This window comes from Schistocerca americana, chromosome 2 (assembly GCF_021461395.2).
Source record: "Schistocerca americana isolate TAMUIC-IGC-003095 chromosome 2, iqSchAmer2.1, whole genome shotgun sequence".
NCBI classification, from domain to species: Eukaryota; Metazoa; Arthropoda; class Insecta; order Orthoptera; family Acrididae; genus Schistocerca; species Schistocerca americana.
In genome coordinates this window covers 872,627,703-872,699,791 of record NC_060120.1, presented here as the reverse complement: position 1 = coordinate 872,699,791, position 72,089 = coordinate 872,627,703, and the positions used below count along the sequence as shown (strand labels likewise).

The window sequence follows — 72,089 nt, the reverse complement described above, 5'->3', positions numbered from 1 at the left end:
TTCCTATACAGCCTGTACACAAATGATATACCAAAAAGTCCCAACACCCATATCGCACTATTTGCGGACGATACAGCCGTCTATGCAAGTCACGCGAACCTAAATTACGCGACACACCACCTTCAGAGACACCTAGATTTAATCACACAATGGTGTAATGTTTGGAAAATTAAAATAAACGCAGAGAAATGTAATTCAATCATGTTCACCACCAGGAGAAGGCCTCCAAACCGCCAAGTATCCATTGATGTTAGGGACCTCCCCTGGTGTAACGAAGTGAAATATCTAGGACTAACGATAGACGCCAAACTGCTGTGGAACTCCCACATTACAAATGCGTGTAATAGAGGTTCGGGTAGCATCTACAACCTATATTCACTGCTGAAAGGCAATGGCCTGTCCACCAGAACTAAGCTTAAAATATGGAAGATGGTAGTCCTACCATCTCTACTATATGGCTGTGAGGTCTGGGGAATGGCAGCAGACTGTCACCATAAAAAACTTCAGGTTCTCCAGAACAAGGCACTGAGAATCATTACAGACGCGCCCTGGTTCGTCTCAAATAATACAATCCACAACGATACCAACATGCCAACCATCACCACACTCATCCAACAGAAAACACAACCATTCTACACATCTTCTGAAAACTCGCCGCATCCTCTCATCTCCTCACTCGGATCAGATCCATTTCACATCAATTACAAACATCCGAAAAACACAATAACTCGACACTACAGAGTATAACACATTCACAACACCATACAATCACAAACACAAATAACTCATGCAAATAAACCAACTTGTCAAAACCCCCTAGCTCATGACAGAAGGCAAAATGGCGAAGTCCACTGGCCCTTCAAACGCTAACGGGCAAGACCAACTGGCCCGACATGATACTCCGTCCGTCCGTCTCTTTGTAGTTCGCCACTTTACCCCGGAGGATGTCTCCCGCAGTCGGAGACGAAACGTCACGGGAGAGTTTTATACATCGACCACGGTCTGTCAGCCCGGAAGTTTTAAGTGTAGACTTAATAAAATAAATAACAGTATTCCACAGCACGTAAAACTCCTTAGCGTCGCTGGAATTCTCTCTCTCGCAGTTTGAATTCTCAGTAATGCACTATAATAATGTGTAAGTAAACCTCGTTGGCTCACATCCTCGGTGGTACCAGTCCCAAGTCCCACCGCCACACCTTCACCTGCCCATGTCAGGCAAAAGTTTTCTGCCTGACTCTTGTAGTACTATCACCATCAGAGGGTGGTACGGGACTACAAGCCCCACCGCCACACCTCCAAAGTGAATTGCAGTGACGCAGTCACTGCCATGTGGAAATCTACTGCCTCACCAACACAGTTAGACCGGTGATGCTGTATTGTAACATATCACCGCGGACTACAAGTCCATTAAAAAAAATAAAAAAAAAAAAAAAACTCGTTAGCTGTGTGTGACACCAATAGACCGGAGTCCCAAGTCCCACCGCCACACCTTCACCTGCCCATGTCAGGCAAAATTTTTCTGCCTGACTCTTGTAGTACTATCACCGTCAGAGGGTGGTACGGGACTACAAGCCCCACCGCCACACCTCCAAAGTGAATTGCAGTGACGCAGTCACTGCCCTGTGGAAATTTACTGCCTCACCAACACAGTTAGACCGCAATAGACCGGTGATGCTGTATTGTAACATATCACCCCGGACTACAAGTCCATTAAAAAAAAAAAAAACTCGTTAGCTGTGTGTGATCTCACAATTGTTATAAGCTGTATAAACTCAACGAAACGTTTATCGTCATCGTTAGTTACTAAACGGAGATAAAATGCGTGATTTAATATGAAGGAATTAAACAGCAGACTTGATTTCAGATGTCATGCAGATCTCACAATTGTTATAAGCTGCATAAACTCAACGAAACGTTTATCGTCACCGTTAGTTACTAAACGGAGATAAAATGCGTGATTTAATGTGAAGGAATTAAACAGCAGACTTGATTTCAGATATCATGCAGATGCACCGTAGCCGTTCTCCACAGGCCTTAGTGTGAAAGGTATCAGAAGATTACAGAAACCTTGATTTCAGAGCTCATACAGATCTGCTGTAGCCATTCACCACACCAAGTGCCTCTCTGGTACCACAATAACGTGACTTCTTTGACTCTACACATCCATACGTGATCGATGTTTACGATAGTCAACATTCTGTTATTACGTACCATTCTGTTATTACGTACAGTATGAATATCGCGCAACACCGAACAGCTAATACAAGTCTATAGAGCATTTCCGTTCACTTGTCCTTTGCACAACAATTGCGTCAAACGTAACTGAGATACATGTTCCATTTCCAACAGCAAGCAGTTAAAGTCTCAGTAATCAACATTACAATAGACCTTCTGGTATACGTATCTGTTCATCTACGTATGTATATATTTGCTTTACAGGAGTGACTGCAAGTGTGTGTGTGTGTGTGTTGCCTTGCTCATCTCAGTCTAGTAAAACAGGAAAGCTATCCACATTACGATTTCAGGGATGGTTTTAGTCAGATTTGAAGAAGTGTTAAGCCGAGCCTGTCAAAGGAGCTTGGTACTTCATGTTAAATTTGGTCAGAAAGGTGTTGTTGTGACCACTCTGTGTACTAAGGTGTTAAGTATTTGTGACACCGTAGTGGACGCTTTCTATCAGAGCATTACAAATAAGGTGGGGCGAGAGCACTGGATTCCCTCATTCTTACCACTTATAGCAAAAGGCACTGTGCTTTACGTCAGTGAATTGATACTTAATTAAAAGTTGTACAACTCTCTTAGCTTGTAAAGTAGCCGTATTACTAGTGATAGGTTGGGTTGGTCGGAAGAATCACAGAGAAGTCAATTAGGACCGATTTAAGTTCTTGTGTGTGAAGTGTAACTTTTGTAGAGAAAGAGCTACTACTGGTGATTACAGTTGCACAGCTGTGGAGAAGAAAACATATCGAGTAGCTAAGGGCTGCATTAATTAGTATCCAGATGCAGAATCTGGCCATGGTAAGCATCCAGTTCCTCGGTGAAGTGGCTATCGTGCCTCAACGACGCAAATAGTCGCACCATAGGTGCAGTCACGTTGGAGGGCTGTCGTGTGGAGAGACCAGGTTAACATCAGCCTCCTGAACACAGGCAGCAGCCTTTTGAATAGATGCAGAGTCTGGTTAACAGACTTACCTGGCATTGTAACATTAACCAACACGGCCTTGCTCTGTCGGTACTCCAACAGATGAAAGCAAAGGAAAACTACAGCCTTATACTTCCCCAAAATATGCAGCTCTACTGTATGGCTTAATGATGATGGCATCCTGCTGAGTAAAATTTCCCGGGATAAAATAGGCCCTCTTTCGGATCTCCATCTGGGACTACTACGGAGGATATTGCCACCACGAAAATCGTAACTGATGTCCTACAAGTCGCAGTATGGAATGTTAGACCTCTTAATAGGAAGGGGTAGGTTAGAGAATCGAAAAGAGAAATGGTTAGTAAGAAGTTATAGTGGGAAACAGCGAAAAGCGGCGGAAGCAGAATAGTACTCCTGGTCAGCAAAAAATCAAATAGGGGTAGTGCGGGAGTACATCCATAAATTAATATGAAAACAGGAAACTGCAATGAACAGCATAGTGACCAATTTATCGCAGCCAAGATAGATAATAGAGACACAAGTACCGGGTGTCCCACATAAAACCTGAACACCTCACCTACCGATTAATCATCTTTAGTCGAGCTTCCCGTGTTGCCTTGCTCATCTCAGTCTAGTAAAACAGGAAAGATATCCACATGACGATTTCACGGATGGTTTTAGTCAGATTTGAAGAAGTGTTAAGCCGAGCCTGTCAAAGGAGCTTCAAAAGTTGGTTGCACTCCCATTTGATCCGGAAGCTGAGTGCAGGCAGCTTTGTGTTGGTGTGTCACTTTTGAAAAGCTCGCATTGTTTAGTTGTTATGGAAGTGGGGTACTTTGCATTAGAACAGCGAACGACATTGTGAAGCGTTACTTAAAGACGGGCTCTATTAAGGAACGTAAACAACTGTTTTAAGCGAAGTATCCTGGTATTAAACTCCCCACGACCAGCAGTGTTCAAGATACAAAAAATGGAGGGGTATAGGAACCGTTCAGAATCTGCAGAGGAATAGGCGACCGAGAGTGAGGACACCTGAAACTATAGACAGAACCCAAATGGACGTTACTAGAAGTCCCCGCAGTTTGGTAAGGAGATTATCGCAGCAGGTTGGCGTTTGTCTATATGGTGTACTAAAAGTTATGAAATGAAAAACTTGTCGTGTGAGTGTGGTGCAACTGTTGGAATTTGAGGATCAGGATAATAGAGTTTTATTGTAAATGGCTGTTAACATCAATTGCTAATGGTTACTTGGACGCCTTCCTTTACCTCATATCAGGTGAGGTCTGGTTTCATTTTTCAGGCTATGGATAGCCCCAGAATTGCAGATGCCGGCCACAGGACAATCAACACATTCTGCGTGAAGAACTTCTCCATTCAGAGAAGATAAGTGTTTGGTTTGCTTTTCCGGCATGAGCATTATTGGCCCCATATTTTTCAATTACAACATAAATAGTGCCGGCTATCTAGAAGTCTTTCTATGCACAATTGACAGTTGCAGAGAAGCTGTACGCAGTATTATAAGGGGCGTTCAAAAAGAAACAAGTCGGAGGCATAATTACGGAAACCAGAACCTGTATGTTAAAAGTATTGACCCTGGCTGTTGAGACACTTTCCCCACTGTGACACAAGGCGGTGAATGGCTGTCTCATAAAATTCCCAGGGCTGTGACGTTAACCAGTTCTGCACGTACAGCTGGACGTCGTCGTCTACACGTGTGCTGGAAAGGTTGTGCTGATGTTCTTCTTTGACCAAGATGGCCCCTTGTTATTCACTTCCTGCAGCATGGGACAACGGTGAATGCCCAGCGTTACCAGCAAACCTCGACCAAGCGATCAAATCAAAAGACCAGGCAGTCTCATCCGTGGGATCATTCTGCTCCACGACAATGCAAAGTTTCATACGGTCAGCACAGTCGCGGCACTCCTAAAGAAATTCAAACGGGAGGTTCTAGGTCACCCTCCATACAGTCCGTACCTCTCTCCCTGTGATTACGACATTTTCGGTCCCCTTAAAAAGGCTCTGAGGGTCAAACGATTCACCTCGGACGACTACGTCCAGCTGTACGTGCAGAACTGGTTCACATCGCAGCTTCAGGAATTTTATGAGACAGCCATTCACCGCCTTGTGTCACAGGGGGACCAGTGTCTCAATAGCCAGGGTCAATACTTCTAACATACTGGTACTGGTTTCTGTAACTATGCCTCCCGCTCGTTTCTTTTTGAACGCCCCTTATATAACAAGATGGAGCAACGGCTCACACATCTGACCAAAGTATGGCCCACCTCTCCAACGTCTTCCCAGAAGACTGACTTGTCAGCACACGACACTGGCCCACAACCACCACGCAGTTAACATCGCGTAATTTTTATTTATGGGGCACACTAGAGAGCAAAGTGTATGCTGACAATCCTCGCACAGCAGACGACCTTAAACGAGACATTAGTAGAGAAATTAAAAACATCACGCCTGCAGAATTACAGCGTGTTGCTGGTTTAACGTCATCACGCGGAAGTCAGCGATGCCCGTATGCCCATGGCCACCACTTCCAGTATCTGTTATAAACAGGCAACTGCAGGTTTTTAATACTACTATTATCTATTCTTTTTAGTTAGTTTATTGTCACTAGGATCTCGGGTGTGAGGCGTACCAGTTTTATGTGGGACATCCTATATAACTGTAATGGGGAAATGGAATTCCGTATCAGGAAAAAGGAAGAGAAGGAAAAATAGTAGGAGAAAAAGGTTAGTGGCAAGATATAAGTCACTTTGTGCAATTTTGCATAGAGGCCAATTTAATCATTCGTAACTAATGGTTTAAGAATTATGAAAGAAGGTACTAGCTAGGGTATTAACAATACCAATGATACGAAGACGAACGAGCTATATATGCACCTAATAGTTAAAACAAGAACACATACATTCGTCAAGAAGAAGCTGAAATTTAAAGTTGGTTATCTTCAGAGTATTGAGAATGGGAATAGTTTGGAATCTATATAATCGGTTTGAAAATACTGAGGTCAGACGCGTCGTAAGGAGTATCATGGTGCTATTTCTTATACTGAAAACTGAGGGAATGGGTAGTGCGGTGAGTTAGTTATAGAAAGTTCTGAAAGACGTTGTTCTGAACGCCTACGACTTTTAATATAGGCTCAATAAACTTAGATGACATTAACGTACGGGTTGCATATAGACTCAGCGTAGGAAACACTGTACTGTATTGGATTTTCCTCAACCACCCACACATTTTTGAGTTTATAATGTCACTTATTTAGTTACCAGTATGTGTGTGACTTATCTATGAACGAGACAGTTCGGGAAATTGGAACAAAGATAATAGTTTAAGGACAGACAACGACGTGAGCAACCAAGTCTCTCGGCCGTTGTCAACTTTCGAGGTATTGGAACCATTACTGTTCACTCAAGGAGCTCTGCAGCTGGTATCACGTCCCAGTCATCCAGTCACGATAAATCCCTGGCAGTATTCCGGACATGAACTCGGGTCTTTCATATGGCAGTCAGACACGGTGACCTCTCAGTTATCGAGGCAATTTTTTCGTTCTACATGTACCATTATTTCCTGAAGTATGCATCAGAAATATATGACAACATCTTCAGTTTTTCTATACTAGCAATGAACCGTCAGAGTCACATTTTGCTTTGTAAGATGACTACTTTTGCTTCAGAGACAAAAGCATAATTGATTTTTAATTAAATTACCACGCAAATTATTAAACAAGTAACAACTACTCTCTGCAAAATCAATGTGTCTGAATCAGCACTAAACTGAAATAAAGATTGCAGTCGGTCTCCTTTACAAGTTTCAAGGTTCCGTTTTTAATACACTGATGGAAAAAATCGCAACACTAGGAAGCAGTTGTGCGACATAAACAAATGTTGGCACTCGTGTGAGGATGCATCTAAAGATGACGTCTATTCAAATTTCAATCTAAGAGTGGCGCTAGTAGCACCAATATGAGGATGCAAATCAGGTTTTGCTTCTTATGCACGCTGTAACTGACGCTAGCGTTAGTTGCCTGTGGGGAATGGACGTGGTGAGATACGTTAGTCAAGAGCTCTTTAAGGCAAGAAGGACACTATTATCAACAACTCACTTTGTTTGAGCGAGATAATGTGATAGGACTTCCTTCTGCGATACTGTAGAAAGACTTGGCAGGAATGTAGCCACTGTGCGTGATTAGCGGCACTGGTCTTCACGAGAATGTACAGTCGCAAGGCCTCTGGAGTGTCACGTGGCACTGCCGAAAGGGAAGACCACCATTCTTGGGGTATGGCTCAGGCGCATCGTGCTGCATCTGCAGCAGCAATATGAGCACCACAGTGACACAACGAAATGTTACAAATAGGTTACTTCAAGGGCAGATGCGAGCTAGACGCCATGTAGCTTGCATTCCACTGATTCCAAACCACCTATATTTGCGGCTTCAGTGGTGTCTAGCGAGAGATCATTGGAGGGCAGGGTGGAGGTGTGTTGTGTTTTCTGATGAAAGCTGGTTCTGTGATGTCAGTGATGGCCGTGTATTGGTTAGGAGGCCAGCTGAGGGGCTGCAGCCAACCTGTCAGCGTGCTAAACATACAGGACCTACATCTGGAGTTATGGCCTGTGGTGCGATTTCGTATGCAGCAGGAATACTCTCGTGGTTATGAACGCACTTGGAAATTTTTTTTTTTTTTGGTCATCAGTCTACTGACTGGTTTGATGCGGCCCGCCACGAATTCCTTTCCTGTGCTAACCTCTTCATCTCAGAGTAGCACTTGCAACCTACGTCCTCAATTATTTGCTTGATGTATTCCAATCTCTGTCTTCCTCTACAGTTTTTGCCCTCTACAGCTCCCTCTAGTACCATGGAAGTCATTCCCTCATGTCTTAGCAGATGTCCTATCATCCTGTCCCTTCTCCTTATCAGTGTTTTCCACATATTCCTTGCCTCTCCTATTCTGCGTAGAACCTCCTCATTCCTTACCTTATCAGTCCACCTAATTTTCATCATTCGTCTGTAGCACCACATCTCAAATACTTCGATTCTCCTCTGTTCCGGTTTTCCCACAGTCCATGTTTCACTACCATACAATGCTGTACTCCAGACGTACATCCTCAGAAATTTCTTCCTCAAATTAAGGCCGGTATTTGATATTAGTAGACTTCTCTTGGCCATAAATGCCTTTTTTGCCATAGCGAGTCTGCTTTTGATGTCCTCCTTGCTCCGTCCGTCATTGGTTATTTTACTGCCTAGGTAGCAGAATTCCTTAACTTCATTGACTCCGTGACCATCAATCCTGATGTTAAGTTTCTCGCTGTTCTCATTTCTACTACTTCTCATTACCTTCGTCTTTCTCCGATTTACTCTCAAACCATACTGTGTACTCACTAGACTGTTCATTCACTTCAGCAGATCATTTAATTCTTCTTCACTTTCACGCAGGATAGCAATGTCATCAGCGAATCGTATCATTGATATCCTTTCACCTTGTATTTTAATTCCACTCCTGAACCTTTCTTTTATTTCCATCATTGCTTCCTCGATGTACAGATTGAAGAGTAGGGGCGAAAGGCTACAGCCTTGTCTTACACCCTTCTTAATACGAGCACTTCGTTCTTGATCGTCCACTCTTATTATTCCCTCTTGGTTGTTGTACATATTGTATATGACCCGTCTCTCCCTATAGCTTACCCCTACTTTTTTCAGAATCTCGAACAGCTTGCACCATTTTATATTGTCGAACGCTTTTTCCAGGTCGACAAATCCTATGAAAGTGTCTTGATTTTTCTTTAGCCTTGCTTCCGTTATTAGCCGTAAAGTCAGAATTGCCTGTCTCGTTCCTTTACTTTTCCTAAAGCCAAACTGATCGTCACCTAGCGCATTCTCAATTTTATTTTCCATTCTTCTGTATGTTATTCTTGTAAGCAGCTTCGATGCATGAGCTGTTAAGCTGATTGTGCGATAATTCTCGCACTTGTCAGCTCTTGCCGTCTTCGGAATTGTGTGGATGATGCTTTTCCGAAAGTCAGATGGTATGTCGCCAGACTCATATATTCTACACACCAACGTGAATAGTCGTTTTGTTGCCACTTCCCCCAATGATTTTAGAAATTCTGATGGAATGTTATCTATCCCTTCTGCCTTATTTGACCGTAAGTCCTCCAAAGCTCTTTTAAATTCCGATTCTAATACTGGATCCCTATCTCTTCTAAATCGACTCCTGTTTCTTCTTCTATCACATCAGACAAATCTTGAACCTCATAGAGGCTTTCAATGTATTCTTTCCACCTATCTGCTCTCTCCTCTGCATTTAACAGTGGAATTCCCGTTGCACTCTTAATGTTACCACCGTTGCTTTTAATGTCACCAAAGGTTGTTTTGACTTTTCTGTATGCTGAGTCTGTCCTTCCGACAATCATATCTTTTTCGATGTCTTCACATTTTTCCTGCAGCCATTTCGTCTTAGCTTCCCTGCACTTCCTATTTATTTCATTCCTCAGCGACTTGTATTTCTGTATTCCTGATTTTCCGGAACATGTTTGTACTTCCTCCTTTCATCAATCAACTGAAGTATTTCTTCTGTTACCCATGTTTTCTTCGCAGCTACCTTCTTTGTACCTATGTTTTCCTTCCCAACTTCTGTGATGGCCCTTTTTAGAGATGTCCATTCCTCTTCAACTGTACTGCCTACTGCGCTATTTCTTATTGCTGTATCTATAGCGTTAGAGAACTTCAAACGTATCTCGTCATTCCTTAGTACTTCCGTATCCCACTTCTTTGCGTATTGATTCTTCCTGACTAATGTCTTGGACTTCAGCCTACTCTTCATCACTACTATATTGTGATCTGAGTCTATATCTGCTCCTGGGTACGCCTTACAATCCAGTATCTGATTTCGGAATCTCTGTCTGACCATGATGTAATCTAATTGTAATCTTCCCGTATCGCCTGGCCTTTTCCAAGTATACCTCCTCCTCTTGTGATTCTTGAACAGGGTATTCGCTATTACTAGCTGAAACTTGTTACAGAACTCAATTAGTCTTTCTCCTCGTTCATTCCTTGTCCCAAGCCCATATTCTCCTGTAACCTTTTCTTCTACTCCTTGCCCTATAATTGCATTCCAGTCGCCCACATTTACATACTGCATTACCCTTACAATATGCTCATACACTTTCTCTATCTGTTCATCTTCAGCTTGCGACGTCGGCATGTATACCTGAACTATCGTTGTCGGTCTGCTGTCGATTCTGACTAGAACAACCCCGTCACTGAACTGTTCACAGTAACACACCCTCTGCCCTACCTTCCTATTCATAACGAATCCTACACCTGTTATACCATTTTCTGCTGCTGTTGATATTACCCGATACTCATCTGACCAGAAATCCTTGTCTTCCTTCCACTTCACTTCACTGACCTCTACTATATCTAGATTTAGCCTTTGCATTTCCCTTTTCAGATTTTCTAGTTTCCCTACCACGTTCAAGCTTCTGACATTCCACGCCCCGACTCGTAGAACGTTATCCTTTCGTAGATTATTCAATCTTTTTCTCATGGTAACCTCCCCCTTGGCAGTCCGCTCCCGGAGCTCCGAATGGGGGACTATTCCGGAATCTTTTGCCAATGGAGAGATCATCATGACACTTCTACAATTACAGGCCACATGTCCTGTGGATACACGTTACGTGTCTTTAATGCAGTGGTTTCCATTGCCTTCTGCATCCTCATGTCGTTGATCATTGCTGATTCATCCGCCTTTAGCGGCAATTTCCCACCCCTAGGACAAGAGAGTGCCCTGAACCTCTATCCGCTCCTCCGCCCTCTTTGACAAGGCCGTTGGCAGAATGAGGCTGACTTCTTATGCCGGAAGTCTTCGGCCGCCAATGCTGATTATTTATCAAAATTTAGGCAGTGGTGGGGATCGAACCCGAGACCGAAGACGTTTTGATTATGAATCAAAGACGCTACCCCCCCTTTTTTTTATCTCATTTTGTTCGCTTTTGATCGTTGCATCTGCTCAGGGCGGACGTCGTAAAACATCCATTGAAGTTCGTTGTTAATCGAGTAACTCAGTTTTTTTATTACAGAGAGCACGTAACCCTCTGACCGAACACGTTGAGCTACTGTGCCGGCTATCCTAGACCACGGGTAGCACTGTCATTGCCATTACGGAATTGGCTGGTATATGTCTTACTTCGGAAAGAAGCAATCACAGCTGTAATATTATCGCATCAACAATAAGCCGTATGAAACGTCCCCTTAGGAAAATTATTGAATTACTGTGCTGATAAACCTCTTACATTATTTGATTTTCAAACAGCTGAGCAGAACTGAACGTACTCAGACATTTCGCTCTTTACCTATTCTGATCAACACTAAACTGACACACAATATTTTCAGCGCAACGCAATCTGACTTTCAATAATCCCTACAAAAGAATCGCCCTGACTAACATTAACCTATACGTTTCACAAATGACTTACCTCACAAAAATCTTCGTTATTCGAACTACTGCAATACAGCGAGCGCCACTACTGCCAACTAAATAAAAGATTCAAACTACTGAAGGCTCTAACTACTGATAGGCATAGTTAGCAAATGAAAGATTTTGATAGAGAACAAACAATGTATTTACCTTAACAGTGTTCAAAAGTCATAATATATATAGCAGTTCATGACATCCAGTCTTACAAATTTACTGTCTCTGATGGACACACGTCCAGATCATCCGCTCTTAATGTTTCTGGCTGTATGCAAAGTATTGCATCATGGGTACGCTTTGTGTTGTCGGAGAACGCTTTGAAGGGACAAGGCTATGACATATCACCGAACAGTAGTGAATATATAACAGAAAGAGTTATGTGACTTAATTCGATCATAGGAACACATGAAATAACATGCCTTTTACTGTCTACTGTTCGTAGTTTCGAGTATATGTCTTTGTGTTATCCACATGTTCAACATCGTGAAAAACATTCTGGCAAAGGCTAACAGGAATGCAACAGGAAACAGAGAGCAGTATCGAATATCAATTAGACACGAACACTTCAGCCCATCGTTGTAGTAAATATGTGGAATTATTACAAGGAGGAAAGAGAACCCGGTCCTGTGTGAATCTATCTATCCTTAATGGTACAAAGAACTCGTCACACTGCGTTTTGGGCGCTCCCTTAGTTGACTGAAACAAGGAAAGGATGAAGGTAACAATCTGGACGTAACGACGCATGTTAATAGAACAATGACTTTATTTGATTAGAAATCTTACATGTTTATTATTTGCAGACATATACAGTATTCGTACATATTATACATATTTACTTCTGCAACACTTTCTTCAAGGCTTCTCGATATTCTCTGGCGACTTCTCCGTATTTTGTGTGAGAACTTTCAACCCGTGAAAGCCATTGCTTAACGTTAGGCTGCTTCGTAGGATCAACTCCACTGTTTGGGTTAAACTGAAAAAGAGATACGAACATCGGAAATTAAATAATTTGTGAATATAATCTTATGGGTCATATAAATAAGCTAATTTTTCTTTATGCGTTTTAACGCGTTGTATCTGATGGGGTCAGTCAACCTACGCAGATGATTTAGCTCAACAAATTTCAACGTAATACTTGAGAGCCTCTGTAAAATTTACAGTGTTCGGAAAGTTAATCTTTTTTAACTGGTAACGGTAAGAAGAGCTACAAATGATGTAAGACATTGCCTGATGGAACATAAATTATCTTTTACTAGCATAGTGCACTCTGCTTCGCTCGATTACACTATACGGTCTCCACAGGTTTTTTTTTTTTTTTTTTTTTTTTTTTTTTTTTGCTTTTCTTTAATCGATTTTACATTCTGTGTACTAATTGCAACATCTTCTAAACTTTTCACGCTAATTAAGGCCATAGAAGCAGTGTCTTTTCTAATGCACTTCCGACCAAAACGAGATTCTGGTAGCTGGAGTCGAAGGTCTTTGTTAATTTAGCTTTTTGATTTCCTATAGTGATATTTCCATAGAAACTTTCAATCCTGTCACATATTTCCTAAGAAGTCAAACACAAAGTTTGGTAAATTTAACTTTAAAAATATTATAAATATACTGGTAACGAAATAATTTCATAAACAGTTTCATCCTCTATTTCAACCGCTTTAGAGACTGAATTTCCACTAAAACGAAACACGTACTTTTTATTTCCAACCGAGACGCTAAATGTAAATTTTCAGAAATCTTTCATACTGAAATATCTCCCCTTAGGGGTAGTAATTCCAAAAACATTGAAACACATATTTTTTTGTTACTAATCGAGAAGTCGAAAACCAGTTTCAATGGATATAGCTTTAAAAATAATTTAGTAGTTTTTTAGTAATGACTTATTTAAAAAACACTTTCACCCATTATTTCATCCCGAAAGAGGCTAAATTTACAAAAGTGCTGAAAAATGTATTTCTTTATTTCTAATCGAGAAACCAAATACCAGTTTTCGTTGTTCGAGATTAAAAATTTCCTTAATAGAGTCGTGTTTTCAAAATCCTTTCGTTCCCTATTTCAACCTCTTAGGAACGGAAATTCGACAAATCCCTTCTTAAATGATGCCTACAGTATAAGATCAACACCCTCTCCAAATTTGAAGTTACTATCACTAGGTGTTTGGACTGGGCGATGATGAGTCAGTCAATCAGGTCATTTTCCTTTTACGTATAGAGAGTGGTGTTACAAGGAAAACAAAAATTGAATAGATGTCTCCAGTAAGTCGCCAAAATAAGCTTTTCTACATCACAATTTTATGACTCGCTCATATTTTCTTAACTTTCTAATAGTAAGTTTGACAGCTTCACGTTACCTCCAATGCTGACAGGCTATTAGCGACGGCGTAATCAGCAATAGTGACCTGATCTCCGGCCAGCCAGTGTTTGCCATCCAGCATTCGGTTCAAAGTTTCCAAACTGTCGTTCGCTTTCTCGATGTGGCTGGGTTCCGCTTGTTTGCCTTGAAATACTGGCGTCTGTAGACAGGAAATTAAAATCAATGCAAAGGTCAACAACTGCTACGAAATAGTAGGAAGATGGAATACAAACACACAAGCCATCAAAGGCACAACTCTATATAGCCCAGATCACAAAGTTGTGTCGTGGGATAAATGATGTCATGCTATGCTCAAGGTGCACATATTTTCACAGCATTAAATATACGACACATTTGAAAATTATAGTTATGGTTGTAAGACGTGTATATTTCTATTGTCTATTGACAAACCACAATTTATGAAAGATGTTTGTATTTTATTATTAGGATAAAGTAGGAATAATTAATATTTGTCATGTTGGAAGTAATTGTGGTAAGAGGGAATGTCTGCAACAAAGTATTGTTGGCAGGAGAGACCGCACATTAATACAATTTTAAAAATGGCGGGAAAGACCGCGTATGGATACATTTTAAGAAAAGAGCGGGAAAGACCGCGCATTGATACATATTGTAATGGTAGCAGGGATTGCCTGCACCAGAAAGCATTGTTGGCGGGAGAGACCGCACTTTAGCGTTCGTAGGAAGTCAGTAGTAAGCGAGAAGTGAAGCGAGTCGGTGGTAGGTCTGAAACGAGAGGTTGAGAGGAGCTGTGTGCCTGCCAGCCACCAGCTATGATTTGCAAGAGATTATAAACGGATGTACAGAGACATCAAATAGCTATTATCATAAGAGGAACTAATATTATTGAATTATTTTTTTGAGAAACTCAGAACTACTGAAGGTATGTTTGCGCAATGCTAGTTGTAAGATTATTGTGAAAATTAAGTCCCATTTGAACGTTTGTAAAATCATTTCATTCAGAATATAATTATTTTTTGCCAGCAATATTGCATTACTGATTATAATACATCCCAAAAACCATCAACGTAATACAATGCAAAAATTTTATTGTTGTCAAGAAGAAGTTTAACTATGAATTACGTAACGTCAGTCAAATTAATTAAAGAATAACGTCAGCTTTGGTAACACATACAGCCACTTATTATGACAGCCCACCAGCAGCTAGTAAAGTATAGTAAAACATGTAGCAGTCAGATGGCGATCCAGTAACAGTAAAAAAGGCATGGAACAGTTTTGGGTTATTGCAGATAACCACTGAGGGCCACGACGACGACACATTCTATGTTTCGTCGAAATAGTCAGAAAATCATTTTTAATAAGCAGCAATTAAATTTGTGTGCGAAGATTGAGAAAGAGAATAAATTTCAAAAGGAAGATTTCATTTGTTATTATTAAGCAAGAGATAGAAATCCTAAGAGAAAGTTTCATAGGTTATTGTAGAAGGGAAGGTTGCATAACAAAAGAGATATAGAGGAGACAGGAAGGTTTCATGGTATACACATCACTTTAAAATCCCGAAGTCAACCAATTAAGGGTTTACAGTCGAAATTAGCTTCACAAAATTTTGGCAGCATTGTGGTGTTTCATACCTAACAATATTATTTACACAAGTTGTAGAAAATAATTTAAAGAAGACATTTACCGGGGATCAACAAGTCAGTATAAATTTTAAAACTTAATAAACCACGGAATAATGTAGATAGAGAGGTAAGAATTGACACACATGCTTGGAACGACATGGGGTTTTATTAGAACAAAAAACAATTGCTAGACGCATGAAAGATCTCTTGCGCGCGTCGTTTGGTGATGAACGTATGCTCAGCCGCCACTTTCGTCATGCTTGGCCTCCCAGGTCCCCAGACCTCAGTTCGTGCGATTATTGGCTTTGGGGTTACGTGAAGTCACAAGTGTATCGTGATCGACCGACATCTCTAGGGATGCTGAAAGACAACATCCGACGCCAATGCCTCACCCTAACTCCGGACATGCTTTACAGTGCTGTTCACAACATTATTCCTCGACTACAGCTATTGTTGAGGAATGACGGTGGACATATTGAGCATTTCCTGTGAAGAACATCTTCTTTGCTTTGTCTTACTTTGTTATGCTCATTATTGCTATTCTGATCAGATGAAGCGCCATCTGTCGCACATTTTGTGAAATTTTGTATGTTGTATTTATTTTTTTTTTGTTCTAATATAACCCCATGTCATTACAAGCATGTGTGTCAATTTGTACCTCTCTATCTACATTATTCCGTGATTTATTCAGTTTTCAAATTTATACTGACTTTTTGATCACCCAGTATATCTTTAATGAAAACATTTTGATTGCTTTGTAGATTCTCATTCCGTTGATCATGTTGATTCTTCCTCCTTTAGCGGCAGTCACCCACACCAAGAAAACGAAAATGCATTGTATCTCTCACTCTTCCGCCCTCATTGACATTATACACCATATTTCTTCGGGCACCATTGCCGATGGTTTCTATTCAGTATCTAAGCTCGAACTAGGATCGATACCGTGAGCCAGGAAGTTTCGATTAGCAGACAAATAAAGCCTTGCCCCTCGCTTGCCATTGTCGGCTTCTTCGATATTCTCCTCCTGTCTTCTAGAGAATATTTCCGTGTTGTAAACCGAAACCGAAATGCTCTTCCTTTATATCGACCGTAACATAGAGCATTTAAAAATGAACTCTGCCGCAAACGTGCTGTAGTTGTCTTCTTCGTCCACAGATAAGAGTGCAAATATGGATCAGTGCACGATGGAAAAGAAACATCACACAAAATGAGTAAGGAAAAGAAAGAGGAGTTATAAAAATAAAATTAAAATCCTCGTTGATGGGTCTTCTTCTGCGATGGAAGGTTAAGAAATTATTGTGAGAAATTTTATGTGCGGTCTCTATTATTCCTCTGCCAGTGCTATTGGCAGATAATTTTTAAAGGTGACATAATATTTGTTATGCAGCCAACATTTCGGATTCCAGGGTTCTGAAAGAGCTAGCCCTGGTAGTCCTGCTTAAAAGGGTGTATTATATTCAACGTGTAGTAGAGGCAGAACCCGACCAACCAACTACATCTTGATGTTCTGCGCTTCGATATAGCTAACTGCCAATCTATTCGCAGCAGGGTCGTGATCCTAGTCTGTTGAAGGGAGTCATCCTTGCTGTCATTGCCAGTTCCTTCATCATTTCTAGAGGTTTGGGGCTTACATTCTAACGATGTTGGCATCTTGCCACGATATTCCGGCTGACAAGTATTCAGTCATCTTCAGGTGAGTTTTTCACTGGATACTGCCACTGCATGTCCCTGATTTTATACCAAAAATTTGCATAGAATTATGTGACAAGACGTCGACGTCATCCATTTGCAAGCCCGAAACATTATGGGATATTCACTACGCCGGGAAGGTCTTAAGAATGTTTTCCTCACACAACTAAAAATGCGTATAAAAACGTTGGACAAAAATATGGAAACACAGCGAGAAATTTATGCTTTAACATAAATACGTATGCTACCCAAGCGTGCAAGTTTGGCTGTTGTATTTGACCACGAACGTCACTTATGCAATGTCCTCATCACTTTGCAAGTGTCAGCCATGCTCAGAACAGTGTTCTGTGTAGTCGTGTTCTGTGTACTAGTGAGTGCTTTACGTCGAAGCCAAGTGAATTCGAGCCAAGCAAATTGTTGGTGCTCATACGGTGGGTGCTCCCGTAACCAAGGTAGGCCAAGTATTCTGTGTTTCTAAAAGGGATCACATCGACGATTTGTATCGCGTACAGGGAAAACGGGAAAACATTATTCGCTAAGTCACAATTCGGACGAAGGTGTGAGTTACGTGACCGTGACGGGCGGTCGTTGAAGAGGATTGTGAGGAAAAATAAGAAGACGACAGCTGCAAAAGTCACTGCAGAGCTGAATGTCGCACTCACGAACCCTCTCGTCACCAAACAAACTCGAAGGTCTCCTCCAAAGCAGAGAGATGAAGGACGAGCTGGAATTCCAAAACCGCTCATCAGTGATACAAATGCCCGAAGTCATAAATCCTGGAATATTGAGCAGTGGAAGAATGTCATTTGGTTGGATGAGTCCCGTTGGACACTGTTTCCAACTTCTGGCTCAGTTTACGTCCCAAGAGTGAAGCACGATGGGGCTTCGTTGATGATGTGGGAAGCCATATCGCGGCATTCCACGAGCCCCACGGGTTCTCTGCAAGATCGCATTACCGCCAAGGATTATGTGACAGTTTTGGCTAATCAGGTCTATCCTACGGTATAGTGTTTGTTCTGTAATAGTGATGCTGTGTCCCAGGACTGATTGTGTTAGCACGGGGATGAACTGTTGCATCGTCTCTGCCCACTGCAGTCACCAGATCCGAATGTTATTGAGTCTTTGTGATCTACATTGGAGAGAAGCGTGTGTGATCGCTATCAATCTCCGTCATTGTTACCTAAGCTTGCCACTACTTGGCTGGGAGAATGGTATACGATTCCATTGAAATCAGCTGTTTTGAATGCCAACTGTTTCCCTCACCATATTAGGCAGGTTAATGTGTGTTTGGGGGTGCCATGTTTTCGCCCACCTCCTGTAGATTCTCCACAAAAAATTTGTAGGAAAAGTTTACACGGGTTACGAAATTGCCTCTCCATCAGTTTTAGTTTAAATTTACTTTCAGCTGTTGGTAATGTTACCTAAACTACGTCATAACATACAGTTCTGATGTTTGTATCCAATGCCGAAGTGCGAGTGAAAAAAAAAAAATGTGGTAAGATGTAATGGGACCAAACTGCTGAAATCATCGGTCCCTAAGCATACAAATTACTTAATCTAATTTAAACTAAATTACGCTAAAGAAAACACACAGACCCATGTCCGAGGGAGGACTCGAACCTCCGACGGGGGGAGCCACACGAACCGTGACAGGACGCCTAAGACTGCGTGGCTATCCCGCACAGCAAGTGGGGAAGTTTTCCGAACTTGTGTCCCAGTTATTCGTAGACATTTGACAGATATGGGGTGTCTGGGATTGTTCATTATTAGGGGCTGATATTTTAAGGCTATGATTTGAAAATTTGTTCACAGACATTACTAATCTCTAGATAGTAAGATTCATATACATCCCGTGTGTGGTTGTTAGATCCCCCATCGGGCGCCTCCCCAGGTGGCAGATAGGGAAAAGCCTCCCAGATATGGGTAGTACTGGGGAAATGAAACACCCAGGGCAGACCAAAAACTAACACAGACCTAAGCCTGTTCTGGAATCCAGCGGCTAATGGTCAGCGTCTGTTCACCTAATTGGCGAGGCTGCTACAAGTAAGTCTTGATCTTACCAATCAAGTTTTTAAGAATTGTGACCTCCAACAGAGGTAACTTTCAACTTGAAAAAATCACTATAGAACAACTGGAAAGAGACCCACTACCGCAGGCCCCAGTGAATTTACTGGTTTTTCCTAGTCATCGGATTCTGGTGTACCAGGAACATCATGAAATAGAGCAGAGTCGGAGCTTCTCGAAACCTCTTCGCAAACATTTTATTGGCACACTCAACACCAACACATTGGTTAAGATAGGCAAACTTAAACAGCTTACTGATGTACTAGAAAATTTTCACATCAAAATCCTCACAATAGAAGAGACGCGTTACACTGACGAGTACCGTTTCAACACGGAAAACTACAGGATATAGAAAGGAAAACCTGCTCTCAGGCGGGGAAAACCAACAATGTTTAGCACAGGATTTGCAGTATACAAATCTGCCATAGACAACATCATAAATTTCAATTCAGTATCAGAAAAAATCTCCACCAATAACCTTCAAATCGGGAAACAAAAGATACACAATCATCAACGCACATGGACCTACAAATGATCACAACAGGAAGAGACCCAAGAAGTCAACGACTTTTGGGAAGACATGGAAGAAATGACAAAGAAAATACCAGAAAGACACGTCAAAATTGTGCTAGGAGATTTCAATGCACAAATGGGCAAAGAGAAGAAGTACAAGCAAATCACAGGCCCACATACAGCAGACAAAGGCACAAACAAGAATGGGAAGCATTTCATAAAGTACTGTCAAAATTTTAACTTAAAAATTATGTCGACCAATTTCAGAAACCAAGATGAAAACTCATAACTTGGAAAACGCCCAAAAGCATGTGGGGAGAATTTCAAATAGACCATATAGCCATAACAAGTAAAAATACAATTGAAATTGTAAATGTGAGAACTCGCAAAGCAGTCTTCGAGTCTGACCATCACTTGCTACAAGTAAAGATTAGGTCAATTCTAAGGAGTAGAAAGACAACACAGAACAAAATTATAAGACCATATCCAGAACAAATAAAAATAAACAAAGACGAAATTATTGAAGAAATTAATCAGAATACAACAGAGAATTGGACAGACCTGGCGAAGATAATTCAGAAGTAAATGCGTTGGGGTCAGCCTCACAGGAAACGCAAACATAGATGGTGGAATGCAGCTTGTGATCAGGCATTTGAACGAAAAGCATGGAAGAAGCTTAGCAGCAACAGAACAACAGAAACATGGCAGGATTTCCACAAAGTCGAAAAGCGATCCTCGAAAGATATTAGAGTACTGAAAAGGACATAGACAAAAATAGACTAAATGAAATCGAGGAAGACTTCAAGAAAAATAATACGAGAAATTTGTACAGAATATTCAGGGAAAATATAATGGATTATCAGCCTCCAAATATCTCCTTCAGAAGAACAAATGGATCTCTAGAAACAAACACTAAAGAAAATTGCAATATTCTTAAAGGATACTTTGGTACACTCCTCAACTGTGAAAAGCCCAAAGAAAACTTACACTTCACGAAAACACTTCCAAACCCATACTCGAAGCCGCCTACAATCACAGAGGTAGAGGTGTTTATAAGACAACTAAAGAACAACAGAGCCCCAGGGACAGATGGCATTGTCGCTAAGATCTGGCAACTCGCAGACCAAAATATTACAAAGAAAATTCATATAAATCTCTTGGAAATATGGAGTAAAGCGAAAATTCCACGGGAATGGAAATGCGCACTGATTCACCGACTCCACAAAAAGGGAGACAAAGCCTGATAATTACAGAGGGATCTCATTGTTACCAGTTACTCATAAAATTCTGTCCAAGGTGTTACTGAACAGACTGGAACCACAAGTGGATACATAGATGGATGAATACCAGGCAGGGTTCAGAAAGGAAAGATCCTGTATTGAATAAATTTGGAACCAGTGAACACTCTTGAAGGTCAGACTAGCAAACAACACTGCAGTTACATTTGTGGACTTTAAGAAGGCCTATGACTCCACTGACAGGCAGGCACTCTTTGACACACTAGAAGAATACTTAATAGATAGAAAAACTAGGGCACTGATAGAACAGACGGTCACAGACACCACATGCGAAATAGAATTTATGGCAGAAATCTCAGAGCCATTTGAGATCCATACAGGGGTCAGACAAGGAGATGGTCTCTCACCACTTCTATTCAACATAGTTCTGGACAAAATTATCAAGCAGTCGGAAGAAAAAGTAAAAGGAATTCAGCTAGGAAGAACACGAGCGAACTAGACAATTATAAAATGCCTAGCATTTGAGATGACTTGGCAATACTCAGCAACAACAGAGAAGAAGCGCAAGAAGCCCTGGAATAGTTACAAGAAGTCTCTGCTAACACGGGGTTACAGATATCATATGACAAAACACAACAAATAGAAAGAAAGAACAACAATGCGCAAGTCATGCACACCATATACGGATTGGTTAATAGAGTGCAAAAATTCGAGTATTTTGTAGAACACATACAAATAGGAGGATCAAACAAAGCATACAATACAGAACAAACAGAAAAGCTTCAGAGTGTACAAACTTACGTGGACGCACTACAGTAAAAGAAGCATCTCAAGACAGGCGAAACTCAGGCACTACAGTACAGTTGTATTGCCAGAAGCCTTCTTTGCATGAGACACGACCTCAGTCGGGACATCTGGAATCACAGACACAGAAAAGATAGAGCGTAATATCCTTCGAAAAATTTTAGGAGGAGTACGTGGAGGTGGTGTGTGGATGAATAGCCCAACCAAAAAACTGTACGAACATAGAGACAGACTCACAGACATAATTAGACAACGTTGGTTAACATTCTTTGGGCACATACACAGAATGAACAACACCAGACTCACAAAGAGGATATTTGATGTAGTCAACAGCTCAATAAAAAAATTAAAAAAAGGCAAATGTTTTCATGAAATAGAAGAAGACGTAAACCAAGTAGGAGCCAATAAAGAAATGATAGATGAACGAGACAAATGCAGAAACGAAATTATGAACACGAAATCTGAAGTAAAAAAAGGAAGAGACTGGACAGAACAAAGGAAACACGAACACAGTCAAAGAATGAAGAGGTTTTGGGAAGAGAAAAAGAAGAAGAAAACAAAAAAAACGCGAAAACTAAATAATCAAGCTCAGCCACTGTCTTCAGGGCGCATATATATATATATATATATATATATATATATATATATATATATATATATATATATATATGTGTGTGTGTTTGTGTTTGTGTGTGTGTCTTAAGTTAACAAAGAAAAGAGAACCTATTTTAATAAGTACAATATATAATACTTACGAAAACATTCACAATTCTGTGGAACAATTCTTGATCAAAAAATAACCTCTGGTCGACGAGAACACGTTTGTTTGTATCCTTCGGGTAGAGAGAATCATCCTTCGCATACTTTGAGACGAGGTACATGGCAATGGCGCGGCTGTCAATAAGGCACCAAAATACTAGTGTCATACAAGCTTAGACATATCACTGTACATGTGAAATCGTTTACTATGGTTTGTGGATACCTCCTGCACCCGTGGTCTATGGGTAGCGTCTTTGATTCATAATCAAAACTTCTTCGGCCCCGGGTTCGATCCCGCCACTGCCTAAATTTTGATAAATAATCAGCATTGCCGGCCGAAGACTTCCGGCATAAGAAGTCAGCCTCATTCTGCCAACGGCCTTGTCAAAGAGGGCGGAGGAGCGGATAGAGTGGTTCAGGGCAATCTTGTCCTAGGGGTGGGAAATTGCCGCTAAAGGCGGAAGAATCGGCAAAGATCAACGACATAAGGATGCAGAAGGCAATGGAAACCACTGCATTAAAGACACGTAACGGGTATCCACAGGACATGTGGCCTGTAATTAAAGAAGTGTCATGATGATCTCTCCATTGGCAAAAGATTCCGGAATAGTCCCCCATTCGGATCTCTGGGAGGGGACTGCCAAGGGGAAGGTTACCGTGAGAAAAAGATTGAATAATCTACGAAAGGATAACGTTCTACGAGTCGGGGCGTGGAATGTCAGAAGCTTGAACGTGGTAGGGAAACTAGAAAATCTGAAAAGGGGAATGCAAAGGCTAAATCTAGATATAGTAGAGGTCAGTGAAGTGAAGTGGAAGGAAGACAAGGATTTCTGGTCAGATGAGTATCGGGTAATATCAACAGCAGCAGAAAATGGTATAACAGGTGTAGGATTCGTTATGAATAGGAAGGTAGGGCAGAGGGTGTGTTACTGTGAACAGTTCAGTGACCGGGTTGTTCTAGTCAGAATCGACAGCAGACCGACAACGATAGTTCAGGTATACATGCCGACGTCGCAAGCTGAAGATGAACAGATAGAGAAAGTGTATGAGCATATTGAAAGGGTAACGCAGTAAGTAAAGGGGGACGAAAATCTAATAGTCATGGGCGACTGGAATGCAGTGGTAGGGCAAGGAGTGGAAGAAAAGGTTACAGTAGAATATGGGCTTGGGACGAGGAAAGAAAGAAGGGAAAGACTAATTGAGTTCTGTAACATGTTTCAGCTAGTAATGGCGAATACCCTCTTCACGAATCACAAGAGGAGGAGGTATACTTGGAAAAGGCCAGGGCGATACGGGAAGATTACAATTAGATTACATCATGGTCAGACAGAGATTCCGAAATCAGATACTGGATTGTAAGGCGTACCCTGGAGCAGATATAGACTCAGATCACAATATAGTAGTGATGAAGAGTAGGCTGAAGTTCAAGACATCAGTCAGGAAGAATCAATACGCAAAGAAGTGGGATACGGAAGTACTAAGGAATGACGAGATACGTTTGAAGTTCTCCAATGCTATAGATACAGCAATAAGGAATAGCGCAGTAGGCAGTACAGTTGAAGAGGAATGGACATCTCTAAAAAGGGCCATCACAGAAGTTGGGAAGGAAAACATAGGTACAAAGAAGGTAGCTGCGATGAACACATGGGTAACAGAAGAAATACTTCAGTTGATTGATGAAAGGAGGAAGTACAAACATGTTCCGGGAAAATCAGGAATACAGAAATACAAGTCGCTGAGGAATGAAATAAAGAGGAAGTGCAGGGAAGCTAAGACGAAATGGCTGCAGGAAAAATGTGAAGACATCGAAAAAGATATGATTGTCGGAAGGACAGACTCAGCATACAGGAAAGGCAAAACAACCTTTGGTGACATTAAAAGCAGCGGTGGTAACATTAAGAGTGCAACGGGAATTCCACTGTTAAATGCAGAGGAGAGAGCAGATAGGTGGAAAGAATGCATTGAACGCCTCTATGAGGGTGAAGATTTGTCTTATGTGATAGAAGAAAAAACAGGAGTCGATTTAGAAGAGATAGGGGATCCAGTATTAGAATCGGAATTTAAAAGACCTTTGGAGGACTTACGGTCAAATAACGCAGAAGGGATAGATAACATTCCATCAGAATTTCTGAAATCATTGGGGGAAGTGGCAACAAAACGACTATTCACGTTGGTGTGTAGAATATATGAGTCTGGCGACATACCATCTGACTTTCGGAAAAGCATCATCCACACAATTCCGAAAACGGCAAGAGCTGACAAGTGCGAGAATTATCGCACAATCAGCTTAACAGCTCAGGCATCGAAGCTGCTTACAAGAATAACATACAGAAGAATGGAAAAGAAAATTGAGAATGCGCTAGGTGACGATCAGTTTGGCTTTAGGAAAAGTAAAGGGACGAGAGAGGCAATTCTGACGTTACGGCTAATAATGGAAGCAGGGCTAAAGAAAAATCAAGACACTTTCATAGGATTTGTCGACCTGGAAAAAGCGTTCGACAATATAAAATGGTGCAAGCTGTTCGAGATTCTGAAAAAAGTAGGGGTAAGCTATAGGGAGAGACGGGTCATATACAATATGTACAACAACCAAGAGGGAATAATAAGAGTGGACGATCAAGAACGAAGTGCTCGTATTAAGAAGGGTGTAAGACAAGGCTGTAGCCTTTCGCCCCGACTCTTCAATCTGTACATCGAGGAAGCAATGATGGAAATAAAAGAAAGGTTCAGGAGTGGAATTAAAATACAAGGTGAAAGGATATCAATGATACGATTCGCTGATGACATTGCTATCCTGAGTGAAAGTGAAGAAGAACTAAATGATCTGCTGAACGGAATGAACAGTCTAATGATTACACAGTATGGTTTGAGAGTAAATCGGAGAAAGACGAAGGTAATGAGAAGTAGTAGAAATGAGAACAGCGAGAAACTTAACATCAGGATTGATGGTCACGAAGTCAATGAAGTTAAGGAATTCTGCTACCTAGGCAGTAAAATAACCAATGACGGACGGAGCAAGGAGGACATTAAAAGCAGACTCGCTATGGCAAAAAAAGGCATTTCTGGCCAAGAGAAGACTACTAATATCAAATACCGGCCTTAATATGAGGAAGAAATTTCTGAGGATGTACGTCTGGAGTACAGCATTGTATGGTAGTGAAACATGGAACAGAAGAGAATCGAAGTATTTGAGTTGTGGTGCTATAGACGAATGTTGAAAATTTGGTGGACTGATAAGGTAAGGAATGAGGAGGTTCTACGCAGAATCGGAGAGGAAAGGAATATGTGGAAAACACTGATAAGGAGAAGGGACAGGATGATAGGGCATCTGCTAAGACATGAGGGAATGACTTCCATGGTACTAGAAGGAGCTGTAGAGGGCAAAAACTGTAGAGGAAGACAGAGATTGAAATACGTCAACCAAATAATTGAGGACGTAGGTTGCAAGTGCTACTCTGAGATGAAGAGGTTAGCACAGGAAAGGAATTCTTGGCGGGCCGCATCAAACCAGTCAGTAGACTGATGACAAAAAAAAAAAAAAAAAAAAAAAAAAAAAACTGAGAGCTTGAAGTGAAACGTTTTCTGATGCGATATCTGAAAGTCCAGACTGTATTGAAACTTGTTTATGCAGAAAACTTTGGCTTAATAGTAGTGTTCGACTACAGAAAACACTGCAACAGTTACAATGTCATCACGACAGTTAACGATATTCCAACCAATGTACTGCGGCCACTTGACCATTAACTGCCTCAGTTGGAAACCAGTACTAGTGTCACACAATGAAATTATTTCAACGTTACATTTACTGAATTTCCGGTAATTGATCTACTTCCTGAGTTATTTCCGATATCTAAGATTTAACTAGCGACTCTGTTATAATTTCGTTAATGCCTAAAACTACAATCATAACATTATAACCACGCTTCTGCAGCTTGTTTCAGCTCTGAAATTAGCACTTAGAAGTCATTGTCATCAGGACAGTGAGGCTACCGTCATGTAGACAATTGCACAAGTGTACACATTAAATGTTTAACCTAATTATAATTTACTCAAATTTAATTTAATTTTGACATTTAACATACGTGGCATCCCCATGTTCCTTTAGTTGTTTCAGATGAAATGGAAATAGCTTTTTTTTACTGAAAGAGTAGACCGAAACCAAAGTTAAGATACGGGATTTTTTAATTTATTATCACCTACCTTTCGATCTAGTGCATAGTGTACTTTGCTTACAAGGCTCTCCTTTTTGAGGACTCGAGAAAAAATACTAAGCTTATTGCTAGGTTTTCAGAATTATTGAAACCAAAGATCTAGTACCTAATCCATCAATTTTTCGATAATGTTTTCATTTTATCATATTCTAGTCTGTGAATGTAATTTACTCTCTGCTCGTCAGAAAATAACTCTGATAGATGTCGCAGTCTCTAACAGCCGTAGATGATTTATTTGCAATGTAGTTACCAGACTAAACAAAGACTTTGTCTCTAACATAGTTATTGGAAAGTTACATAATATCTCTGCATACTTTGGAATTCAGCATTACTTTTCGTCAATGTCTGTTTCGTTTTCACTAGATAATGGTGAGTAGAGATCTAATGCTTACCTTTCACTAATGTACAGGCCATTGTCTTCCAGTATAGGAACTGTATGTTGGGGACTTTTCTGAAAAGATCGAGAAAACATAAACACATCAAAAATGTTGTTAACTGTTAGAGTTTATATTATCAAAAACAATAAACAGACCTAAATTTAAACTAAGAAAGTTGCTGTCAGTTAAGCTATCATATAATATTCATGTTACTCATTATTTCAAAATATAAAAACATTTCAGATATTTCAGTAAAAAAATAACAGCCTCCTATTTTCCTACGCATTACAAAAAGCGTGACTTTCGTTAATGATTAGAACGTTATTTTGACATACATACGCTATCACACACATGGACTTCATTGCTCGTATTTCCATCGTTTGCTACAATACTTAGATCAAACACGAACAGAATTAGAGGTAACAGTCTTGTTAAGGAGAAAGTGGTACTACGATGCAGCAGTCGAACATGAAGTCATTTGTGTGAAACCCGTAGTGCGGTTGGACTAAATGCTATCTTCTATCAAATTTTATAACGTCCTTGTCATATGCCCTCACGCGTCGAATCTTTCACGGGCAGCGGATGATTGGCACGCTGTGAATACCTAAATATGAATGAAGTCACCACTGTCAGGATCATATGGTGTGGTCAATAACGTGTATGCCTCGGTTTTCAAAAATGGTTCAAATGGCTCTGAGCACTATGGGACTTAACATCTATGGTCATCAGTCCCCTAGAACTTAGAACTACTTAAACCTAACTAACCTAAGGACATCACACAACACCCAGTCATCACGAGGCAGAGAAAATCCCTGACCCCGCCGGGAATCGAACCCGGGCGCGGGAAGCGAGAACGCTACCGCACAACCACGAGCTGCGGACTCGGTTTTCATCGGCTGACTGGAAATGTGACAGGAAATACAGTATATGTTTTTGTATGTCCATTCTTTTGGCAGGAGGTCTTTGGGACTACGGCCATTTACTATTGTGCAGCCGTTCTTATGATTTTATTTATTTTGTTGAAACCAGTTTCGGCGCTTCAATGCGCCATCTTCAGGCTGTAGTTGATGTAGAAGGGGTTGATACGACCAATATATATAACGTATCAGTAGCCAGCATAGCTGGATACGCAGATAATGTGAAAACGTAAGTGTCAGCACTGTAACCATCAACTGCCAACTCAAATATATGTGTTACTGAGCAACAATTCCCTCAGTAATTCACTGCCACTGAACAACAAAAATTCAAGCAAGAGCCACATCCCGGCTATGGATTATTCACTTCATACATTGTGTACCTGTTAACTAATGCGCGCAGTAATCAACACAGTCGTAGAATCATCATCATTGGACATAACATGAGAAAGTGATGGTTCAAATGGCTCTGAGCACTATGGGACTTAACATCTGTGGTCATCAGTCCCCCTAGAACATGAGAAAGGTCTGCTAGAAAAACGAATTAGTTGTTGGTAAATGGTGATGGTCAGTTAGAAGTTAAGTCAGGGTGACCGACCTCTCGAGCGTCGTAGATAGAGGACTGTTTGTATAGGATCAAATTTGAAGCGAGATGTTTCAGTTGTGGATTAAGGCAATTATGTGTTATACATTTCAAATTGATATTTATTACTTCTTTTTTCTAGTGTTATATTTGAAAAGGTAATGTACGGTGCCAGCTCTGCAGAAATGCAGTCAGTGATATTGAACGAGAGGGACGATTATTACCACTCTATCTGGACAGGCCTTCCTATTTGCTCGGGTAGTGCTGGTGAGGTCAGATAATACTTTCAACTGATCCCACTCACGTGTTAGTCCACAAGGCGAGCATTTTATGGAAAAATAAGTAGCTTTATAAAGAACGATGCTAGAATAATGAACATATATCTCAAATAACAAAGAACAAGAAAAAGACGAAACACGTCTGGTAAAAACAAATTAAGTGGCAACAGGGATAGGCGGTTTTATTTACTAAACAAGCATATATCTTAAATTTTTGAGAACGATAGTTTGCGGCAGTTAAGACAGATGAGTATTTACATAAACTCTTCTTGATTATTTAAAATGAGCTTGTATTATTTCTTGAATTCAACTACATTTTTTTCAGAAGTTCTTTCTTTTGTCCATATCCATGGAGAGCTAACAGTGACTCAGGCCAAATTTCTTACAATGAAAACAGACCTATTTTCGGGTAATGAACTTCGATAGTTAGAGTAAATTCCAGTTGGACAATACGCTTTTAGAGAAGAAGTCGATATCATTTTATTGAAGCAGCAATGTTGAATAGCATTAATACTGTTATATTGTTAACTGTAACTAGTGACAGAGACAGACTGAGTTTCAGATGATTTCTCTGAAGAAAAAGTTTTAATATTTTGAGTAATCTTTTTACCGTCTGGATGGCAGTACTATAATTTGGGGAGTTGCAGCGATATTCAGATCTATCGTTACAAATGTCTCACTATTTACATTAACACCTCAACTACCCCATCAAGCTCAAAATACGTATTGGTTCAAATGGCGCTAAGCACTATGGGACTTAACCCATCTGAGGTCATCAGTCCCCTAGACTTAGAACTACTTAACCCTGACTAACCTAAGGACATCACACACATTCATGCCCGAGACAGGATTCGAACCTGCGACAGGATTCGAACCTGAAGCGCCTAGAACTGCTCGGCCACAGCGGACGGGTAAAATACGTATTGAAACATCGGTTTATCAGATAGCTAGTACTTACTACGTTCCGTGCACAAATTGAGCAGGGAATGTCATTACTCACAAGATGGGTGTGACTAACCTAAACTGGTAGTAACGCAATCTAAACACGAGAAACACTCGCAAAATCTTGGTAATGATTCAGGGACGTTCTCTGACTACTTTGCTATGAGGACCCCGTGATATTCGATAGATAGTTACAGAGCACTAATTTAATTATTATTTGTTCGGTTCGTTACCCAAATATCCTTTGTCTCTGTGGAAACGCGAGAGGCGTTCATTAAGTAGCTTAACACATTTTTTCCCCGATCAGTTAAAGTTGGAAAAGTCAGAATTTATTGTGGGACACCGTGGAATATTCCCTCTTCAGCCACTATAGGTTCCAGACGTTCTGACAGTGGCGGCGCTATACATGGCCTTCAGAATGGAGTCTGTAACGGAGGTGCTTTCCAAGCGGACAGCTGTCCCTGAGTTATATTGTACTACGCTTAACTAAGTACACGAAACGTGAAATGATGCGCACAGTACTTAGGGGGACCGATGCAGACGCTCACTTGCAATGCATGCACAAAGCTATACTTTTGTGAAGGCTATATTGTATGGGGTGCTGGTTAGTCGCGAACGAGGTAGTTGACATACCTGTATACGCCTTTCGTTTTTAATATGATACTACGAGGGAGTTTAGCAAGTAATGCAACACTTTTTTCTCGGCCGGTTTCGGCTGAAAGAATTCGGAATTTGTTGTGGGGCATCGAGAAATATTTTCGCTTCGGACCCTGTAGCTTCATGAAGTTACGATATTTGGTCGCGCTATACGTAGGCTTCAAAATGGCATCTGTAAAGTAGGTGCGTTCCCAGCAGAGAGCTGTCATTAAGTTTCTTTTGGTGGAAAACCAGAGCATCGCAGATATTTATCAATGATTGCAGAATGTCTACTAGGACCTGTTAGTGAACAAAAGCACGGTGAGTCGTTGGGCAAGGCAACTTTAATCATCACAATAAGGTCGTGCAAACCTATCCGATCTCTCGCGCGGCAGCCTGCCGCACACAGCTGGAACTGCTGTAATGTTGGAACGTGCTGATACTTTAATTCGAGATGACCAACGGATCACAACCAAACACCTAGCTGAAGAACTGGACATCTCCGTTGGTAGTGCTGACACACTCGTCCACCAGTTGGGGTACTTAAAGCTGTGTGCCCGCTGGGTTCCTCGCTACCAAACAGAAGACCTTAAAGAGCACAAAGGACAATCTTTGCGGAATCGGTGGCCCGTTACTAGGCCAATCGTAACAATTTTTTTGTCGGACATTGTCATAGCTGATGAAACATGGGTTCATAACTTTGCACCGGAAATAAAACGGCAACCCGTGGAGTGGCGCCACACCACCTCTCGTCCCAATAAAAAGTTCAAAGTCGCACTCTCAGCCGGCAGTCATGGCGACGGGCTTCTGTTTGATGTCCTGCCTCATGGCGCAACGATCAACTCGGAAGCGTATTGTGTTACCCTCAGGAAATTGAAGACACGACTGCAGTGCGTGTGTCGCCACAAAAATGTAGACCAACTTCTCCTTCCCCATGACAATGCAAGGCCTCACACAAGTCTGTGTACCCGAGAGGAGCTCACAAAACTGCAATGGACTGTTCTTCCTCATCTACCCTACGGTCCGGATCTCGCACCTTCCGACTCCCATCTGTTTGGTCCATTGACGGATGCACTGCACTGGAAGCAGGACGTTGGTGATGGGAAGGCTATTGATGCAGCGAGACTATGGCTCTGGCGTCTATCAATAGAGTGGTACCATGTGAGTATACATACCCTCTCGGTAAAGTGACGTAAGGCCTTCGCACTGAGCGAAGGTTATGCTGAAAATAGGGTTATGTAGCAAAAACAGTGGGGAATTAATGGTGTATTATGAGCCTGAACAAAAACCAACATGCTCTCAGAAAAAAAAAAAAGTGTTACATTACTTATTGAAAGTCCCTCTTACTTTAAAAAGTTTCTGATAGCAATCACCAAAATATTCAACACAAAACACAGAGTAAAGCAACTACTCTCAGAATACGCAAAATTACTGTAACGTGCAACTGTCAGTTTTGTGTTGAAGTTGCCGCCGCTTTGACAAGAGCTCAGCACAGTATCATTCTGCTGCTCTTCCACTGCATTCAGTGAAACCACACACGAGGTAGACAATGGCCAATTTTTCATCAGTAAACCTATCCATACTCCTGTATATCACTGTTAACGTACTACTATAACAGTCGGAAAAAAACCCAGAGACAGAACCAAGCAGTCTGAATGCAAACCTGAGGGCAAAGAGTAAAGTGCCGTGAGCGAACGGAACAAGTTACTCTATAGACAAGACACAGACAGACTACCGTAGATATTTTCACTGTAGGTTAGATACATTAAGCGCCAATTAGATACTCATACATATGGAGGTAAGAAATCAAACGCGGTGCAATTACTCTGTAATGAGCTACCGAAGTCCACTGCTGAATCGTATTAAAATATTCAGCAAATATTCCTGAACAGCTCCCGCATTGTATCTATGGAGTTTGGATTCATGCAGTCTACTCGATTAACAAGCAGACAGTAACAGTGGTTCTGTAACCTGACGATCTTAAGTCACCTTAGTTACGATTGTTATAGTTGTTATTAATTTTACACAGAGATCGGAGAACTTCTGTCAGTGACAAGTATATGAAAACGTATTCCTTTTGATCAGGAAGTAAAGTTCAAACATTACGAGATTTTTCTCTGTGAACCTACAGGGTGTTCGGAAATTTCCGTTACAAACTTCTAGTACCTTCTGAGGGGAGTCAGTACATAATATTTTGAATAGGAACCCATGTCCGCAAACGTACCGTTTGCCTAACTCATCCACTTCTGCTTTAGGATCTGAATTAGGCGTGACGCTTTACAATTATTAGGTAATAATTAGAAAAGAAACATAACAAAACATCTATCACCTAAGCACAATTGTATTAACACATAAACATTACGTGTTTACACTATTCGAAATCAAAAAAGAACCCAACATCTTGTACGTACAGAATAGTACTGATGTATTACAACAGCGACACGATATGGCGACCACCTACGTTGTTACAGACACTGTACCTACGAAGCATGTTCTGGTACACACTCTCTAAACCATCCTTCAGTTTCCAGCGCAGCGGCCAGAACTCGTTCCAGCAGATCTTTCTCTGTCTCTACAGGAGTCTCATATAGTAAACTTTGCTTTCGACCTACAAGAAGTAGTACACGTCATCGGGTCTACCCTATTGCATACCAGCACAAGCCTCTGAAAGTTTTTTCTTTCCCTCAGCAGACGTGGACGCTTTACACATCGAATTGAAACCGTCGTAGAACGGAAACGGTACGTTTCCCAACATGGGTTCCTGTTGAAAATACGAGGGCCATTAAATAATTAAAGAGACAAATTGTCTGGGGGAAAAACTGTTTGTAGGGCAAGTTTGATACTTTTATGGCTTTAAGTTGGTATCACTGGAATGAGCCCTGATCAGCTGATGTAGCAACACTGTTTTGTTTATAACCTCAAAAGTACATTTCAAGATGGCGAGTCCGCTTGAAACGTCCACATTAGTTGAACAACGTTCTGTTATTGGTTTTTTATTTCTTGAAGGCGAGAAAGTAGTGAATATATACTGTTGAATGTCTAAAGTTTATGGTGAAGGTTGTATGAATCATGCAAATCAAAAATTGTCGCGACTCAGTGACTGCCGAACACCGTTCTGGCCGACCAGCAGAGCAGCTTCAACTCCCTCACTTGAAAGTCAAATTGATGGCATTATTCGTGCTGACCGCCCTGTGACTGTGGAAATGATAGTTAATAAGCTTCAAGTTAGTAATGGTACACTTCATAACATTATCTGTAACAAGCTGAAGTACCGAAAAACAAGTGCAAGGTGGATCCCAAAGGAGTTGACGCGGCTACACAAAGAAACAAGATTGAGAGTGTGCACAGAGCTAAACGAACGTTATGAAAGAGAAGTTGAGAATTTCCTCAACACAATATTAACTTGTTATGAAACTTGGGTTCACTATTATGAGCCAGAATCAAAAAGATAAAACTTGAAGTGGAAGCACACAACTCAACTGTCAAGAAAAAATTCAAAACCCAAGCATCAGCAGGAAAAGTCCTGTTGACGATGTTTTGGGATGCTGAAGGTCCAATTTTTTTGTAATTATCTCGAACAGCAGCTTACAGTGAACAGCCAATACCTGAGAGAGAGACGTTGTGGATCTCAGGGGAGGTGTGTGATTCTCCAGCAAGACAACGCACGTCCTCATATTGCTCAACTAACCCGTGAAACAATCGACAAAATGGGCTGGGAAGTACTGCCACATCCCCCTTACAGTCCTGATTTAGCACCTAGTGATTTCTATTTCTTTGGTGCACTGAAGGAGGCATTATGTGAGAAGAGGTTCCAGGACAACGAGGACGTGAAAAAGTTTGTAGGAAATTGTTTCAAACATCAAGATAAAGAGTTTTTTGCAGCCGGAATAAAAAAGCTTGTAGCCCTTTGGAACGTGTGCATAAATGTTCAAGGGGATTATGTTGTAATGTAGGAAAAGTGTTGTTTTGTAAAAATAAACTCTTTTTTCTCCAAACCAATTGATCTCTTTAATTATTGAATAACCCTCGTATTTTGTACTCACTCCCCTCTACAAGTACTAAAAGTTTGCGAACGGGAATTTCGGAACACCTTGCATATGTTGATGCTGTAGGGAAAAGTGAAGTGAAGTTGTAGCAGTTACATTTCAAACAAGTAAGTACTGCTGTTTCTTTTCCTGAAGGTTGGTTTCAAAATCCCCTGTGCCTTTTTAGATGTGGTCTTGTTGAAGGCGGTATGTCGTTGTCATCTTCTAACCTTTGACTCGACTTGCCCATAGATTTAAATGGGGGTGTACGTTCTGATTTGACTGCGAAGCATGGCGCAGTTTTCCATTTTTCACATATACCCTTGTATCTCGTTCGGATAACGACGTCGATTCCGCCACAGAAGATACCAATTTTTTCTAGTCAAAGAGGCTGCAGTGCACGGCAAGTGACTATAGGGACGCTTGCAGTGACTCACTTGGTTCTGCTACTTAGAGGTCAAAATGCCTTTATAAGCAGCGGGCAAGAGCTCAACTTACATGGTGAATACTGTTGACGTTGTCCTCGTCAAACACTGGATCCTGGCTGCTCGCCACTGGATTGGTCTTCGGATTGCTACACGGACTTTTACTTGCTATGCTGGTAACTACTTCGCCAGGACTAACGGCCTTCCTGGTATTATACTTCCACAATAAAGTTTGCTCGCTGCCGCGCAGATAGCGCGTTCAGGTTTTCTGAATTTGTCCTTTGTTCTGTGGTTGTTTAAATTGTGACTAAATAAAAACTGTGCACATTGGTACACAAGAACCAAACAAACGTTAACAAAATATACAAATCATTGTCAGAGAAGAAAGAAGCGAGAAATAAGAGAAAAAATGTCCTTGTTCTATTTCAGCATTGAAACACGCAGGTATGGATATCAAGTCTAACTGTAACACCATGGCTCTAATGCTGTACGGATTTGTTTTGCCTTTTGCTTTGGTTTAGTGTTATAACATTGAGTATCTGTAAATGTGTTTGAATCGATAACATAAAATTGTATACTCCTTTCTTTCTTAAAACTTTGATGTCGTGGTTTGATTCTATGCAATGTAGTATAGCTGTCATTTAAATTCTTTGTCCCACTTGGAGGGATCAAAACTTACTGTGTATAATTGTAATTTCTGTGTGAACAATTTTTTGTAGAAATGTCAATATGTGAAAATGTTCTGTTTTATTTAATGTGTTTGTTTGCTGTAATGTAAACTGCTGACCTTCACTCAGAATTCTTAGTTATCTTGTTTGTAAGAGATAGTGTGGTTCCCCTCGGGAACGGAACTGGATAGCGCGCGCAAATTGTGGTTGGCCTAGGTAGAAAAGGTGGAACAAGAGTCAGTCGGGGACTAGCTACCAAACTGTGCACTGCCATGTTAAAATTATATATTGTGCTGGTTCCGAGAGAGGCTTTTTCTGCCACTTTCCAATGCCTCGGATGGATGGATAAATTGCTGGAACGATTCTGGAATTGGTATCCATCATCGCCACCAAGTAGGGACAGAGTCCAGCAATTCTGCCTACAAATCAACCTACCAACATGCAGTTGCCACCACATTGCGCAATCACTGTATCGGAATGCTACAATAATGTACAGTGAAGGATCAGCTTATTGGATGTTTTAGTGTGCACAAATATAAGGTAACTTATAACTGAATTCATGTACCTACCTTGATTTTTTTCCCTATCACAACACCTCTCAGGTTCCTCTCCATTTAAACTATGATTACTGAGTGTCCTAGTTAGTGGAAAAAATGAAAGCCTCAGAACATTAAATAATGTTGTTTGATCTTTGGTAAGAAGGGAGTATTCAGATTTACCGTGGATTTAATGAAATTGTGGGAGGTAGTAAATGTAGTCTTGTGAAAGCCTCCCAGGGATGGAAACAGGCTAATTTAAAGTTTTGTGGAGTTTCAAAGCCTCCTATTTAATCATTTACTTGCAAATAAAAGACTGTGGTAATAAAGACAATTTGCAGTTTCTTTTAAAGATTAAAAGCTCTTAAAACTGAGGCTTATAAAGTTTTGCTTAGTTAACGATCATAGTGCTACCTGTAATAAATTCTAAAAGGTGAGTCAGTTTCTTGCAATTTTGTCAACATTGTGTTTCACTGCAGTAAAAGTGGAAAACTGCAACAGTAGAAAATTATATGTTCATGATTGCTAAGTGTTTGTCTCTCTTGTGTATTGGAAGTGCATATTAATAGTATAACAGGATCCACAGTTTGTCTATTGTGCTAATGCTAGGTAAAAAGTAACGGGAAGATCACTATTTATGAAAATCATAATTTCTTTATTCAAAAGATAGTGAGAAGTAACCTGTTAGTGAATTCCACTTAACTTTCATTCTAAACAGAATAGTGTTTAGTTGAGAGATACTTAACCTGTGACCAGTTCATAATTTTGCAGTAAACTACATTTATTATATCATGCCAGATAGGAAAATGTTTGAACAATGATACTGAACCTATGTCCAATTAATGATTCTGCAGTGAATGTTAATAGTAATGTTATAAAGACGGTTCAGTTTGAACAAGCCCTGAAAGTAATAGTGTGTTTCGGTATCTGTTATATTTTTGCAAATAGTTTGTGCTGCTCTAGCTGTTAGCTTCAATCTTACCGTAAACATATGTATGTGTCAGAGGTCATTGCACTCGCGTGTGGCCAAGTCTAGGTAGTGTTTGTCCGTTAAAGTTACTCATACCTACTTTCTCTTGCTTAATTAGGCTGGTGACCGTTTTCCTTATTCTTTAAACAGTATAGCTAGGCATAAATATTGTTTGTTACTGTTCAAATATTCACGTAATTCTGACTTTCACTTCCGATAAGCCACCTCCGTTGGGTACAATACGGCCAACATAACAAAATGCCTCTCAGAGAGTAACACTGCTCTGTTACTTTATACCATAATTGCTTTAACAAGATAGTTTTATTTCACTACCTGCCTTCAACTTTAAGAAAGAAGTGTTATACGTGGCTTTTCCGTGATAGGACTATTTGTTCTGTTGGGGCATAGTACGCAATAAACCAAATTTGGTATTTGATTTCATAAGCTACGTAAATGCTGTTGCAGTGTTATATAACCATTGCCCCCTTAGATACCGAGAGTCTCTGTTATTGCTCATTGTTACAGTGTTGAAGGCATGACATATCCACTTTCAGCACCCAGTCAGTAAGTACATCTACTGATTTCTGCTTTTTGGCAAACCACGTGATCTTCCACCATCATCTGCACGCGGTTAGAATATACCAAAATCAAATTCCTCTGATTGCCCCACGAAAAGAAGTCCACTGATGTCAAAGCTAATGGTGGCGTTTACGGCACCCTAGAATGATAACTTAGTTGTTTGAGCACTGTCTCATGTAAAGCATCCGATCGATGTGGCGTAGCGGTGAGGCGTTGGCGTCCTATTTGGGAGACCATAGAGATAGATGGCTTTTCATTAATTCTGTAAGCAACTTAAAGCGAATTTCTGGATGTTTCCTATGAAATTTCCTTTTGTTATCCGAAGTAATTTAAATAGTGTCCATCTATATGAACTTTCATCCATCAAAATTTGTAGAAGCATTTATGTGCGCCCTATAAGAAATGAATTCGGTTCAAATGGTTCAAATGGCTCTGAGCACAATGGGACTTAACATCGGAGGTCATCAGTCCCCTAGAACATTGAACTACTTAAACCTAACTAACCGAAGGACATCACACACATCCATGCACGATGCAGGATTCGAACCTGGGACCGTAGCGGTCACGCGGTTCCAGACTGAAGCGTCTAGAGCCGCTCGGTCACAGCGGCCGGCAATGAATAAGGTAGTTTAGGTAAACAGTAACACACATATTACCTTCAACATTTCAGGCGTCTTCAAGTCCTTATAGACGTCCTTTACATCATCTATTTTGAGATCAACACCGATGATACCGGCGACCAGTCGTACCAGACGGCATGGAGGGCTCAAGGGATGGTTGTAAAGAATCAGCGGAGCCATTTTGATTTCTGAAAAATAAATTGAACATTAAATGATTAACTTTCGCAAAAGTAGCCTTTTCTTCACACCAGTTTGGGACTTGACACATTGTTCAATAAACAGGAGAACACAAGTAAGTTTTCTGACTTTGTTAAGAAAATATGAAATATAAGAGTACAAGTGGTGCAGCTTATTTTGAACTAGCGTTATAATCAGCCCGACATTTTCAGTTTGATTTACGTCACGGTATCACCTGTCTTAAATTCTGTAAAAAGACAATGACACTGAAGGTTACTTAGATACTAACATCACTTTGTAAGGGAGCAGTTTCTTTCTCTCACACACCTGTGTTAAGAAGCTTTTGCTCTCCAGGAGAATACAAAATGAAAATATTGTTATAAGTTCATACCTCACTGACGTTCTTTTTAGTGTTTGTGGCTAATGAGAGTAGACTCTGAAGCGTGCACAATTTACTTTCATGATGTGAAAACGCGATGCACAGTGATTTTCTAAAAACACACATGAGCTGAAACGTTATGACGACTGGCCACCGCGTGTCTGGTCTTGCGGACACTTAACTCGGTAAGGAAACTACGGTACGCAAGCAAGCGGAGCTAATATGAACTGGGATTCATTACAACGACAATACGGGCTGCGAACGGGGAAATCGAGTTAAGGGACTTTGACAAACGGCAAACTGTTATGACCCGGCGACTGAAAACAAGCTTCTTGGAAACGGAGAAACTGGTCAACTGTTTGTGTGCTACTGTCGTGAGCGTCTATGGAAAGTGGATGAAGGTCTGTGAAACTGGAGTAGGCGAAAAGGCATTGAGCGTACATACCTCGTCACAGAACGTGAAGGTCATAAACTTCCCCATCATGAAAAGCAGGACAGATACGTGATCTGTAGCAGATAAGACAAGAGAAATCAATCATGGTGGAGGAAAAAGTGCTTGGAGTAGAATGCACATTTTTGAACAGTGGAGTCAGCAGCAGACAGCCTATACGTTTTCTCATGTTGACCCAAAAACACGGTCAGTTACTATTTTCGTGGTCACGGGATAATAGAGATTCGACCGTGCATCACTGAAAACATATCGTTTGAAGAGATGAGTTACGTTTTTTGTTACGGAAGGTCTATGGTCGTATCTGGATACGCCTTAATGCACGTGAACAGCGATTCCGCACATACACAGCGTCATTGACACAGGCCGGCAGGAAAAGCATTAGCTGCGGGGTGACATTCATCTGGGTTCCATGTGACCTGTGGTAGTAATAGAAGGTACCATCACAGCTGTAAATTACATCAACTCTGTTGTGGACCACCTGCGTACCCTCAAGCTTGTTGTCTTCTCCGAAGGCGATGGCATCCGCCAGCTGGGTAACTTCGTGTCACAAGGCCAGAAGCGTGCTACATTGGTTTGAGAAGCATGACAGTGAACTCTTGTTGATACCTTGGACACCAAATTCTCCTGCCCTAAACCCGATGGGACACATCAGGGAGGCTAACAGGCGTCAGCTCCATGCTCACAGACCACCGACCCGTACTTTCTGAGTACTCCTTAACCTGTGCGTAAGCATCTGGTGCCATATTCCTCCGAAACCCCATATACGACCTCTCGAATCCATATTGTGCTCCGGCTCCGTAGGCGAATCAACACGTTATTAACCACGTGGTCTCAAAGTTTTGGAGCATCAGTGTATAATCAGAAGTTAATCTGCACCACCATATACTTTCATCTGTAGTAGACAAGTGTCACCGTCTCTGTGGTATGCAGATGTGGGGTCACGCAGTAGGCGCTGGAGGGGCTCTGCCGAAAAACTATATGGTATTTTACGCCATAATGGTAACAGGTACTGTACCTAGCCAATGTGATTTAATATTTGAGTTAGCATCAGCCCTCATGCTGTCAGCAGTTAGTCATATATGTCAGAGTATTTACCTACTTTAATTCTTAAAATTATTGTAGCAAATTTTAATGAGCGCTGTGCATACAACTTTTTAACGAAATGGACCTGCTAATGTCAACAAGAAATGGAATAGGCTGCGTAAAGTGAGATGACTGAGAACTGTTGTGCCCTAACTGGTTGAAGTATATTACCAGCATGTAAGCATTAGAGGATGTATGATATAACTTTGATGTTGAAAGAATACTCTATGTGTACAGGGTGTCTAGCGAAGGAATCCCTGATTTCAAAATTAAATAGACGGAAAAATGTGATCGATAGGCGAGCGCAACAAACGGTATGGGTATTATGAAAGGTGTAACAATTTTACACAAACGTTTCAAAATAGTTTGAAACCTGCTAACAAATGACGCTGTGATCACAATACGTAGTGCCTGTAAGTGCTGCGCCGCAGCTCAGAGCTACCGGTTCACCATCGAAACGTGAATGTAGGTTGAAATCGGACATCCCACTGGACAACGTGTTTTTCTGGTGCTGGTTCAAATGGTTCAAATGGCTTTGAGTACTATGGGACTTAAAATGTGAGGTCATCAGTCCCCTAGAACTTAGAACTACTTCAATCTAACTAACCTAAGATCATCACACACACCCATGTCCGAGGCAGGATTCGAACCTGCGACCGTAGCGGTCGCGTGGTTCCAGACTGAAGCGCCTAGAACATTTTGAGAAATATAGTTCCTCATCTTGTCACTGTGAAGTGATTAAGCTGCAATTTTTCTCTGTTTTGACATATTTCACGTTGAACTGGCAAGCAGACAGGAAAACAATCAAGCGTCTTACCATACTGCACTTTACTGAAAGCGAAGCTGAATGGAAATGAATAACTTTTCCATAAAGCTGACAAAGCCCGCTTGCGAGAACGGATAAAAACAAAGCTTAATTTGATGCTCTTGTCTACGATATACGATGCTCTTTCGTGGTGTGCAGTCAGTAGAAACTGAGCATTGAATACTGTGTACTGTACGTTGGCCCCATCATGCCGTTATTGTTTCGTGACATCATTATTACGTTATTTGTTTAAATTTTTGCGCTGTGGATAAAACAGTAGTATTGAATTTATTTGCTCTATTTCCACACATTTATTTATTGGTAACAGCAATGGTGGGAAACCGCTGCTTCTGCCGACGCAAATCGACAGAACCAGAGAATGGAAAATTACTTTTTGTAAGTAAGTATCACAAAGGCCTGCCTATAGTTACCATGGCAGTAGGAGGCTCTTTGTGTATTCAAAAATATCGAGTCACATATTATAGTGTACATTTATCATATATTTTATATTTATGGGACTGTCCTGCCAGTCAGTCCGTTGAATTAGTACAAATTCCAAACAATTTTCAGTACAAATTATATGCGTGAGTATGAGTCATTAGTTATGGATTGCTCAGATTTCTAAAACCATTTTGTTTATTTTGATGTAGTTACAATTGGAAACTATGGCAACAGAAGCTAAAATGTGGAAATTTGATATGTGCGAACAATATTACGGTTTTCTTAAGCATAAACTAAATCTAAACATAGCACAGAAGAAAGTAAAATCTGAAGAACGTTATTCCTAAAAATATTTAATGTTAGATTAATTGCTAATTTGCTGCGTGCCATAGCTACAAATTCAATGTTTTTCGGGGCAGTTTCACTTTGGCTTACTATGAAGCCACTTCGCAATACCGGCGCAGCGTAATTTATTACAAAGGAGGCTCAGCTACTAGATGAAGTGCGGTACTAAACCGAAAAAGAAGGGGGCTATCCATTCCTATAATAAAAGAATTAGCAGCATCAAAGTTGTGACACTGACGCCAACAATCGAAATGCCATTGCACTTACTTCTTCAAAGTCTCAAGCAAAGCATTATTAAGATGTCTATGAAATGCGTGTACAAATCCACAGTACTGGACGCGTGACTTCAGGAGAAATTGTACACGTATGATGAAGACATCAGTTCCATCCGGTGTACCTTAACGTTCACATGGATTTTATACTCTATGGTGTAGTGTAGAGAAAAACTTTTAATTGCAGCTGTGTTCCTTACAATATTACATAATATCATTCGTAACACACACTCCTGGTTATAACCGCAAATGAAATAAGAATCCAGTTAAATAATAACTTATTCATTCATTGGTAAACAGGAGGATATTTATTAATATAGTATAGTACGAAATTACGTAATTTGTTCTTACAGAGATCGAGACGACGGCCGAACATGATGGCAGTAACGAAATGGAAAGAGCAACATCGATGTTCGTGATTCGGCTACTGAACTGATGTTAGGATAAATTGGAACTTAGAATAATACTTACGCAAAAACATATACGTTTGCTCAGAAATGTTTGCGGTATTTGCTCTAACATAAGGCCTGATGGCCCCAATCTGGCCAGCATAATTTCCTAAATAAATAAAACTGATAACTATTACAAACCTTGCGACATTCCCTACAGTTAATATGAATTCGTATGATAAAAAGCACACTGACGGAAGAAAAATCGCAACGCCAAAGAAATGTTAATTTCGAATAATGAAATTTTGGGAATACCTAAGTCTGGGTAACATATTTAAGTGATTAACTTTAAATGCCAGATTTTTGCATGCAAGCATGAAGACGTGCATGAATTGTGTTATACAGGCGCCGGATGTCAGTTTGTGGGATGGAGTTCCATATCTGTAGCAATTCATTGGTCAATACAGGGACGGTTAATACTGTTTGTGGATGAGGCTGGTGTTTTCGTCCGATGATGTCCCATATGTGCTCGATTCGTACAGATCTGGTGACCGAGCAGGCCATGGTAACACGTCGACACTCTGGAGAGAATAATGTGCTACAGCTGCGATATATGGACGAGCGGTATCCTATTGGAGAACATCCCCTTGAAAGTTGTTCATGAATACCACCAAAACAGGCCGAGTCACCAGACAGACGTACAAATTTGAAATCAGAGTGGATTGGAAAAGCACGAGAGCGCTTCTGCTGTCATACGATATCGCACCCCCAGACGATAACCCCAGGTGTAGGTCCAGTGTCTTAGGACGCAGACACATTGATTGCAGGCCCTCAACTACGCTCCTTCTAACCAACACACTGCCATCACTGGCACCGAGGCAGAACCAGCTTACATCAGAAAACACAACAGACATCCACCCTGTCTCCCAAAGATCTCGCCTGACCCCAATGAAGACGCGTATGGCGACGGTATGGGGTCGGTATAATACACGCTTCAGGACGTTTGGCTCGGAGCTGTCCTTAATGTAACCGATTTATAACAGTTCGTTATGTCACTGTGCTGTCGTCAGCTACTGCTCAAATTGCTGCTGCAGATAGAGTACGATGCGCCTTACGCGGAACATGATAGTCGTTCCTCTCGGTAGCCATGCGACCGTGCGGAGCACGGTCTTCTTGTACCTGTAAATTCTCGTCACCACCGCTGGCAGCAATCATATAGAGTGGCTACATTCCAGCCAAGTCTTTCTGCAATATCACAGAGGGAACATCCAGCATCTCCTAGCCCTATTACACGACCTCATTCAAATTCAGCGTAGTGTTGACAAAAGGGTCTTTTTCGCCTTACAGGCAGTCTTGACTAACATTAACTAACCAAGTCTAAACTAAAGGTAACTAACGGTCACGATCGTTAAAGCGTGTATTTAAAGCAAACCTGATTTACGTCCTCATAGCGACACTACTAGCGCCACTCTTACGTGATGGTGTGAAATTTGAATAGACATCATATCTCTCAGATGTACTTTTAGAAACACGCCTACCGACTTCCTTTTTTTTCTGTTGCGATTTTTTTCCGTTAGTAACGTAACAAGACTGTTGTGTGAGCAAAGAGGCATTTTTACACAAATAAAAGTTTCTCATGTTCACTAAATAAAGAAAAAAAATCAAATGGCTCTGAGCACTATGGGACTTAACTTCTGAGGTCATCAGGCCGCTAGAACTTAGAACTACTTAAACCTAACTAACCTAAGGACATCACACACATCCATGTCCGAGGCAGGATTCGAACCTGTGACCGTAGCGGTCGCGCGGTTCCAGACTGTAGCGCCAAGAACCACTTGACCACTCCGGTTGGCATGAAATCAAGAGTAATTCATTAAGACAGCCTGGGAGTTTCCTTTACATTTCACACATCTTATGCCACGAGCACCTCATAGCATATTTTAGCACACCAATTGCTAAAGAACTGGTTGTAGGAATTTTTATAGTGGCTGTGTCCATATGTTTAGACAGTATCGTGGTGGAATTATATGTAAAGTAGTACGGTCTGTAGAGAGACTAATGGTCATTTTGTCACATCGAGTGGCGTCTTATTTCTCCCTGAGTTACTACCATAATGAGTTGCTGACTTGTCTTGGTCAGTGGCAGCAGCAGCGCTTATCAATACTAGTACTGCTTTACCATCTTTGGTGTGCCCACTGTATTTCTGTGTGGTGGTGTGTGTGGCAGTCAATCAGTTGGGACAGAGCAGTGAGGAAGTCTCCGTGACGCGCGGTCAGCCCTGGACCGCTGGTGGCGTGCACGCGTGGTCAGATTGGGAGGCACTAGCTGCGAAAGCTACAAAGTTCGTTGCCCACCAAACCAGGGCACTGAAATTTAGTGATCACTTAACCTGTTATGAAACCTCAACTGCTGTGACATCTCTTCGTTCATCGCCAGTTGCTGCTTCCTGGGCCGTTCCGGTTAGTGGCAATGTATGGTGTTTTGCAGTCGGGGAACTTGTGCAGCCATCTTACTGTATGGTCTTTAACTATTAAATTAGTTACTATTGATCAGTGAAGTGCATCAGCAGTATTTTCTGCCTTGTGGCCATTAACGCCGCAGTTACTTGCCCTGGTCGTTAGTGTAGTTTTCCAGCAGTGTGTTTTTCCTCGCCGTGTTGATGCTGTTCGGCAGGGTGTGCAGCCTTTAATTGTTGGTTCTTATTTTTTTCTTAGAGTGGTTATTGTGCCTTGGCCGTAGTTAGGCGCCAATTTTGAAGATGTAGTGCTGCTGGTATCTTCGACCTCGGCTGATACTTTTCGTTGTCATGCCATTGGTCAGGCAAAAGGGAATTGATTAGGTTGTAGGTCGGTCCTTCAGCCATTCGGGTTGCCATCCAATTATTTAACTTGGCTACCTGTCTCACCTCACCATAGGTTGAGCTACCTCCTCAGGCCGACCCTTGGAACACTTCTGAGCACCACTGTCTTGTTAGTTTTACATTGTGATTTTCATTTTAGTCTGAAGTACTGTGCGAGGCCTTCAGTCGTCCATTAGGTTTGTTTTAATTTTAAAATAAGGCCTTCAGCTGACTCAAAAAAAAATTTGAACATTGATTTGTTTAAAAACTTAATTTTGAAAGTTTGCTCTATCTGAAATTCTGTTGTCCAGGCCTTAAGTCCTGAGTTGTTCAGTGTCTAGTGTGTGGCCTTCAGTCGAGCTCTTATGTGAAATATTTTTTTAAGTAAGGCCTTCAGGCGTGTGTATTCTTTAAAGCAATTTTTTATAACTTGTGTTCAGGCCTTCAGCCGTTCTTGTTTTTGGTGTGGTTTTGGACCTTCAGCACAGGAAGTATCTCAAGTTTTCTTAACTAGGCCTTCAGCAATATAGTTTTATTTTGATCCTTTTAAGGCAATGTATAATTAAGTGGTTCTTAGGAAAATAAAAGTTTGTGTGTTTTGTGCAACTGACAGTAACTGATTATGACCCCCCTCCACAACCATAACCTGATCTGCTCTGTCCTGCGAAACCAGATTTAAACTATATATTTATTAATGTAAACAGTTTTTTTACGAGTTTTCTTTGTCGTGGAGCATTTGATTATAGAGAAGAATAGGATTATATTACAGCTACTAATTTAAATATTTGAAAGAAAATAGTGAATGAGTCGAACTTCCATAGCTCAGTCAGTAGAGCACTTGCTCGCGAAAGGAAAAGGTCCCGACGTCAAGTCTCGGTCCGGCACCCAGTTTTAATCTGTCAGGATGTTTACTGTCAGGGCACGCTCCGCTTCTGTATGAAAGCGTTATACTGAACATGTTACCAGTTTTAAATTAATGTTCGCAAAGTATTTCCTTTACACAGTGAACGTGTTAAGTGTTTCAGGAAAAGAAATATGGCTTTATATATAACTCACTTTCTTCGCAAGTGACATAAACTACAAGCCCTATGTAACTGCCAACATAATGCTACGTTCACTTCGAATAAACCTTAGACCATGCCCGAGTTAAATGCAGCAGATGAAATTCTAACTACAATGGTGTTACGAAGTGCCAAAAAAATTATTTGTACATGAAGGATTTGATGTGGAGGTCATCCACAACTGATTTAACACATTTGGAAAGCAAGAATCCGCTTCGGTTGTAATACAAATTTATTCGTTTAATGGGGAGACCGGTTTCAGATCATTAGAGCCCCATCCTCAGGTACTAACAATTAATCAAAACCAATCATACTTGCATAGCGGTCGGCCAGTCAGTATGGAACGTCAAGATTACTCCGTCCCACGTGAAAGGGAGCTACGAGCAGCCTGCGGAGCGCTTCACAGTGCTCAACAAGCCGGAAGTTGATTGTTGGCCACGTGTTTCGCTTGAGCTCTAACGCTCTGAAACAGGTCATGCAGTTAAGCGAACAAACTTTTGTTACAACCTGCTTTATAAGTATTTGGATGCAGACACCGCTGTAACTGAAATCTCTACAGCGTTCCCAGTATAGCTCCTCTTTTGTACTTTTACTTGTTCCCTAAAAATGATAACACTGAAACTTTTACGAACTTAACAAAGCCGTCATAATTTTTCCACATGGGGGTAGGCAAGTCTGTCTAAACGAAAATAAATCCACAGACGTGGAAACAGCTTAGGGTGTGCTCCATGGTTCTGTTATTGCACCCTTACTGTACAAGACATACATTGCAAGTTCCATGTCACTGTTAACAAATGCCGGCCGGAGTGGCCGTGCGGTTCTAGGCGCTACAGTCCGGAACCGCGAGACCGCTACGGTCGCAGGTTCGAATCCTGCCTCGGGCATGGATGTGTGTGATGTCCTTAGGTTAGTTAGGTTTAAGTAGTTCTAAGTTCTAGGGGACTGATGACCTCAGAACTTGGAACTATTTAAACCTAACTAACCTAACGACATCACACACATCCATGCCCGAGGCAGGATTTGAACCTGCGACCGTAGCGGTCACGCGGCTGCAGACTGAAGCGCCTAGAACCGCTCGGTCACATCGGCCGGCCGCTGTTGACAGATGGTGCTCTTACATGTAAGGAAGTCGCAGTGTCAGAAAATGGCAGGAAAAACTAGGAAGACCAGCTGAGGATCAAGGTTCGGTGCTCGGGCTGGCACTTGAAAGCCAATATAAAAATGTAAAGTATGGACCAAAATAGATGGAAAAATCCATTTGACTCCGATTACCCAATTGATTCATTGCTGGAAACAGCAGCGGCCTCAAAGTGCCTACGTATTTATGCACGGAACGGCCTGAAGCGGAACGGCAACATAAAACGCGGGTGCCAGCGGAGAAAATATAATTTACCTACGAACGAGGTAACTAACAAAATTTTTTTTCAACTCTTCCATCAATGTTATCGGCGGTCTGAGACCGTACAAAACAAGACTGATAGACATGATCCGAAGAAGAGTAGCGCGTTCCATCACGGGATCACTTAGTAAACGTGAGAGCGTCACGGGGATGCTCATGCAATTATAGTGACAGGAGCTGAAAGAGAAGTAGTGCTGTTTGTCACGTAAAACTTTCCAGTAGCGTATGCTGCGTATCATGTCACTATAAGCTCTCTAAAGACAAGTTAGATAATTTTAAAAGAACGTACATCCAAAAAAGCTCTTCCACAGTCAGATGGAAACGTAGTTCTAAATCGCTCTCAGTGACATTCCAGGGGCTGCTTACCCATCTTCGAATGCTGCTGGATGGAAAATGTCACTGTGTGTTATTTAAACTGAAAGTATTCTACGAGTGTTGGCATCACTGATATCTGCTTTCTAGAGAAATGGTATGGTCACGGCAAGTGATAAAAACTACGTAACAAATGGTTTCTGTTTCGGTTGCAGGGGAAAAGTAAAATTAACAGTCAAGACCTGTTACAGGATGTGTAAACGTCAATGAAAATCTGCTCGTTATTCTGACATCAGATAGTCAAAACACATTGCACCCGTTTACACAGAATCTGTAGGGAAATGATTGTAATACTCGTTGTTTCTTCCTCATTTCCTAACATCAGCTGCTATAACAGTTGTACGAATCCTAATCTTGATCTCTAGGTTCTGTTCTACAAAATATTGTAGCAAACAGATCAAGCATAGCACAGCACAAGTGTAGCACAGATCACTTATCACTACGAATGAGAAATTTGCATTAACTTAAGGAAAAATTTGTTTGAAACTTAACATTGATACAAACTCCAAAATACACCACATAACAGCTTCAGAACTGAGTTTCATATAACTATTTGTACACATTCATTCATGCCACATATTCGAGGCACCGAGGACGGTTAAATGCAAATAAAACGCACTGCGTTGCTCGAAAACGAAATGCCATTCAAATAGTTGCAAAGATAGGGACAAGAAAACACGTCAGACTGCTGTCATACATACTATGCGAAGCTCAGTCATTATAAAATTCGTCATTAAAATAAACGGAAACTTAAATAAGAGGATAGCCATACATATGGTAAATGAAGTTATATCCCACTTAATAAGTGTGATTCCTTTGAAAGAGGTGCAACGTGCATTTATTAGTTAGTGCCTGCCTTAGTACGTCGGGAAGGCACGTTCCGTACAAATGTAATGAATGATGAATACGTTTTAGTTATAAAAGTGGTATCTGCACTTGATACAAACATCACTAAGCAAACGTCCTGATATCTGTGTGATAGTATAAATGAATACAAATGTGGATATAGGAACACTGTTGATGATCCTCTGTTATGATTGTTTCTGAAGAAATGACTCCATAAAAATCACCATTTCATATCAGAAATTCCTTGTAGCAAGTTTGTTCGTATGGTGAAGTTGTAGTCATCTCATATGCACAGGCACACATTATCATTAGTAAAAATCGATATGAGAGGAACTAGAATTTGCAACTATTGTCAAGGTTGTTGACTTCATTCAAGAATTTTTGTTAAAGCTGAACTATAATTCGTATGAATTATGTCTATATTATTTGACTTACGATGAAACGTGGATACACAATTACTTGCAGAAGAATTTCGAAGGGGGTGAAAATTTAAGAAACTAATGTGAAAATCGTTTTGTCGCTGTGGAAAATAAAGATACCGTTGTTTTTGGGAGGGAGGCACAGAAGACATCTATACTAAATATTTGGAAACACATAAAAACCACGCGCCCGCATCTCGTGGTCGTGCGGTAGCGTTCTCGCTTCCCACGCCCGGGTTCCCGGGTTCGATTCCCGGCGAGGTCAGGGATTTTCTCTGCCTCGTGATGGCTGGGTGTTGTGTGCTGTCCTTAGGTTAGTTAGGTTTAAGTAGTTCTAAGTTCTAGGGGACTGATGACCATAGATGTTAAGTCCCATAGTGCTCAGAGCCATTTGAACCATTTTTTTTTAAAAACCAAGCTGCTGTCATTAGGCAACGTTACTGGACACATACAAAAAGGAGAAGAAGGCACGTCTGAGATGAGAACATTGTGCCTGTTCAGACGTGACCTGACGTCAGGAGATCGAGCTCCATCCTGATCTTCCAGTTTCGACTCGTGAGTTATTTCTGTTTCCTGATATCATCTAGTGATCTGGACACAAGGAATTTTTTCCAGGTGAACAGATTATCTGGGCAGAAAAAATATTACGCAGAGAGAGGAATACATAGTAGAACAGGAATACTGTAGTCCCGGGGGAACAAATGAATTGAAATGAAGCAAATTTGTGACAGGTTACAGCTCTTGAAGACCCTAATTATTCTTGTCACTCAATATGGAGAATTCGTGTCGATAGGTAAGAGAGAGACTGTTTGTGCATAACGTACCAGATGTGGCGTCTGGCTGTGGAGTGTTGTGCGTTGTGGAATTTCCGGCGCCTGTCGCCTGTTATTAGGCTGTGAGGCAGCAGCTTGTTTTATACCGTTGAAGATGCTGCGTCACGGTCGCCGCTGACTCAGACAAAATGACGCAACAAGATAAACCGAAGTAGCGAACTATATTCACCGGCTCCACGAACCTTAGATTGCAACAACTACTGTATTATTTCGATTGTAAAGAAACAACGATTATTTTGTTAAACGTTCACTCCGTTGTTTGAAGGTCATTTGGCGAAAGGAATAGTTACTTAACAAACCTACCAAAACTACACAACAGGCATGTATTCTTCCGCCAATTTAGAGCTGAATGATTCAGGTGCAAACTCAAATCCCTTGTTATCTTTGTGGCGCCAAGAAATGTTGCAACCGTTACGTCAAGAGATAAATTGAAACTTGTCTGCTATCTCCGCCTACTTATTTCATAAGCGAACAAATGCGCCACTCGCATGTCTTCCGTTTCCTTCCCAAGTGTATTATTTTAGCCGGCGTTGCCGTTTTAGATGCTCCGAGAGATTGTCAGACTGCTGTTTACGATTGCTTATCCCTCTTCATTTTTGTCGTATGTACGCAACCGTTGTTTTAAGTGGAAAATATTACAATGGTTTCGCGAATAACACGACAGCAGGAAGGCATTATTAGACACTCCTTTGGTGTTAAACGCATTTTTGACATTTCGTCTCGTTAATGAATTTTGGTTTACATATTTCTAATAACCAAGAAGAGAGTGTGTGATGTGCAGACACTGCTTTCGTAATCCAGCATTTTCCTTAATATGGACTGACGAAACTGATGTTTGATATACGCCCTCTTCCCGAAATTTTTAAAAGCGTATTTTGCAGTGTTCTGTTGGTTTCCAATCTTTCCTTCACATCATCCTAGCCACCTTTTTGAGTTGGACTGACAGAAAGTCTAAAGTCAAACGGCAGAAATAAAAGCGCTATAATACAAGTGAACAGAGCAACAAAATTCATTTACACAAAAGAAATTAGAGCTTGAACGAGTTCGCTTACGAATGGAAAGTGATTCCTTTATACTTTAGACCAGGACTTCCCAACATGTGGTCCGAGGACCCCTTAGGGGTCCGCCGGCTCTTTCTAGGGTGTCCGCGGCCACCTTTCACCAAATAGTGTAAAATAATGAGTAAGATTATTGAATAAAAATGCGAAAATCAAATTCATCACATTTTTTTTTTTTTCGTTTGAAAGACATGGGTACTTCTACTTCAGGTCGTATTCCCAAGCAGCCTTTGCGGTTCCTAAGTGAGAACGCATACACAGTTTCGTGCCGGAGAATGCTGCTGCTCTGATCGACTGTTTCGCAACAATACGGGGGTCGTTTGTGCGCCAGCTCACTGCACTAGATGCGCTGAAACCTATTACGCATGCGCGGAGCGAGCTTTGTGGACCAATAACAGCGCTCGCTGGCACGTATGCGGCCCCAGGAATCATTAAATGTTAAACTTGCTTTGTCAGTGCACTACCTATTTCATAATTCGATTTTTGACCTTCAAGTTGTTTTCACTCTTCTCTAAACCAAAGACTATTGATACAACGGGTGGGGGTGGGGGTGGGGTGGGGGGGGGGGGTAGGGAGGGGGATGGGGCGTCATTGGGAACATGGCACTCGCATTAACAAGCTTTCAGTTGCCATGGGTTTCGCTCTGAAATTTAAAGTTACTTTGCTCTCTACTGAGTAGAGGTCTGCCATGGATTTTCGACTGAAGAAGGGCTCCGCCAGCTGAAAAGGTTGGGAAGCCCTGTTTTAGACTATTATCAGATTCATTAGTGCAGCCATAAATGATGCAAGCTGGCATTTTTTATCAAAAAACTTCCATTTTTATCGAAACACTTCCACCAGGAGCTAATGTTTGGGGCAGCTAACACAGCGAATATCAACTTCAAGTTTGTGACGTCAAGACAACTCCCCATTTTATACGCACATGCAGTTTGCTCCACCTAGCTCACAAGCGACAAAATGGCTCTGAGCACTATGGAACTCAACTTCTGAGGTCATTAGTCTCCTAGAACTTAGAACTACTTAAACCTAACTAACCTAAAGACATCACACACATCCATGCCCGAGGCAGGATTCGAACCTGCGAACGTAGCTGTTGTGTCTAGACAAGACAGCCTAGACACAATGAGAGGAAGCCGAAAGGCACGCGCTTCAACTCACGCAAGCTGGCGTGAGGTCTGAAACAGGATACGTAATAAATGCTCTAAAGAAAAGTACTTAGCTTCTGGAATACTTAACTTTAATCCACATTTGTAGAACATCGCTCTTGATGATACATGTTATAACCACAATATATATATAGCAAAGGATTATGGCGCCTTGCTAGGTCGTAGCAATTGTAGCTGAAGGCAATGCTAACTATCGTCTCGGCAAATAAGAGAGTATTTGTCAGTGAACCGTTCCTTGCAAAGTCAGCTGTACAACTGGGGCGACTGCCAGTACGTCTCTCTAGACCTGCCGTGTGGTGGCGCTCGGTCTGCTATCACTGACAGTGGCGACACGCGGGTCCGTATACTAATGGACCGCGGCCGATTTAAAGGCTACCACCTAGCAAGTGTGGTGTCTGGCGGTGACACCACAGTAGCAGTCTCGCGGTTTCAGACTGCAGCGCCTAGAACCGCACGGCCACTTCGGCCGGCTCTCATGCGACATTATCTCAGGACTTTGACTTGCGCAAGCCAGCCAGTGACCTTAATGCGAATTTCAGTTAGAGAGTACATGTCCTGCTGGAAGAGTCACCATTCTGTCTGGTTCCAGTTTTGGCACCAAACAGTCGGTAACCTCCGATGCTGCAATAACATAAATGAGATTGCTACAAGCTCCTAGCTTACACTGCATATTCCATGTGTACTTCACCTACGTTCCTTCAAGCGCATATTACTTTTGAATCACTTTTATTGCAGAGAAATTTCTCGTGTTGTATGTTTATTTAAATACTAATGGTACTTATTATTCCTTCCTGGTACGTTCAGAAGCATGGGCGCACGTGGACATAGACATCTGTAAGCACACATACAAATCAGTCCCGCTCTCACTTGAGTATTAGTAAGCAGGTTATGCTGATCACGTTCTTTCGTTACTTATGGTAAAATTAGGAGTTCAGTGGATTTTTAGACCACATTTGAGATGGTTGCGGTTGTCCATTCTGGGCAACCTATCACGTAAGCAAAGTACTCGAATATTATATCGCCATTATTAAAATTACCAGCACTTGTGTGGCTTTACTTCAGACCTAGCAATGGTTTTCACATGACTCGTTGTCCCATTTAACGGATCCTTTGCAAAGAGTAATGCACATGCTTTGCACCAGCTTGCACTATGCTTTATTTTACATAGTGTTTTCAGGTCCACATTATGTACTGCTGTTGTAGTTCGGCTGGCAGTCACAGTTCAGATCAGTCGTCGTCTATAACATGAGAATCGTTGCACAAAAAAAAAAAATCATTATCCATGCAGAATTCCAAGCTAAGATTAATCAGTCACTTTTCTTCAGAAGCACGTGTATGAAACTTAAGTTACGCTTGCGAAATTTTAGGCATGTGTCAATATATCTTCTGCATCAGAGTTATCAAAGAATTATGACTGAAAAGTGGACACGAATCAGTTTACAAGTTGTTGCAGAATTTCTCTTGGGCTTTTATGTAAAGTTTGAGAAACAATGGTTGCTTTCGAACTGAATACCAACAAGATCCATGTGCCGCAGTTTTAATGCCAGCCTGTTATTACACCTGTGTCTCACTGTAACGCAGTTTTTTGATGATTTGCTTTACTGTTCCACTTAGTTTTGTGTGTTAAACTATTATTTACATGTGGTTTTTGTACACCTCAGTCTTACAGCAATAGTTGTTACATTTCTCAGTTATCATGTTATAACTTCAAAGAATCCAAGTGGTCACTGCAGACGCTGATGGCTTCCTGCATTTTAGGGACCCAATATAAGGGACTCCTCATCAGTTTCAAACGTAACCTTTATGTAAGAAACGGAAGTGTACAGGCCAGCTGAAAAACAGAACGATATTGTTATGAAATGAGTGCCGTTATGGAAACGGAACCATTTCAATGGTAGCGGCGTAGCATTTGAATTTCGTAGTTGTGTCAAGCAACGCTGCTGGGACATACAGGGGGCGGGGCTGTCCCTGCACCGCCCGAGGCGGAAAGATAAGCGCCGAGTTCTGGGACCAAGTTGCACGCAACGGTAAACGCCAGGCCGGCTTGCCCGTGGTGAATTTGGGTGAGGTGACAAATGTCAAGGGACTGCTCCTAATATTGTGCCAAACGCCTTCTGCCCAGTGTGGTTCAGAAACTCGACGCGGTATCGAATCAATAAGTTGCTGGAAGTCACCTACAGAAATAATGAGCCAAACTGCCTCTATAGCCGTACACAACTGCGCATGTGTTGCTGGTACGGATTTTGTGCACGAACTGACCTCTGAATTACGTCGCATAAATTCTCGGCGTGATTCCCGTCGAGCGATATGCGTGGCCGAATCATTCGCTCGAATTGTCCAGAATGTTCTTCAAACCAATCGCGAACAGTTGTGGGCCAGTGATATCGCACATTGTCACCCATAAAAATTCCGTCGTTGTTTGGGATCATGAAGTCCATGCATGGCTGTAGATGGTCTCAAAGTAGCCGAACATAAACATGTAAAAACAGCCCACACCACAGCGCACACCATTATGTAGCCACTACCAGCTTGCACAGTACATTATTGACAACTTGGGCCCACGGCTTCATGGAGCGTGCGCCACACTTGAACTCATAAGACCAGTCCACGGTATTACAGTCGTATAGGACACAACTGAAGACATAAATTTTGAAAATGAGTCCCTGATCATATTTTTGGCACTTTATTGTACAGCTTCGTCTTAATCATACAAACTTTTACACTTAATTATTACCGGTTTCGGCTGCTGCCATCTTCAGGTTAGAAAATATTTGGATGTAGTATCAAACTAAACATGTACGCACATAGTAAGTGTTCATTATGTACCTACATGTTTAGTTTGACGTTGGTACTACATCAGAATATTTTATGATCTGAAGATGGCAGTAGCCGAAACCGGTAATAGTGAGCGTAAAAGTTTGTATGATCAAGATGGACCTGTAAAATAAAGTCCAACCGATATGGTCACGAGCCCAGGAGAGGCTCTGCAGGCGTTGTCGTGGTGTAATCCAAGGTATTCGCGTCGGTCTTATACTCTACGCAAAAGCCGCTTCTCTCGGTCATTAAGTGAAGACCTTCGGCCACTGCGTTGTCGGTGGTGAGAGGTAACGCCCGAAATCTGATATTCTAGGCACACTCTGGGCACTATTCATCGGACTACTGAACTGCCTAACGATTTACAAAATTGGAATGTCTCATGCGTCTAGCTCCAACTACCATTCCACGTTCAAAGTCCGCCAATCCCCATAATCACGTCAGAAACTTTTTCAAAGGGATCAAGTGACAGCTCTGCAAGCGCACTGACCTTTTATATCTTATGTCCGGGATACTACCATCATCTGTATACGTACATTTCGCTATCCCATGACTTCTGTCGCCTCAACGTACTTCACGGTCAATGTGGAAGCATTGACGAATGTGTGAAGATTCCACCACAGCACCAGTTGTAGTGTAGCTACTAGAAACGCTCCGGTTGATGGAGTTATTATGCAGTTCTGTTAAAACGATAACTACTGCTGAGCGCAAACTGAAAATTTGTTAGCACTATTCTCAAGACTTTATGTTAATATGTTGTAATTTGAGCAAATGTTTTTATTCTTTGTGGCGCCTGATATTTAGTATGTGTTTTGGAAATATGTTCGATATAAATTCTGTGAAACATAGCACACGGAATCTGTCCAACTCTATCTCAGCCCTACCTCTCCAAAACCAAACGTTTGCCGTCTCACTAAGGCTTGAGGCAAATGGGCGCATTCCTAGAGCCGGTTTGAGGACTTTCTTCGCTACAAGCGATGTACGCTTAACACTTGGCGCCCAAAACCCTCCGTTGCCGGTATTAGTTGCCTTTTTTTGCGTTCTTGGTAAGACCATTTTAAGGCAAATTGCATAATCTTTAACTGAATTATACGAAACGTGAAATGATGCATACAGTACTTAGGTGAACAGATGCAGACGCTCACTTACAATGCGAGGACAAAGCTATACTTTTGTGAAGGGTGTACTGTATGGGGAGCTGGTTAGTCGCGAACTATGTAGTCGACACTGTTGTATTCGTCTTTTTTTTTAAAGATGATTTTACGAGGGCGTTCAGTAAGTAATGCAACACTTTTTACTCGGCCAGTTTCGGTGGAAACAATTCGGAATTTGTCGTGGGGCTTCGAGGAATATTTTCCCTTCGGCTCTTATAGTTTCATGAAGTTACGACATGTGGTCGGGCTATATATAGACTTCAAAATGGCATCTGCAAAGCAGGTGCGTTCCAAGTAGAGAGCTGTCATTGAGTTTTTTTTTCGCGGAAAACCAGAGCATCGCAGATAATCATACGCGCTTGCAGAATCTCTGCAGAGAGCTGGCAGTGAACAAAAGCTCGGCGAGGTGTCTGCCGTCATCAAATCAAGATCACGCAAACTTGCCCGATCTCCCGTGTTCTGACCGGCTCCACACAGACGTGACTCCTGCAGTGTTGTAACGTGTGGGCTGTCTCATTCGAGGTGGTCGATGGATCAAAATCAAACACCTCGCTGCCCAACTAGACGCCTGTGTTGGTAGTTATGGCACTAGTCTACTAGCTGGCGCCATGTCACGGATTCTGCATTCTGTGCTTTCTTAACTGCAATAAGTGGAGCACACCTTAACCATATCTTCATTTCGTAAAACCACCTCCTCCGCACCGCACTGTTGGCACCACACATGATGACAATAACATTCTCCAGGATTCATCAAACTCAAATATACAATTTTTTATAACCAGCAGAGCCGCGCGAAGTGGCCGCGCTGTTAGAGGCGCCATGGCATGAACTGCGCGTCCCCTCTAGCTGGAGGTTCGAGTTCTCCTTCGGGAATGGATGTGTGTTTTGTTCTTAGCATGTTAGTTTATGTAGTGTGTAAGTCTAGGGACCGATGACCTCAGCAGTTTGGTCCCTTAAGAATTCACATAAATTTCTACTAGTTAGGGTACTCAAACTCGTGTGCCCGTTCTTCTTCCTATAGTTCGGATCTTGCACCTTCCGACTTCCATCTGTTTGGCCCAATGAAGGATGCACTCTGTGGGAGACAGTACGTGCGTGATGGAGAGTGCTGATGCAGCAAGATGTTAGGTCCGACGTCGATCAGTAGACTGGTACCATTGTAAGACGTATGCTTTGCCGACGATGGGCGAGGTATGACAGAATCTCTGACCAGAGAGTAGTTTATCGTTAGTTGTTGCTTGTCGCTAGTCTGCGCTTGTCTGCGCGAGTCGACACTAGTAGTCTGGTGTAGTCTGCGTGAGTCGGCGGGAGTCGGCATGCGTCGGCTGTCTGCTCTGCTCGCGATTCTGGTCAGGATTCTGGAGGGTGAGTATTGTTGTAGAAGGTAAAGAAGCAGCCTTGCGCATATTTAATAATGTATGTTAATTGTAATTTAATTTGTTCAAAAAAATGCCCCAATAATAATTTTTATAATATAAAGTAACTATTTTAAATAAAAGCATTCATTTCAATTTAAAGAATTTTTCCAATGCATTATTATTGCATCCAAGAATGAAAAAAAAAAATTTACGCCAGCATTGCACGAAGCTGTGTCGAAAAATTAATTAAGAGCAGATATAATTGCAGTTTTATTGAGGTAAGAATTTTTGCTTTTTTTATTCAGAATACAGGGCCGAAGGGCAGCGCTGCTGTCCTCATAAAATTCATCAGGTTACAGAACTTTTTTATTATTTTGGTGTTTAGGAATTTTTCTATTTCGAACCTGACATTAAATGAGAAAACAATTTTGTGGTAACATTAAATGTGAATGCATTTCTGCACACAGACTATAAATGGGAGCCGATTTTGTTCAGAGATTACAATATTAAAAAATTCATTTAATTATTACTTTTTTGTCATGAGGCTACGCTTGGCACATTTCCATTTAACAATATTTTTTGGGGAGGTTACACTTGGCGACATCCGGCCAGGATCGTATTTCTTTGTGAATCTTCTGATAAGTAGTCATATATCTGCTCTTATTTACTTAAATGTAGTTTGCATCTGGCGCAACGCATTTACTAATTTGTCACTCTTTCTTTCACAGATCAGCGGCAATTTGTTGCTCTTTGTTGTATTTGTGTTTGTTGTATTTTGCATTGTACATGTTTTATTTGTGCTTAATTCTGATTTGTGTAAAAATGCCGCGAAAAACTGTAGAATGAGTGAAATAGCCGATTCGAATAATTTGACCAATAGTACTTGCGAAACGCAGTGTAATGATGACAATCCTCCATTTACAAACAATGAGTGCGTATCGACCGCTAGTAACGATTTTGATCCTAATGAAGAACAAATAAATTCAATTGTGTTCTCTGTTAATTTGACGACAATTGATGACACGGGACGTTCTGTTACAATGAACGCTGCCCAGCTTGACACACCCGGTTTGCAAAATTTACGTAACGAACAGACAAATTTTACTAACGAAAATGAACAGAATACTCAAAATACGACAGATTTATTTAATTCCGATTTAGTGACTAACAGTGCACATCCGATTAGCAAACATTTTCAAGAATCACAGAGTATCCAAATGGATACACAAAACGTGACAATTGCAGGTACGCCATCAAACAGCACAGAGAATAGAGTAGGTAATATTGCGTTGGATCAAATTATGGCAATATTGCTACGACAGAATGAAAGACAAGAAAACAATCACAAACAAAATAGTGAAAATTTCAAACAACTTAATGAAAATAATGAAAATCTCAAACAACAACTTAATGAAAATAATGAAAATCTCAAACAACAAATTAATGAAATTAATGAAAAACTAGACAACAATTCCAGACAACTTAGTGAACAAATTATAGCCGTTGCCGCGCAATGTCATGATACTAAAGAGCAATTACGTGAGGAAATTGAGGCTTGTGCTAGGAAAAGTAGTGAAGAAATTAGATCTGTTGCTCAAGAATTAAGGGATATGCAAACAGCTACAACAGAATCACTTAGAGGCCCAAATTAGTGCAGTCGGTAAACAATGCTCTGAAAATGCAAAACAGTTACCGACGAGTTTAATGTCAGCAGAACTTTCGCGTAAACTGGATGCAAAAGTAGACGCGAAATTCGACCAGCAGAACAGTCAAATTGATGAACATTTTAATCACCACCTACAAAACAGTGAAACGCGTTTCCGTAAATTTATACAGGAACAGAATAAAGTAAAGCGACAAGTCATGGAAACAATTACCGCACAGAGACAGGAAGATAAACTTAAATTGTTTACGAAAGCAAAAACATACGCAGACAACAATATTTCTACAGTATCAGACGAAATTAACACTATCAAACAGTTGAACACCGAATTGCGTGATGAAATTTCCGATCTTAAATCAAAAACAGACACACACACAGTAGACTTTCAGACAGTGACCGACAGACTTGAACAATTAGAACTAATTCAGGATCCCGATGTCATCAAAGCTGACGTTAAAAAATTGAGCGAAACCACACGTAAAATACAAAACAGATTAATGCTTGTGACACTATAACGATGATCAGGTAAAAATACTGACTAAAAAATATGATGAATTGGACAGTCGTATTGATGTTATTGAAAGTAATAATAACAGCAAATCAGACGATACTTCACCGATTTCGTTTAATCAAACACTTGAATTCCAAAATCTACAGCAGACAATCAGTGAGATAGATTCGTCTAATAATACATTACGTAGAAAAATGTCAACTTTACAGCAAGAAGTGACAGAGATAAAAAATATTTCAGTTAATAACACGTCACAGCATACGGCACATTCCAAACATTTCTCACACTCAGACAGCCAGTATAATTTAGGTAATTTACAGAGAGTACGTGAGTTAGATTCCAAACAGTCACAGTCAAACAGATGCTCATACAATTCTGAACCTGTTCAGACTTACAGAGACGATAATTTTGATTACAAACATTTTCTATCAGTGAGAAAAATTTAAGTATTTAAAAATGACAGAACACAGATCCACCCCTTGGTTTGGATACAGCAATTTGCTTTTGAATTTTCACCGCCATTGCCTGTAACGCAAAAGCTAAAATTTATTTGCAGCGCGTAATTGACCTCGGGGGATTCATTACGCTTTAATGAATATGTGCCGTAGCGTGCACTGGGTCCCGAGCCGTAGTAGTGCTGTTTAATCTTTAGTTTTCTGCACTGCTGCCTTCTCTTCTACTATCCTTTACATCTATCAAAACGGCTCTTCAACTATCGCTCTATCTAGGATTAAGAAATGAGTAAAGAAAGCCCAATATGACAAATTTTACCGAAAGTGACAGTTCTCTTTAGACACTCCCGAAATGAGAACTATCGCCGTAACTTTAATAACAGACAAAATTTTAATTATTAGTATCATCAAGATTATCAGCAACAGCGAACGCATTTTGGTAACAATACAGCTTTCTTCTCCGCAACAGCAACAAAACCAGCCGGTTAGCATACCTAACCAACAATGCAGTCTACAAGGTCAACCAAGCTTTAATGTTTCGCCACGTACACGTATAGCATTAGCTCCAACAAATAGTAACGCACAGCAACAAGGGAATCAGTACGTACAGAAAACACAGTATTTCAATTCCTATCGCAATGCGCCGTATAGAAATGACTATCACGACAGACGTAAAAATAATGAGCACAATTTTCAGCGTACATTTAATAACAGTCTATCTTATCAGCAGCAAGAACATCCGCAACAACATATAACCATGAATGAACCAGACAGTAGGTATTATCCAGAACGTAAGACGTCAGAAAGAAGTGACAGAACAGTACAAATACTGGAAATGCCACAGCATCCTCCCGAAAATAATAGCACGTCAGATGGAGTTTGACTGGATGCAGTGCAGGTTGCATATTCCAGTAACGCGAGCAATAATTTTGACGCGCAGAATCTTGTTCACGAGAATGTTATTTGGAACATGATTTGTAGAATTCACCACTTTTATCGCACCCAGATCTTACCAGAAATTTTTTCCATTGCCACCGACAGTTCTAACACCGCTTTAGGCGTACATGTTTTTCAGGAAATTGAAGAAGATGGTTCTACAGTAATTAAAAACATCGCCTTTGCGAGTCGCATTCTGTCACCTGCTGAACGAAATTATTCTGTTACAGAACTTGAAACATTATGTGTTGTTTGGGCATTTACGAGATTTCGGCATTTTCTTTATGGAAGACATACCACCGTTTACACACATCATAGAGCGATACAGTTTTTACTTTCGGCTAAATTTACACACGGCAGATTAAGTAGATGGAAACTTTATTTGCAGGAATTTAATTTTACAATTGTTCACATTCCTGGTACACAAAATATTGTAGCAGACGCACTATCCAGTTCTCTTAACAACAATCAGCAAGACATCGCAACCAACTTCTGCAAAGCAAATTTCAGCGTCATGTACATTCAACAAGTTGCATTTGAAAATTTCATTTCGTCGTCATTACAAGACATAGCACAAGGGCAGAGTAAAGACAACATGTGGAAAGAAATTAAACACCTTTGGCAAGATAGGAATAATGTTACCATTAGAAACCATTACACTGTACGCAATGACATTCTGTTTCGCCGCTCTCATCCTGACAGCAACAATTGGTTATTATGCATTCCTGACGAACTTGTTAACAAATTAATCTGGTATACTCATTTAAGTTACGCACACTACGGAGCCAGAAAATGTTTTCTTATACTGAGACAGAACTGTTATTTCACCAACATGGAGAAACGTATACGACGAGTTTTAGCGTCATGTAAAATCTGCCAGAAAACTAAATCAGATACGACTTCACATATTCCTCCATTACATCCCATTGTACCTGTTAAATTGAGACACATGGCCGCTGTAGACATTTTTGGTCCGATTCCCAGAACTAATAGAGATTTTGCTACATCTTTGTCACTGTTGAACTCACTTCAAAATTTGTTACCTTCACTCCGTTACGCAAAACTACTGCTAAAACTGTTTCGAAAGCATTTGTAAAACATTTTCTGCTTCATGTAGCACATGTATTGAAAGTAATTTCCGACAATGGATCACAGTTTCGATCTGCTATATGGACACGTATGTTACGAGCTAGAAACTTTTTTCCGATCTATATATCCAGGTACCACGCTTCTTCGAATCCTTGTGAACGATTAATGAAAGAAATTGGTAAACTGTGTAGAATATACTGCCATAAAAAACATATTGATTGGGACACACACATACTCTCATTCCAAGATGTAATTAATTCCATACCAAATGAATCTACTATGCTATCTCCGTCTGTTATACTGAAAAATGTTGAACAACCTAACAAAATTAAAGAATTAGTAACCTTTCCTACATCTCGTCGACTACGACACCATGAAATAATTGACATTGCGCTGAACAACATCAAACGTGCCGCAGAGCGCTGGAGAAGACAGCAAAAACAGTTTTGTACACGCCATGACTTTCACATTGGACAGAAGATATTAGTACGTACACACTATTTATCCAATAGAGGAAAAGGTAGGTGTAGTAAATTTGAACTTCTATACGCAGGTCCATATCGGATTCGCAGCATTCCTCACCCCAATGTAGTACACGTCGAAACTTTGAGAACCAGAAAAACCAAAGGGAACCACCACACGTCGAACATCAAACCTTTTATTGAATGAACATACTTTATGATTTATCACACTGTAATGCCATTTCCTAATTTTTGATGACCACTTATGCAATTATATTCACATGAACACCTACTGATGATTGTCGTATTTTTTCTTGGCGAGGTAAGGTTAGCAGGTCGCTTTTCTTGTCGTTACACATCAGACCGTGCATATTTTCCATTTTTTATGTATGTATGATTGTTTTCCTGTTTTGTTTGTATGCACTATGAAATAGTTAAGATATAACAAACACCAGTTGACTTTAACATTTTTACCATATGATATCTCAACATCGTGACTACTTTACTTTTTTTTGCTGCTACATTGTGATACACTGTGTACATTTTTGCTTCTGAACACTGTCGATGTTTTTGACATATTACGTCTTCTGTCATGCTATGCTGTATGCCCAATTATGTTACTATAAACCAGTTTTTATTTAATGGGTATATGAATTAAATGCAAGACATTAATCTTTGTTCATCATTTTCAGAAAGAAATAACGTGTAAAAGAAATAAATTAAACAGAAATGGTAAGTTCACCTTCGGAATGAACGAACGAAGATGCAATACCTCGTGACGAAGAGTAAATGGACCAGAATTAACAAGCATTAACAAGAATATACTATACACATCGTATGATAGCAGTCTTAACTAATTTTTTCTTTCAGAATACGAGGCGATTGATGCAGGCTGTCATACAGAGCTACACATCTTAGTTTTAGTAATGAAATTTGCTAGAAATAAGGAATAGTTGTATAATTAATAATGAAGTGACTTTTTTGCAGATGATAATGAATGGTGATGAATAATGATGAAGAATATGCTACTGTGGATAATGAAGTTTTTCTTTACAGGTGATGATAATAATGGAGTTATGATAATATGGGATAATGAAGTTTTTTCTTTGCAGATGAAAATAATGATGAAGTTTATATATTTACTGTTAGTTAAGAGATGCTATGTAGTTATTTCAGTATTTGTTGCAGTTCGTTTTGACAGTATTCTTATATCGCATGGTATGATGACTGAAGGTTTTGGAAAGGACAGCTAGAGAACATATATATTTTTTTATACACATTTCACTACCTGTTAATTCGAAGTTCACTACTATTCAGCGTAATATGCGTTTCTTCTTTCAGTTTAATAATCCATTTTGTATATTTTGCAGGAGAAATTATTCATGAAATTAATGTGCTATAAGCAGTTGTTCATTAAACCTATGTCATTTATGAATATGATCACATATACTCTACTTGTTTCTTAACCTTGCTACAGCTGACTCATAACGAATGACGTTACACATCTTCATTTGCAGCAATAACTCAAAAGCAAATATTGTTATGCCCCAGTAATTAATTATCGATCCCAACGCAATGCATTGCTAGCAGAAAAAAAATGCTTTGTAACTGGCCAATGAATGCCACTGATTACTGTAATAAGATGACCTACGATGCCAATGATTACTATAATTAGATGAATTATGTATAAATGCTATGCCAATAATTAACGCTTTTAGAAGTTAATCAGCGCACACTCCGCTGCAGAGTGAAAATCTCATTCTGGAAACATCCCCCAGGCTGTGACTAAGCCATGTCTCCGCTATATCCTTTTTTTCAGGAGTGCTAGTTCTGCAACGTTCGCAGGAGAGCTTCTGTAAAGTTTGGAAGGTAGGAGACGAGATACTGGCAGAAGTAAAGCTGTGAGTACCGGACATGAGTCGTGCTTCGGTAGCTCAGATGGTAGAGCACTTGCCCGCGAAAGGCAAAGGTCCCGAGTTCGAGTCTCGTTCGGGCACACAGTTTTAATCTGCCAGGAAGTTTCATATCAGCGCACACTCCGCTGCAGAGTGAAAATCTCATTCTGGAAACATCCCCCAGGCTGTGGCTAAGCCATGTCTCCGCTATATCCTTTCTTTCAGGAGTGCTAGTTCTGCAAGGTTCGCAGGAGAGCTTCTGTAAAGTTTGGAAGGTAGAAGACGAGATACTGGCAGAAGTAAAGCTGTGAGTACCGGACATGAGTCGTGCTTCGGTAGCTCAGATGGTAGAGCACTTGCCCGCGAAAAGCAAAGGTCCCGAGTTCGAGTCTCGGTCGGGCAGACAGTTTTAATCTGCCAGGAAGTTTCAATTAACGCTTGTTTTTAATGATCACTTCTGAATGATGCATAAATAAATGCTTTGTAGCTGGCCAATGAATGCCACTGATTACTGTAATAAGATGACCTATGATGCCAATGATTACTATAATTAGATTAGTTATGTATAAATGCTATGCCAACAATTAACTCATTTTGAATGATGACTTCTGAATAATGCGTAAAAAAAATGCTTTGTAACTGGCCAATGAGTGCCAATGACTACTATAACTAAGTGAATTATGTTAATACTATGCCATTCATTAGCTCCTATTTTGAATGAGGACTTCTGAATAATGCATAGAACAATGCTTTGTATCTGGCCAATGAGTGCCAATAATTACTATAATCAGATAATTTATGAACATTATTCTGTAATACTACATACATGGTACAGAAATATTCAGTAACTGGGCGATGAGTGCCACCAATTACTCAAATCAGTTGTTAGGCTAGTGTAATCCTTAATGAAGACTACTATGTGACTTAATGTCCTTCACCTTCTGACCTAATTACCAGAAATTACTGCAGTATCCGTTTGTCCCGTCTATCCTCATGATCATGGAACACTCTATTTGGTTTTTGCACTAATTCTACGTTGGTGTACTTTACAAGAACATGGTGTTGACACGACATGCTGTCCAGCACCTTGAGCGATGGAGATTATGGTCCCACTGATTGGTGAACCTAGTGTACTACCAAAATGATAGTATGGAATATTATTACGACATTTCAGTGTCTTGGCTACGCTGATTAATACTTCAAGGAAAAGAACTTCAGATTGTCTCACTTGGTGTTGTGCTTCTATAGAAAGATATGGACTTTCAGTGCATCTGCGTGCAACCTAAAGTGCTACAACCATGACGCAATCCTTCCCATTCCTTTCCTAATTCTTGTAAAATGATATAGACATATACAGTGCGCGTGCACTTCATTTCATTTGTTAACAAGATCAGTTGTCGTAAAACTGCTAAAGAGTTCTACAGTGCGTGTGCACTTTATTTTACTCCATGATATGTAAAAATGCTAAAGACTTCTACAGTGCGTGTGCACTTTATTTCACTCCTTGATATGTTTATTTGTTGTAAAAATGCTAGAGAGTTTTACAGTGCGTATGCACTTTATGCCATTTGACCTCATTACGTATACATTTTGTGATTCCCAGATATGTTCTATACTACAGTGCGTGTGCACTTTCGTCATTTTGTTAACATGATTTGTATTCATTGCATATACATCTTTGTGATTTGCTGATATGTTCTGAACTACAGTGCGTGTGCACTTTTGTCATTTGTCAATATGATTTGTACTCATTATGTTTATTTGTTGTAAAAGTGCTACAGAGTTTTACAGTGCGTGTGCACTTTTGCCATTTGTTAATATGTTTTGTACTCATTGTGTTTACATTTTGTCATTGCCTGATATGTTCTGTACTCAGTGCATGTGCACTATATTTTATTTCATGTTCTGCACTTATATATATGTATATATTTTGTGATTGTCAACTTAGTTAATTAAGAAAAATTTGTTGCTCAAGGCAAGTCCAATTGACTCATCATCGCTGCCAAATTTTTGCCCCCCCAGTGGAGGGTTATGTAAGACGTATGCTTTGCCGGCGATGGGCGAGGCATGACAATCTCCGACCAGAGAGTAGTTTATCGTTAGTTGTTGCTTGTCGCTAGTCTGCGCTTGTCTGCGCGAGTCGTCACTAGTAGTATGGTGTAGTCTGCGTGAGTCGGCGTTAGTCGGCATGCGTCGGCTGTGTGCTCTGCTCGCGACTGTTGTCAGGATTCTGGAGGATGAGTATTGTTGTAGAAGGTAAAGAAGCAGCCTTGCGCATATTTAATAATGTATATTAATTGTAATTTAATTTGTTCAAAAAATGCCCCAATAATATTTTTTATAATATAAAGTAACTATTTTAAATAAAAGCATTCATTTCAATTTAAAGAATTTTTCCAATGCATTATTATTGCATCCAAGAATGAAAAAAAAAAATTTACGCCAGCATTGCACGAAGCTGTGTCGAAAAATTAATTAAGAGCAGATATAATTGCAGTTTTATTGAGGTAAGAATTTTTGCTTTTTTTATTCAGAATACAGGGCCGAAGGGCAGCGCTGCTGTCCTCATAAAATTCATCAGGTTACAGAACTTTTTTATTATTTTGGTGTTTAGGAATTTTTCTATTTCGAACTTGACATTAAATGAGGTGGTAATATTAAATGTGAATGCATTTCTGCACACAGACTATAAATGGGAGCCAGTTTTGTTCAGAGGTTACAATATTATTTAAAATTCATTTAATTACACTCCTGGAAATTGAAATAAGAACACCGTGAATTCATTGTCCCAGGAAGGGGAAACTTTATTGACACATTCCTGGGTTCAGATACATCACATGATCACACTAACAGAACCACAGGCACATAGACACAGGCAACAGAGCATGCACAATGTCGGCACTAGTACAGTGTATATCCACCTTTCGCAGCAATGCAGGCTGCTATTCTCCCATGGAGACGATCGTAAAGATGCTGGATGTAGTCCTGTGGAACGTCTTGCCATGCCATTTCCACCTGGCGCCTCAGTTGGACCAGCGTTCGTGCTGGACGTGCAGACCGCGTGAGACGACGCTTCATCCAGTCCCAAACATGCTCAATGGGGGACAGATCCGGAGATCTTGCTGGCCAGGGTAGTTGACTTACACCTTCTAGAGCACGTTGGGTGGCATGGGATACATGCGGACGTGCATTGTCCTGTTGGAACAGCAAGTTCCCTTGCCGGTCTAGGAATGGAAGAACGATGGGTTCGATGACGGTTTGGATGTACCGTGCACTATTCAGTGTCCCCTCGACGATCACCAGTGGTGTACGGCCAGTGTAGGAGATCGCTCCCCACACCATGATGCCGGGTGTTGGCCCTGTGTGCCTCGGTCGTATGCAGTCCTGATTGTGGCGCTCACCTGCATGGCGCCAAACACGCATACGACCATCATTGGCACCAAGGCAGAAGCGATTCTCATCGCTGAAGACGACACGTCTACATTCGTCCCTCCATTCACGCCTGTCGCGACACCACTGGAAGCGGGCTGCACGATGTTGGGGCGTGAGCGGAAGACGGCCTAACGGTGTGCGGGACCGTAGCCCAGCTTCATGGAGACGGTTGCGAATGGTCCTCGCCGATACCCCAGGAGCAACAGTGTCCCTAATTTGCTGGGAAGTGGCGGTGCGGTCCCCTACGGCACTGCGTAGGATCCTACAGTCTTGGCATGCATCCGTGCGTCGCTGCGGTCCGGTCCCAGGTCGACGGGCACGTGCACCTTCCGCCGACCACTGGCGACAACATCGATGTACTGTGGAGACCTGACGCCCCACGTGTTGAGCAATTTGGCGGTACGTCCACCCGGCCTCCCGCATGCCCACTATACGCCCTCGCTCAAAGTCCGTCAACTGCACATACGGTTCACGTCCACGCTGTCGCGGCATGCTACCAGTGTTAAAGACTGCGATGGAGCTCCGTATGCCACGGCAAACTGGCTGACACTGACGGCGGCGGTGCACAAATGCTGCGCAGCTAGCGCCATTCGACGGCCAACACCGCGGTTCCTGGTGTGTCCGCTGTGCCGTGCGTGTAATCATTGCTTGTACAGCCCTCTCGCTGTGTCCGGAGCGAGTATGGTGGGTCTGACACACCGGTGTCAATGTGTTCTTTTTTCCATTTCCAGGAGTGTATTATTCTTTGGGCAGGCTACACTTGCCTCACATTTTTCATTAACATTTTTTGTGGGGAGGTTACACCATGCAGTCAAACATGCCCTGTCAGTAATGTGTCGTAATGCTGTTGCATGAACGGAGATTTTGTTGAAGAATATCGCAATAATATGGTTTATTGTAATTCTGATTCGTAGAAACAAATAAATAAAAGCAAGTTATTATCTGAACCATGAACGGTTCATTTATTGAAGAGACAGTTGCACATGTGGGGAGGTTACTACCTACGTTCACAGTAATTCTGTTTGCAGTAATAACGTCTTCAAAAGATTTATCGCTGCTAGTAAAAGGCGGCGCAACAAAACTTCCATATTCTTTGAGCTGTCTCACCCTTATCCTGTAATTAATTTTCCTTCCTTATGATTTTCTGATTCGATAATACATGTCCGAAAGTTTCTTTTTTTTCAGACATATTTCGCCTGTGCATTCCACGATGACAAGAGGACAGACAGCAATGTACTAGCATGCAACAAGAGCACACTAGGACAGCAACTGAACACTGCGGTCTGGAATCAAGTGCCGCCTTCACATTGTTTGGGAATAAGAGGACAGAGAATGCTCAGAAATGTTGGATTATTATAAAAATAGGGGAAAGAGATCAGCATTATCTCAGTAATAACGCCTACAGTTAAAAATTAGCAACAAACACCACTGAAGAGACAATAACGTATTTGTTGCCGTGTGACATTGCCTACTAGACGGTTAGCTTGCATTCCTCATCAACAGCGGTGTCCACAGAAATTTATCCGGGAGGGGAGTGGAGGAGGGGATTACGAAAACGACGGCACTGTAGAAGAAGACAGCTATGCTCATCTCCGAACAGCGGCGAAGCTCTCGGTATTTTCCTGTGTAAAGCAGATGCGACTTAATAATCAAAATGTCCTGACGTTCATCCGGCAAGCCTACGCTGAGTATATCTGACGTATGTATGAGCAATCTGTTCTTTCCATTTTCTGTCAGCGAATGGAAAACAAATGCAATTCAACTTTACGGTATGGATGTAGATGTATGGCGCGTAGCATTCACTACAACATAACTCAGGTTAGTTTCTAGTGTATAAGATGCAAGGCAACCAAAATGAAAAACGCTCGTGAAATGTTTATTCGCCTGACAGTTCAATAAGCCTGACAAGAAGTAAGCTAACACATTTAGTGAACTCGAGAACTGTCTTTTTACAAAAGACGTTGGAAATGTTCACTGTTGACTTCGATGAGGTGTTGTGCTCGATTTGCCAAACTGTGAAAGACACGTCGAACCTCTGCCTGAGGAATGGCAACAATAATTTTTTCAATGTTTGTCTGTAGCTCCTATAGTTTGTTGGGATTATCTAATAACAGCTGATACTCCCATCTTGCAACAAAAGAAGAAATCATAGGAAGAAACATTAGGTGATTTTGCAGGCCAGGAAATATCACTGCCTTTCTTGAGTCTCCCTGCCTCGGCGAATACCTCATCAACTAGTGCCAAGAATGCATGTGAAGAACATACTGTTCGAACATATTCCTGAAAACATCTTTACATCCATCAGTCGACCTATACATTGACTAAATACCTTTCAGTCCAGTTCTATCTTCGTAATTCTCCATACGTAGACATGGAAAATTCAGCAATAAATTCACTTAATTTTTGTTGTGTAGTTTAGCCATTGTGCGTTCTATAGACCACGTCAGTATTTGTATTAATTCCACAATGATGAAACTCATTTCACTGAGCATTAATTACAGTCTTCAGCTGGAAGTTGTATTATTTCAGTACAGGCTGTTGTTATATGTGTGGAGGAGCGGAGAGCTCAGCCACTCACGTTTAATGGAGTTAGTAGATCAAGGAAAGTATTTAACCGCGTATCTAAAGAGGAAAACTAATAACGTTCCTTGAACCTCACAGACCCGAATGCTTGTGAAAGGCACATTTTTTCGCAGTACAGCGGCAAGTACGGTGAAGAAGTACAAAGACCGTTTCCAGAAGTAGGTTGCTGATACCGCCATCTTTGAATTCTAATCAACACCAGCGACGACTGAAAGGTATTTTTAAGTCAGAGTATTGGATCACTTTTCTACTATCACGTTTTTCTTAAAATTTATTACGCTGAGAATGTTGCGTATTTAATAAAAACAGCAAAATTTGTCCGTTAAGAGGAAGGTGACGTCTTCAGTGGTGAAGCGGCTTAGGGAGCATCCCTATGGAGTGTTATAAGGACCATTACCGTCCACGATACATACGACATGGTTGATAACATGAAAGTAAATCCTCGTGTTAAGACTCTTTACATGCTTTAAATGTAACCACTGCCACACACTATAGAGACGAAGGCCTATATGTGAATAAGCCGAGTCTATGTTAGTTGCTGTGGTTGTGGACTCCAGACCAAAGTCACTAGACAACAAATATCAAAAGTGAGGAAGAAACAGGAGTCGACACGGAAGAGATAAAGGATCCAATAATAGGATCAACGAGAATTTAAAAGAGATTTGGAAGACTTAAGATCAAATAAGACTGAAACAGCAGGGATAGATAACACTGCATCGGAATTTCTAAAATCATTCGGGGAAGTGGCAACGAAACGACTGTTCATGCTCGTGTATAGAATGTATGAGACGGGCCATATAACAGACATTCGAAAAAACATTACCGCGAAAATCCCGAAGATAGAAAAAGTCGTAAACTGCAAGAATTAGCGGCTTATTAGCACATACATCCCAGTTGCTGACAAGAAAAGTATACGGAAGACTGGAAATGAAAATTGAGGCTCTGTTAGATGACGATCACTTTGGCTTTAGGAAAAGTTAAGGCAGCAGAGGGACGGATCTGACGT

The 72,089-nt window shown here is 41.0% G+C and overlaps 1 protein-coding gene across 1 annotated transcript; it reads right to left on the bottom strand.

Annotated features, from left to right (window-relative positions):
- Nucleotides 1-12,364: 12,364 nt before the first annotated feature.
- Nucleotides 12,365-50,545, bottom strand: LOC124596293 (glutathione S-transferase D5-like). The gene is made up of 6 exons (XM_047135386.1): nucleotides 50,503-50,545; nucleotides 38,437-38,588; nucleotides 27,240-27,298; nucleotides 22,633-22,771; nucleotides 13,967-14,128; nucleotides 12,365-12,592 (listed from the first exon to the last, which is right to left on the bottom strand). The coding sequence occupies exons 2-6, from the start codon at nucleotides 38,578-38,580 to the stop codon at nucleotides 12,452-12,454; spliced, it is 645 nt and encodes a 214-aa protein (XP_046991342.1). The 5' UTR covers nucleotides 38,581-38,588; nucleotides 50,503-50,545; the 3' UTR covers nucleotides 12,365-12,451.
- Nucleotides 50,546-72,089: the final 21,544 nt, after the last annotated feature.

Excerpts from the sequence above, each read along its gene's own strand:
- LOC124596293 (XM_047135386.1), bottom strand. The coding sequence starts at position 38,580 with ATGGCTCCGCTGATTCTTTACAACCATCCCTTGAGCCCTCCATGCCGT. Across the intron at positions 14,129-22,632 it reads ACAGAATTGTGAATGTTTTC|ACGCCAGTATTTCAAGGCAA; the intron begins GTAAGTATTATA and ends TCCTGTCTACAG. Across the intron at positions 12,593-13,966 it reads ATAGCCTGTCAGCATTGGAG|TTTAACCCAAACAGTGGAGT; the intron begins GTAACGTGAAGC and ends TCTCTTTTTCAG.